The 57,581-nt window shown below is 34.6% G+C and overlaps 5 protein-coding genes, 2 long non-coding RNA genes and 3 pseudogenes across 8 annotated transcripts; 6 read left to right on the top strand and 4 right to left on the bottom strand.

The window, feature by feature from the left end:
• Positions 1-5,279: 5,279 nt before the first annotated feature.
• Positions 5,280-10,304, bottom strand: LOC104750280 (phytyl ester synthase 1, chloroplastic). Its single transcript, XM_010472057.3, has 13 exons — positions 9,432-10,304; positions 9,033-9,084; positions 8,799-8,854; positions 8,249-8,407; positions 8,048-8,152; positions 7,847-7,956; positions 7,645-7,766; positions 7,392-7,500; positions 7,088-7,221; positions 6,563-6,926; positions 6,045-6,158; positions 5,856-5,947; positions 5,280-5,706 (listed from the first exon to the last, which is right to left on the bottom strand). Exons 1-13 carry the CDS (start codon positions 9,832-9,834, stop codon positions 5,406-5,408), a joined length of 2,121 nt encoding a protein of 706 aa, XP_010470359.1. The 5' UTR covers positions 9,835-10,304; the 3' UTR covers positions 5,280-5,405.
• Positions 10,305-12,334: 2,030 nt separating this feature from the next.
• LOC104750281 (uncharacterized) lies at positions 12,335-13,296 on the top strand. Its single transcript, XM_010472058.3, has one exon. It carries the CDS (start codon positions 12,491-12,493, stop codon positions 12,887-12,889), a length of 399 nt encoding a protein of 132 aa, XP_010470360.1. The 5' UTR covers positions 12,335-12,490; the 3' UTR covers positions 12,890-13,296.
• Positions 13,297-14,363: 1,067 nt separating this feature from the next.
• Positions 14,364-15,799, top strand: LOC104750282 (uncharacterized). The gene is made up of 2 exons (XR_761573.3): positions 14,364-15,232; positions 15,456-15,799. It is a non-coding gene; the product is annotated as an uncharacterized LOC104750282 (long non-coding RNA).
• A 4,020-nt stretch (positions 15,800-19,819) lies between these two features.
• Positions 19,820-21,517, top strand: LOC104750283 (acyl carrier protein 2, chloroplastic). Its single transcript, XM_010472059.3, has 4 exons — positions 19,820-20,069; positions 20,550-20,654; positions 20,833-20,958; positions 21,180-21,517. Exons 1-4 carry the CDS (start codon positions 20,016-20,018, stop codon positions 21,306-21,308), a joined length of 414 nt encoding a protein of 137 aa, XP_010470361.1. The 5' UTR covers positions 19,820-20,015; the 3' UTR covers positions 21,309-21,517.
• Positions 21,518-21,998: 481 nt separating this feature from the next.
• On the top strand, positions 21,999-23,504 carry LOC104753541 (importin subunit alpha-1 pseudogene; annotated as a pseudogene).
• A 473-nt stretch (positions 23,505-23,977) lies between these two features.
• LOC104750284 (putative serine/threonine-protein kinase At1g54610) lies at positions 23,978-27,946 on the bottom strand. Of its 2 annotated transcripts, none has more exons than XM_010472060.2 (8): positions 27,640-27,946; positions 27,143-27,555; positions 26,759-27,043; positions 26,321-26,638; positions 25,647-25,874; positions 25,444-25,544; positions 24,777-24,894; positions 23,978-24,456 (listed from the first exon to the last, which is right to left on the bottom strand). In XM_010472060.2, exons 2-8 carry the CDS (start codon positions 27,497-27,499, stop codon positions 24,154-24,156), a joined length of 1,710 nt encoding a protein of 569 aa, XP_010470362.2. In that variant the 5' UTR covers positions 27,500-27,555; positions 27,640-27,946; the 3' UTR covers positions 23,978-24,153. The 2 variants fall into 2 exon arrangements, with proteins under 2 accessions (XP_010470362.2, XP_010470363.2); XM_010472061.3 differs by having other exon boundaries at positions 23,978-24,453; positions 27,640-27,939.
• Positions 27,947-30,468: 2,522 nt separating this feature from the next.
• On the bottom strand, positions 30,469-31,198 carry LOC104753542 (pectinesterase inhibitor 12-like; annotated as a pseudogene).
• A 4,867-nt stretch (positions 31,199-36,065) lies between these two features.
• LOC104750285 (acyl carrier protein 2, chloroplastic-like) lies at positions 36,066-37,742 on the bottom strand. Its single transcript, XM_010472062.3, has 4 exons — positions 37,444-37,742; positions 36,869-36,973; positions 36,565-36,690; positions 36,066-36,367 (listed from the first exon to the last, which is right to left on the bottom strand). Exons 1-4 carry the CDS (start codon positions 37,504-37,506, stop codon positions 36,239-36,241), a joined length of 423 nt encoding a protein of 140 aa, XP_010470364.1. The 5' UTR covers positions 37,507-37,742; the 3' UTR covers positions 36,066-36,238.
• LOC147925412 (uncharacterized) lies at positions 37,649-40,647 on the top strand (annotated as a pseudogene).
• Positions 40,648-41,878: 1,231 nt separating this feature from the next.
• Positions 41,879-42,757, top strand: LOC147925411 (uncharacterized). Its single transcript, XR_015583758.1, has 2 exons — positions 41,879-42,040; positions 42,426-42,757. It is a non-coding gene; the product is annotated as an uncharacterized LOC147925411 (long non-coding RNA).
• The last annotated feature ends 14,824 nt before the right edge of the window (positions 42,758-57,581 follow it).

Here is a 57,581-nt window from a genome sequence, read left to right as displayed (position 1 = left end):
ATAAAAGTTGGCTAACTCTCTCCTTCGTGCCACCACCCAAAAGTGTGCTACGTGTACTCCGTCTTCAATTTTCTACATGATAAATCTAACTTTCTGTATAACATAACTATTTTTTAGACAAACAAAACATACTTGGGCCTTATTCAACTGCAGCCCATTACAGCAAAACCAGTATGAATTCAGAAGCTATATTTTCACCTTTTTCTTTCTGCTGACTCTTTCTCTTCAACACGTCTGAGAAATGAATTTGTAACTGTCAAAAGAACTATGTTGCGTCCTTAACTTTAACATAAATAGTGCAATTTACTGTTCTTCCAAAACGGCTCATCACCATAGGCTACCCATACTCTTTTGTCTTCACCATAGCTATTAAAATGTAACCTCTTCGTAAAGTACCTTAATTCCTTATAAATACATAATCATTTGCTCTCACAAAAACAATCCACCTGATATGTTACTGTAGATCCCTTACATATCAAAAAAAAAAATGCCCAATTGAACAGGTAAAATCATAATAAACTACACAGAAGCCAGCCGATTGTTTTCTAAAACTACCATTCCCGCTATCCGGTAGCTCTCAAAATCGACCGGGTAAAACACACAAGTAACAACTCCCTTTTATACTCTTAAAAGTAGCCGACTATTGGCATTTAAAACCTCCACAATCTGTAACACATCTTCTATGTATGTAACTTCGGAATAATAGTCATGGAGCCATTAACCCACCAAGAATCAAAAGGCCGCCGAAACAACCAAAGAAACACACCCATTGCCAGACTATTCAAGTTCATTGCCAAACCCAATACAAAGGTAATTAACATTGGAGTCCAAAAACAAACCCAAAACAACAACAGCAAAACAAGCAACCTAATAATATGTCATGCTCCAAAAAACAGCCCAATGAAGTTCTCACACAACCATATTTGGAAGACGTACGGCCATCAAGATGTTCCCTGGGAAAAGGTACGTAAGCAATAAAAAATGCATACAAAACCATCTCCTTTACACATTATTTATATAAACAACACATTCGTCTACATAAAACACTCTTACTGCATTATTAAAAGAACCAACAAAAGTAATATATATATATATATATATATATATATATACTTTGCAATGACCAAAATCACAAACTTATACAGCTCGCATGACCCAACAGTTCAACCGCAGCCAATTCACCTCCCAAAGGCCAAAAGAACACGCTACTATTTTAGAAGACACATGAGATGAAGATCATGGTGAAAGTAAGCATGCACATAGGAGAACTGAATGGTTTGAAATGATTAAAAAGTCAAACGACACACAGAAATTAAACTACACGGACATGCCTTCAAAATTTGTCTGGGCTAGGGTAAATGAAATCTGGACACGCAGAAAAGAAAGTGGTATAATCGAAAAGATTGAAACAAATTAACCATCGACAGGAGAAATATATTATCTTCGAATATTGGTGAATGCCTTGAAGGGGGCAACAAGTTTTGAAGAACTTTTAACAGTTGGAGCTGTAAAACACAACACTTTCAAAGATGCATGTCATGCAAGGGGATTTCTAGATAACGACCAAGAATGGACGCATGTCGTTATTTTATAGATGCTTCATCCATAACATGCGTCCATTCTTGGTATGATTATATTTGTATATACAAATATGGCACACAAATATAAAATATACGAAATTTAAGACATCATGTGAAATTATAATCATACAAAATATGAATTAATTTAAACAAAAATATTTAATCAAATAAAATTAAAACACTGTATCGAATAAATCATTAACACAAACATCAAGTAATAAAAATACTGCTAAAGAAGGACAAAATACAACCAAAGCGGAACACGAAAAATATAATTCGGAGAAGAAATAAAAGGCAAAAAAAAAAAAAAACACCTGAAATATTCATATGGTTTAAATAATTTAAAGACTATGGCCAAATCAAACAAATTAAACTGATCATAATAAGATGGAGAAAAGGATTTCAAAGGGAAGAAACGGAAACGGCGATACACGTTGGGTTATTATTAATTAACCACTCAATGCTTTATTTACACAAAAAAAATCTCCTTCGAAGGGACGATTCCGTTTACTAAATACGATGGGTGCTATTAGTAACTTCAACTACACAAGAGGGTCACAAACCCAGCTGGCCACCTCAACAAGTTCATATTATTAAAAAAACCAAGGCAAACAATAATCTTCTCAGAAAACACACACATACCGCAAAAAGAAGTATAGCCAAAACGGGATACAGCGCATTAGACTATGCCAAAACACAGAAGTATATTAAACCAAAAAGCTACAACGAATCAAGGGCGACCATGGGTGAATCTCAGAAATGGCCTTTGAAAATCACTGAGCAACACACATTAAGAGAAAACCGGGGAAAGCGGAGGAAAATCAGGGCAATCAAAACAAAAAGGTCTACACAATGATTTATAAATCTATGATCTACCCTCCCAACTCTCAGTCGGCTACAAAAAAATGCATCCAATTAGTATGATTTCAAGTAGGGCGTAGGGAAAAATAGATGAATCGCAAATACAAATTAGAGGAGACACATTAAGGAAATTTTAAAAAACACCCATAAAAATATCACAGCGCTAACACTTTGATATTAACATTGTAGGATACATTATGGTACAACACCAACAAATGGAGGAGGAAATACCCGCAGCAGCACAAAAAAAAAAAAAGTACCCAACGTGGTTTGTATTACACAAACACCAAACACCCAATATGAGAACCAAAAACTAACAAAAAAAAAATAACCTCCCACACATTCGCTAAAATTATCCACCACAATTAAATTAAAAATTAATAATAATACCAAAAAAATGTAATCAAATTCACGTTTACAATGGTTTACACAATAGAGTTTCACAAAAGAGATGTACAATATGCCCATGTACTACTGTGATTAGAGAAAATCCATCACCAGAAATAATCAACCAAAATAATTAGTGCAGAAGTTCCAAAGAGAGATGCCGACCCGGAAGGATATGAATTGGTTAAAAAACACATGATACATGGGCTATATGGACTAGATCGCCCACAGTCCCAATGCATGGAAAGAGGAAAATCAAAGCCCAGCACCACCGCTGCGTCACAGACGATACCATTCCTGGATTAGTCGTCGTCAACAAATTGGGAAGATAAAGTACTGCTTCGTCCTTTTGTTATGGTATTAAATAGTTTAATAAAAAAACAGAAATTGAGCTTCCCATATTATGATTTTTTTAAAAATGGAATGGCCCAACAATACAAGTATAGTGTAAAGTTTCATTAATATATTACTGTGGTCTAAAATAATTTACTCTTATCGTCCGAAAAAATGATTAAAACAGGGAAATACAATTCAGATTTAAGGGTTTTTGATAATTACAGTTTTTTAATCAACATTTTATTAACCATTAAAAATTAATTTTTTCATAACAAACAATATAGTTATTATCGAATATTAGAGTTTTAAAGGAAATTATAAATATATTGTATATAATATTTTTGGAATATGTTATTAAATGTAATAAATTCCTAAATATAAAAATTGTTTCAGGAAATTTTAACCCAAATTGGTAGAGATATTTTAGGAATAAAATTGTTTTTGTTTTTGGGGCAATTTTAAAGTATTAATTTTGTAAATAAGTATAATTCAAAGGTTAGAACACCAAATGTACTTCAAAAATGTTAATATAGTTAATTAAACAAATTTTTAACTTAGTGTTTTATTTACTTCCATTTAAATACTTTTTAACTTGTGAATATAATTTTGGGGGGGGGGGGGGGGTTTAGCAAACAAACTAGAATTCTTAAAAAAGACTGTGGTTAGATTTTGTAATTATAATTACAGTCTCACTTTACCAAATTAAAAATCTCATGGAAAATCAAATAAATAAATGATGTAAGAAAAGTAAAATAGTATTTTCCTCAATTGTCTTATTAGTTTCTTCTAAAGTTATTCACTGATTATTATAAACCAAATTTGCAATACAATTAATTGATTAGACTAATTACTATTCTATAACTTACGTTCCATTTCTAACAAATATAGTTGTTGTACAAGTTGTTGATTTAGTAGTAGTTGTTGTTGTTGCTACTGCTGCAGGTGAAACTGTTGTGGCTGAAGATAATGTGTTTGCTATTGTTATTCCTGCAGTTGTCGAGAAGAATTTAAGAAATTGGTATCCTACTACTTCTCAAACATCTAAATCAGAGTATGAAACATTGGTTGATACGACTGCTATTAAACACACTTAACATTAAGAAATATACACAAAACATCCTATAAAAAATGTTAAAATACAAAAATACGAAACAAAAAAATTAATAATACAAACGAAAACAACAACCCGTGCGTAACGCGGGCACCCACCTAGTTTCATCTAAATTTTTTTATTAAGAAAATCAAAATTGTTCTCGATCTAAAAAACTTCATTAGGCACACTACTACTAACCTACTGCATATAACCAGATAAGAAACATTTCACAATAAAATTGGCTTATGGACCAATGTGTATTATTACTATTGGACCAAATAAAATTCAATAAGAGACATTTCACAATAACTTCCTCCTATGAGGAGAGATTTTTTGCAAGCTCTAGTTGTTGTTGTTGGCTCTCATGTTATTCTCTCATTTCCATCCCCTTGACTACACGACTTCATCTTGATCCATGCTTCTCGTATCCACTTGGTTCAGATCGTTCAATTTGGTGTGGCAAGGTGGTTTTACCTTAGATCATTTCTCGAGCGCTCGACTTTTGGGAACTTGTTCCCAACCTACATGTTGTCTTCCTTTTTTAGGGAGCTGAAGACTCATCATCTTTAGTACGAGTTAGGTTTTTAAAAACCTGTCGGTATCTCTGTATTCTAGTGTGGCAGTGATTCAGTCTTGGTCAGTCTCCCCTCACTTCATGTGGCCTATCTTATTAGTGGATCTCACTATCTCTATGGTTTTAATACCCCTTTATTGTAGTCTTATCACTTATCACTTATTGTAGCTTTTGCTATTTGTATCCTACTTGCCTTCAAGCTTGTTATCTCTTTTGTTGTTGTTTCACCCGGGTGTTTTGCACTTGTTTAAGCAACACACCATGGTTTTCTTTCCTCATGTTTAAATAAGTTGGTTGTAATATACTTTTCTTAGAGTGGAGTACCAAAAAACTTGTAATTTAATTTAATGGAGTGTTTGTTGGAACCAAAAAAAAAAAACCAGATTAAGAGGTTTTTTTTTATATTCAGATAAGAGATTTTATCTATGTTTTGTGATGGATTGGGGCGTTAAATATGAATTCAACTATATATATGATGGGATATACATGAAATGTTCTATACCACATGTACGTTGTGTTTGTAAAAAGACTAAACTTACTCATTTTCTTCTGTTCTTTTGCTTTTTGGTTTGAATCATGGCTCGAAAGAAGGAACCTGAGTTGCGGTAGTGTGCGTCAAACTGTAGTTTAATCTGTCTAAGACACTTCTGTATGGATCTTCCTCTCGTTTCTTCAACAAATAAGCTATACTATTCTCTACTTCCGCTTTTACCTCCAAGTAAACTTGGTTTGCTTCTTCTCTGTCTTTTACAAGTTCTGGTCTTCCCTTTGTCTTTATCGGTTTCCCAAACAGGTAATAGAACCTTCCCGGGATTTTCGGTACGAGTCCTGGTATGTAGAGCGGCTGGTTCGCTACATCTCCATCTGATTCTTCCCTATCATCACAAAACAAAACTCATCAATCTTTTGACTAGTAACAACTACAGTCATTAGTACCCTTCTGGTTGTTTCAACAGCCAATTTCTATGTTATTATTTTTCAAAAACATGATCACAAGTTCCAGTTAGATGAAAAGCCATTTTACCTTAACTTAAATTGTTTGGTATCGCGAGTAAGATCCTTGATATAGTCATTGAGAATAGGAATCTTCATCAAGTCGTTGTAATCAAGAACCAACTGCAATAGCAACAGAAAAAATTATGTTTGCCTCGTTTCAATAACTGTGCACAAGAAACTCGGATTATGGGAAGTTTTGCTGTGACAGGAAGCTTACTTCAGCTATGTCGTCTTCACCAATCGTTCCAAACGGCACTATTGTTGCACCAAACCGTGCTGCCATTCTTACAAACTCTTGCTGATCAGGCCAAATTAGTTTGTACTGTTCACCCTGTAAGGTCGTAGAAAATAATATATATAATCAGAAATTTTAACAACACATATTTAGCAGATTTAAAATGCATATGTTGTTTGCGTTTACAAATAACTAATAACATTTTGTTAAAAAATGCTCAAGGTTGTGGGTTCTTTTGGATAAAAATCACACTAAACCATAAAATTGATGACACTTTAAAAGTTCATTGTTTAAGAATCCATTCATTGTTGGTTATTAAAGTCTTCATTGTTTGTTTAAGTTATTTCTATACCTTCTATACCTTAAGAGGGATATGCAGGTTCATCTGCATAATCAAGACTGTTTGATTTCACTCGTTTAAGTGGATGGAATCACTCCTTTTGGCTACTAATTTTCCATGTACTAAACTAGGAAAAGAAAAGATATGAAAGATGGCTAACCCGGTTATGGAGAGCCTCTCGTGCACCGCCGGGGAAGAGAAGGACATGAGATTTAGAAGATAACAGCTTAAAAAGATTGGTTGCAGTGACAGGATAGGCACCAAATACCTTAATCCAGTCACTATAATCAAACTCCTTACTTGGATTATTATCTGAATACAGAACCGGATGGGCCATTCCACGAAAGAGAATGTTTTTCTCTTTTATAAATGCCTCGGACATTGGACCAAGTTCAAGACCCATCAACATGTGGTAACCAATAAGTAACACTGGACCTTCATCTGGAACACCAGCAAGTCCCCTCACTATTCTCCCGTCTTCCATAGTTGAAAAGAACACAGAACCAACAGCATTTCGCAAGAATCTGCATATCACAAAGGAATAAAATCAGACCATATACATCACATGAAGCTTAGTGCATTTGGGTCTTTTTTGCTCATTTTGAGGAGATCCAACGAACGAGACAATACTGTCAGTTTTTTTGGAGAAAGTTATAAAGAGTCAAGGAAGACGTAGCAAGGTTACCCAAGCACTTCATCAAGGGCGTAATCAAGTTCTCCCTTACTTGGAGGCAAGAAATCAGAAACCAAATCATATCTCCAAGAGCGCCGGTACTTGCCTGTACCTTTTATAACTGTGAGCAAACTGACGCTATCCTCCTGTGAAAATGAATAACAGTCAGACACAGATTAATAGTCATACTCTTCTGTGTTTTCCTCTTCTTGTAAGAAATTACTTTTGACACTACTTCATTAGCTTCACCTTCACCTACCATCCATAACAAAAGGAAGTGCATTCAAAAGTAATCAGTATGTGAAATTATAATTACCAGTAAAAGGGTATGCCCATTGTCCTTGAAGCATCGAACTGAGCAGTTTTTTAGTACCCCATGAAGCCGCTTCGCTTCTTCTTGGCTAGGAAGCATCATGTCTTTTCCACTGAAAGACCATGGAATCGAAAGTCATTTCTATTTTCTTGATAATATGTCAACCATTGTACGCCAGCCAAGTCTGTTATATTACTTTCATAGACCACAAATAAGGAAGAGAGAAGAAATGCAATACAATAAGGAAGAAGATAACCTAGCAAGGATCAAGGTTTCAGCTTGAACTGCATGGATGCGGGAATTGGCATAAGCAGAGCTAGATCTCAGCAACTTAAGCTTCCAAAGTAAAGTTTCCCGTGGAATAATTTCACCGAGATCCTGAAAGCGTATGGTTAGAAAAGATGTCATCTTGTATAGATACAGGACAAATGCAATTAAAAAACAACAAAAACACTCACAGAGAGAAGCGGGAGCATAGTTTTAGTAAGCCTCTGTCTCAACTTCTCCAGTTTTATACTTGTTGGAAGTTGGTTATCGATACCAAGTGTTGCCATCTTTATTGGATCACCTAAAATTCCAAGAGAGCCTAAGTAAAGACAATTTAAATAGAAGAAAAAAGGACTTATTAACTTATACAATTTTAACATCAGCTCATGTACCCATAATAAAGCTGAGAGCATATGGAACTGTAAAATGAAGCTCCTCTGGCACCATCTCTAATATAGGTATCAACGGCTGAAGCGGTGACCTATTAAATGATGTAGCTAAGAAAAGAGAAAAACGTAGTTGGCCATCAAATAACAACCTTATGCAAGTATAGATACAAAGCTACAAAACTGAATAAGTAAGTGTTTGCGAACCTGGGTTGACTAGTATCAACACCAAGTCTAATGAACTGTTTCTGGCAGCAACAGCAAGAGCCAGGCATCCTCCAAAGGAATCGCCCACAAGATATATCGGCTTATTTGGACGTGTAGCCTGCTCTTGCCTCAATACATCTTCGACTATTTTCACCAGGCCTTAATGGTAAAACCAACAGTAAAGAACATTCAGAGAAAATCGAGCAAACAAAATCAAGAATTATTGAACTTAAAGAGAAGAAGCACTCGTTAGATATTTCTATCTATTTGGAAGTCAATCGTATACATAATAGTAAACGTATATTCGGACAACCATATTCATTCATGGAAACCTTTTCCACGCATTGTTAAAATCTTCCATTTGATGCCAAACACAATGAGCTGAGTGCAAGTAATCTGAGCATTGTTGTATGTATAGATACTCTATGTATACACAAACATATATCTCAAAGAGGTACCATAAGCCAACATAAGCAAGGGAAGATCTATTCTACGATAATAAAGAGACAAGTACATATAACCAAATGTTTATATAGCTGTTTCATATTACCTTCAAATGGAGTTCGGTCAAGTACAGGAATATGCAGGCACGAGACATGAAAAGCCCTGTATTGGGAAAAATACAATAACAACAGTAAGAGGTAACATAACCAGAAGAAACCTTTTATTTGGATTAGTTTTCTTGCTGCATTAAGGGTTGTTCAAGTTTATATATCTCCACTTGCATATTCTTACTCCAATGTTAAATCAAAGAACCGAGACTAAAAAGAAAGAGTAAACATACTTGCCAAGAGCTTTGTGATGTGGAACGAGGCCCATCCCTGTGCCATCAAGCCCTGTATACAAAATTCACATCAAGCATTACAAAAGTCAAATCCATATTAAAAGCTTTGAACTTTGCAACGATGATCTAAGAATCAGATACTTAAGATAAAAACAGTAAAAAACCCATTATTAGAATTCAACAAAACAGCCTAAACAATCAATCATTATCAGAAAAGTATGGAACTTTGAAAAGGACATGATCAAAGAAACGATACTAGGAATAAAAGCAGTAGAAACGTATTACTAAGAATTCAAATAAACAGCCTAAAGAATCACAGAAGTGAGAAATGAATACAAAGGTTTAATTTTTAGCGTATGAGAGAGCACAGACAAAACCCAATTACTGAATTTGGTTTACCGGGTAAGAAGAGTAACGTAGGAGCATCTTCAACGGGCCGACCACAATCAACGGGACTAAACCACCGAGGAGGACCACCGTCAGGTTTTTCCAAGATCTCTTTAGCCGCAGCAAAGTAATCTTTGACAGATTTGGAGCCGTAACCATCATCCCACAACAGCTCAATTTCATCACTCACTATCTTCTTCTGGGATTTTACTTTCCCATTCACTTCATTTGCCCCTTTTTGGTTTTGGACAGTAGACACAGAGACCGAACCGTTGGTCACAGGCTCCACTGGTGTCGTCTTCTTGTTCTCACCAGATATTTGAGCTCTTACCTTGAAATTGGGTCTTCTTTTGTTACAATTCCATCTCAAATTTGGTAACACCAATAGGCTTGAAGAACATGTTGCCATTGCCATTGTTGATTCAGGCAGGCAACGTAAGAAAAATTAATTCTTAGAAAGAACAAAAAAATTAAGAAAATGGAAAAAGAATGAAACTTTACAAAATATCCTACAAAAGTTTTTGAAATAGACAAAATATTTTTTTTTTGTAAGAAAATATTATTAATTTTACTTCTTTCTTTCGGTTTCCTTTTACATTTGTTTATTTTATGGAAAGTGCTAATAAAAGTATCTTTAGTAGAAAGTGGAATAATTTCAAAAGATGTTCTGAAATTTCACCCGATCTCTCTTTTTTGTTTTTTTTTTTTTTTTTTTTTTTTTTTTTAATTTTTCATATTCATACTTAAATGAAAAATAAATAAATTTTGTACTCTTGTGTTTTTTTTTAGTTAGACAATTTTGGTAGAGACATTTAAATTGCGACGTGGAATAAAACAAGTACACAAAAAAAGTTATTAAACATTTAAACTCATTTAGTTGTTAGTACTTAGTAGTTAGTACCATGGAAGGATTATATTAGTTAGCTTCCAACACTATGGCTCAAAGGGACATGTAGGATGATGCGTAATAAAAACATTGCACAGCATAGGCTATGTTTATAGATGGGCTGACAACTTGACACTATCAATTTAATTTAAAATAATTTCACCTATAATACATATTTTTTTTCCAAATTGGACCCATATTTCTCACTTTCATTACATATATATATATATATATATATATATATATATATATATATATTTCTATTTGCTCTCTCAATATCCCACTAAACAATTATTATTCAGTATAAAAGTTGTGTGTTTAATTTAAGTTTTCTTATTATCATTTTTATTTCCAAGCTGTTATGTTTAATCGTTTCATTTATTTCTCTAACTAATTGTTCTGACCTCAATAACGAGAGAGCTAGATTTCGAGAGAGATGATTTAAAAAACTGATAGATTTGTAGAGGGTTTTGACTTTTGCGTTTTAACTTTTTTTTTTAATATAAAAACTTTGAGAATCTCATGTTGTAGTATTCTTAAAAAATGTGTTTAATGAATAAAATAGTGAAGATCCTATGTTCCAATATCACTAGAATTTATAACATTTTAAAATGAGTGATAACAAAACTTTTTATATAACAAGATATTTTAGAGTCATCAAAGTACAAAATATCTAAAAGTTCATAAACCAACAACAACGGAATCCCAAAATTTTTAAAATCTTTCCACCAATAAGTATTCTGCTAGCTAGGTGATTCATGAGTGATTGTGATCATTCACAATCTTTTTTTTTGATGTCTATGAATTAAGAATCTTTTTTTGTATGTTTATTAAAGTTAGACCAGGAACAAATTTTATGGAGATATATATATCTTATACAAGGGAACTCAGAGATGTCTAAATCAGAAATATATATCTTATAACAGGAACAAATTTTATGAAGACCTTTCCACCAATAAGTTCACTTAAATAATTGTTACTTGTATTCGTTTATCAAAGATTACGCAGTTAGATCTATCATTTTCAAATAATTGTTAATATCTCTTTTATGATAGATATTTTTTTCGTCTTTCTCATAAGGCTAATTCTTTGTATCAATAACTATAATGAAAAAAAAACAAAACAAGAGTTAGGTTCGGTGTAGTGTGTGTTTCAGTGGGTTAGGTCACACGAAAGACGTGTTCAAATGGGTTCCGTAAGTTTTTTAACGGTAAAGAAGGAAGAAGCAAAACAAAGCAAGCATAGATTCTTGTCTACGCGTATGTCTTTTGGATGTATTCATATTCGTTTGCTTAATTAAGTCCTTCCGTGTCTCAGTTTGGACAACTATGCAAGATCACATGTCCACACTGATCGTACGTACCACATCTCTTTACCGCTTCTTCTTTTTTTCTCTTTTATAAACTATTTTGGGTATCTGACAACTAGTACTTGCATGGATATGAATGTGATGTCTATCGACTATCGTCCAATGCAATTTGCAAAATAAGCATTATATTGTTCTGATTTTCTTTTTTAAAGACTATAGTTAATTAAACACATCTATATAAACACGTTTATTACCATAAAATATAAACACATCGGGACAAAATTTTGGTTTTGTGTGTTTTTTTTTTGGAGGAAGAGTGAATCTTGCTAATTTCTATGAGATATTTCCCATTATTATTTTTCTCATATGTTACCATTGTGCATTTCTTTCAAAATTAATTGCATATATATATATATATATTTCATATATATGTGTTAATAATATTGTCCAAATCAAGCTAGAAATATATTTGTTCAAGTAATCAAATAAAGCAATGACTATAAGATACTACTGATTTATAATTTTTTTTTTATCACAAACTTTGAAGAGTACTAATCAGCAGTGGTTGTGTATTGGCAGTCCAAATTAATTCCTATTAGGTTCATGTTTGCAGTTTCAAATATTATGAGATTTTAGATGGCAAAAAGATTTGTGTAAATGGTACTTTAAAATGTGAAAGTACGATTTGATTATATTCTCTTTTCTTTGTTGTACGTTTGATATTAAAAGTAGAGGAATATGATTCTTGAGTGTGGAATCTTGCCTTCTCTACCACGCTTCATGCATGTGTAAGCAATATAAAAAGATAGATGTGTGTTTATTTCTTTCCAACTTTGAAACTCACAAGACAGTTTTCTTAATTCTTTCCCTTGCAAAATGGTGGATCGTCATGGCGGGTACAAACGCGACGAGAAGAACCATTATGGTTTTTCTCATCACGATCTTAGAGCTGACCGCGTAGTTGCTCAGGTAGAGAAGTCAGTCAATATAATTATCGGTCATAGACAAACGCAAAGGCAGGCCAGTTCAAGGGAACAAAATCAATCGGGTTACAAAGGCACCACCTCAAGGGATGAAGGTAAAACGAAGGAGAAATACACAACTATGAAGATCCCAAAATGGAAGCCTTATGATTCAGAGAACAAGTTAGGTCAAAAGGAGAGCATGAATGAAAAGCCAACCATGATCGTCGCTGGTGGATGGGTCAGGCCAAATAGAGCCATGTGGGCTTCACCTCCAAATTCCTCAAGCTCCAAGTCACAAAACAATAACTGATTATCCGAGAGAAGCTGGTGAGAACATATTTATGTATGAACTTACATGTTCAAGTTTGGGAAGTAGACAAATGTTGAGAGAGAGCTAAGCACGTCTTTTCAAAACATTCGTTGTGAATCAGCCATGGAGGGTGGTGTGGCATATACTAGATATGCGTCTAGATGGGTGAATTTTATAAGTTTGTTATATGTAATAAATGTTGTACCATGGAGTCGATATATTTATGTACTGTATATTATGTGCGTATGTAATATATGGAATTCTATAAAACTTATCTGAGGTCAAAGAAAAAAGAAAGTAAAAAACTTATCTTTATTACTTTTTATATCTTTGGATCAACAACGCCTGATTCATAGATAATCTCTACTATATGGTAACACGATTTCGTTGAGTTGAATTCCGAAGAGAAAGGTCGCTTATGTGGATTTTTAATCACTTCACTAAAAACCAGTGTTCAAGAAAGCGCTAGGTGGTATCTGGGCGGTGACCCAACGCCTAGCGCCTAGAACGCTTAGTCGGAGCTTAGATGGTTTTTAAGCGGTTTAGACGTTTACAACATAAAACATTATATATATATTTATATCAAAATATATGTTATAAAAATAAAAAAAATATAAATTATAAACAAAAGTAAGAAAAATACATTTATTTAAGTTATAATAACAACATATAATGTTTATAATTACGTATATAGATATAAAAAATAATAATTTAAATATATGTAATTTAAAATAAAATAAAATTTATGTAATTTTAAGCGGTTTAGGCGGCCATCTAGGCGTCTGCTGAGCGCCTATCACCTAAACGGCGCCTAGGCGGCCGCCTAGACCGCTTTCTTGAACACTAAAAATATTATTTCATAAAATTTATCTTTATTTGTTTTCATTTTTTTGTTGTAATTTCATTTACTTCAAATGATCGTATATATATTTTTGAATGATTTAAATCAATATAATTTAAGAATTTAATTGGCAATCCATCTTGAATGGTGGGATCTGAAATTAATAAATTTCAAGTATCTTATTGTATAAAGGTTGATTTTGAAGTTACTTTAAAAGTATTTAATTGAAATGAAAAAAAAATAAGATAAAAATATCCTAGAGTGGAAGTTATCAACTATAGGCATAAATGTAGATAATTTACTTTAGAGAAATGAAATAAAGATTATGACTGGACTTTTTTCTTTTATCAAAAGTATGTATTGAAATGTAATTCAACACTTGTTCAAAAAACAAAATTTTTTTTTTAAAACAACACCTAATTTAAAACAGAGGGAATAAATTTTTTAATTCATATATGAAAACACAAAAAAAAAAGTTGAAAACGAATAAGTTTTTTTTTTTTTGAAAAAGGCTTTCTATTTAAATGCATAAAGAAAATAAAACATACAAAAGCCCAGCCTGGCCTTAGAAATAAAAGTTTGGAGAGTCAGCCAATTAATTAAATTAGAAGCCCAAAACACATATCAAAGCCTGAATTTGAATCAGAATTGTAATCCAGTAAAGTGGTGGAGTAGTGAATCGTCATTGCGGATCGGAGTAGATGGAAGAGAACCATTGCTGGAACATCACCGAGGCGAGATGAGGGTTTGTAGTGTTAATGGCTTGGATCTTGTTTCGAATTGTAGAGTCAATGAGTCGAAGTAAAGTATCCCCAGAGCTAAATTTCTGTCGATGAAGTCTATGATTTCGTTCCATCCATATGGAGTAGAGGGAGCATTGCCAGGCCAGAAGTGAGAGGCGTCTTTGTGATTTTGGCTGGTGGATAGTTTGTATGTAGTTTACCGAGGCTTCCCAAGAAGTAAAAGCCAGTATCCCACATCTCTGCGTGATTGAGGACCAGATAGACCAGGAGAAACTGCAATCAAAGAAGATATGATCCCTAGTTTCTGGATGCGAGTTTCATAGTAGGCAGATCGGACTAGTTTGAAGTCCCCAACTGAGAAGACGATCTCGAGTAGGACATCTATTTAGTATTAGTAGCCAGGTGAGAAAACAATGCTTGGGGATGCCTCCTTGAATCCAAGCTGCCTTTCCCCATGGAACTATAGGCGATTTCTCCCTGAGTAGACTATAGATCTGCCCCGTTGAGTAACGATTGTGGACCTTACCTTCAAGTTTCCATTCATAGTAGTCTTCATGCTCCCCGAGAGTAATTGTGGTAAGGAAAATGGAGAGAGCTACCTGATTGTCTGTGCGGGCATGAGGGATTTGCCATTGCCCACGCCTACAAAGTTGGCTTAGAGTCGTCTTCACATGGATTCCCAGCCGTTGATTCCCAGTAGAGAAAAGGAAATCCGAGATTTTACCAAACGGTGACCAGTTGTCAGACCAAAACCTACAAGTAAGCCCATTCCCCACTCTTAATTTAATTACGTGATCGTTCTGCTTTGTGGGATCATCTAGTGAAAGAACTAGTATTTGCCACATACATGATATGCTCGAAAGCAGGATGGGGCAATGGGTAGCTACAAATGATAGTGCCATTATAAGACTTGCAAATGTAGAAATAGTAATGTCTCCATCTCCAATCTTAGAAGGCACTAAACTAGCAAGTTTTGTGGCAGAGCAAGTTGAAGCTAGTGATGGTGATGAAGCATGCAATGTTGTGAGAAGTTGAATCAGTTGAGGAGGAAGAGCGGTTGAGGGTTACTACAAAAGGAGAAAGGTTATCAAAGTGGAGAAGATCTTTTTGTATGGTGAGTCTGCAGATTCATTTGCGCGGTATTGTTGGTTCAGGGTCAGATGAAGATGGTATTCCTGGAAAGAAGGAAACCATGTGATGATTGCTAGCTTGAGCTTTGCAATAAGGGAGCTTATGTTGTAGCATATATATCAGCCTCACACATCAAACGTTCGATAAGTTCCTTAATAGTAACAGAACCAAAGACAAACCAATAATTTGGTAAAATTCTTGACTGCGAAAATCTTAATGGTTGGCCACCAAAAATCAACCATATTTCATTTGGATCGGCTATATACACATGCCTACATAGCATTTGGTGAACCAATTGACAAGACAAAGAACATTGTTTAACACATCAAGATTGGGATTTTACCAATAATGTGTCCAACTTATGCATCCCTTCCAAGATTTGTAAAATATCTATAAAATATTTGTGTTTGGAGCCAGAGTCGATAAAACTCACATGGCCAGAATAATTATTAGTTTTAATATTTGTACTAACAATAGTTTTAATCAAATTTAAAAGATGATGCTAAAGTTCATTTTCGGAGAAAAAAAGAAGAATGAAATTAGATTGGATAAAATGGAAACACAAGTTTCTCTTTTATTTTTACTATAATACAAGAAAGAAAATGGCGGAGACTGAGATATGGAAACCCATCTTTTGCTTTTTCACCGGAACACAAAAACAAAAAAGGAAAATAATTGAGAGATGGGAAATAAAAATATCTTAAAGAAAGAAAAGTTTCTTGCTTTGAGATTTTGATTTTGATTTTTTTTTGGGTATCAGTGGTGTTGTCTCTGTGCAAATGGGTATGGGGTCTGTAAAATACTTCAAAATTTTCAAAAATTTGTATTATTCGTTGATGAAATATAAAATTTAAATAAATAAAGAAATATAACCTTTGGAGAGAAGAGAAATCTTTAAAACATTGCTGAAGAAATATAAAACTTGATTCTTTGGTGAAGGGTTTTATTGGATTTAGCTTTCTTCTGCATGTTCACATGATCGATTTAGTTAGATGTCTCAAGGCACCTATAATTGATAGCAATAAATTTTAATAACTTATGATCATAATTCACAAAGGGGCATATATTATGAAAGTGTCAGAAGAGAGGTAAGAAATTAAAAGAAATATAAACTATTAGATTTCTTATTATCATGTTAGATTATAATATATTATCATGTTAGATTATAATATCTATATAATATATTATTATGTTAGATTATAATATCTACATGATTGCAATAAGTTTATGAACAACCCAATAAAATTAAAGAAATTAAAAGACAGTTAAAAAAATAAAAAGTTATAACCACGATGATATAAGAGTCTTAGATAATCTATAAATATAAAATATAAACTAAAATAAAAAATCAAAATACTACAACATAAGAAATTTAAATTATTTATTTTAAAAGGAATAAATAAATATTGATCTTACATATTTTTAACTGAAAATAAAAAATAAACTCAAAATAATATAGAAAGTTTTATTTTAAAATGAACATTACAAATTTCTAATAAGATAATCAAATTTAACTAAATAATATAACTAAAATCTAGAAATACTACTACATCATAATTAAATTAAAATATTAAAAAAGGAATAAACAAATATTGATAGTACATAGATTCGTCATTCAAAATTGTATAAGACAAATAGAATAAAAGTTCTTACCATCGTTTAAGTTGCGAAGTTGTAATTTAGGAACCCTGTATTTTGGTAAACTATGTCAGACAATAAAAATCAATGAAAATTTTAAAATAATTTGATGTATATTATTCATAGATGTGCAGTCATAGATATATGTGTAGCATTAGATAGATATTGTACTTACACATTGATTTAGTAAGTGTGTTTTCGATCATAGTAATCTGATCATCACTCATGATACTCTGTTTTCTTTTGCTAGCAAGGTTTTCTGATCTCTCATGGCTTGTATGTCTATTTGCGGTTCTCAAAGGGGCATATATTATGAAAGTGTCAGAAGAGAGGTAAGAAATTAAAAGAAATATAAACTATTAGATTTCTTATTATCATGTTAGATTATAATATCTATATAATATATTATCATGTTAGATTATAATATCTACATGATTGCAATAAGTTTATGAACAACCCAATAAAATTAAAGAAATTAAAAGACAGTTAAAAAAATAAAAAGTTATAACCACGATGATATAAGAGTCTTAGATAATCTATAAATATAAAATATAAACTAAAATAAAAAAAATCAAAATACTACAACATAAGAAATTTAAATTATTTATTTTAAAAGGAATAAATAAATATTGATCTTACATATTTTTAACTGAAAATAAAAAATAAACTCAAAATAATATAGAAAGTTTTATTTTAAAATGAACATTACAAATTTCTAATAAGAAAATCAAATTTAACTAAATAATATAACTAAAATCTAGAAATACTACTACATCATAATTAAATTAAAATATTAAAAAAGGAATAAACAAATATTGAGAGTACATAGATTCGTCATTCAAAATTGTATAAGACAAATAGAATAAAAGTTTTTACCATCGTTTAAGTTGCGAAGTTGTAATTTAGGAACCCTGTATTTTGGTAAACTATGTCAGACAATAAAAATCAATGAAAATTTTAAAATAATTTGATGTATATTATTCATAGATGTGCAGTCATAGATATATGTGTAGCATTAGATAGATATTGTACTTACACATTGATTTAGTAAGTGTGTTTTCGATCATAGTAATCTGATCATCACTCATGATACTCTGTTTTCTTTTGCTAGCAAGGTTTTCTGATCTCTCATGGCTTGTATTTGTCTATTTGCGGTTCATGATTTTCTAGCGTACTTAAGGTTTTGATTTGATATGGGATACCACTTAATATACATCTTTAATAAGATATACTAGATTTTAACTCGCGGTACACCGCGGACATATAACTTTTATTATAGTTTATATTTTATGTTGTATATATTTGTTAAATATTAGATGTTTTGTGTAAATAAAGTTATAACTAAATTTTCTGGTTGTTGTGCGGCTAAATGTTTATATTATTTTTTACCTGCACTACACTTCATGACCATTTGTTTGTTATATTTAGTTTGTTTTGTTACTGTTTGAGATTCTACTTTGATTTTTAATTATTATAACAAAAAATAAGGGATCTAAATACATAATCAGTAAATTATACATTGTGATTAAGTCACATTTCCTAATGATTTAATTATTTTACACAATCTTAGTTAAATAAACTTGATTTTATGACAAATATTCTAATATTAGTAGTGTTGATAAATAATTAAATGAGGATGTAACCCGTGTTAACACAAATTTAATAATATTTTCTTAATTCCAACATGTCCTCTTTATAACTCATATACTATATAACCACATTATAGTATTTTAGAATTTTTTAATTTTACATATTCATAATAATTAAATTTTCTAATTAAGTTTGTATATGTTAATTATAATATTTAAATAAATGCCAATCAAAGTTTTTTTTACGTTAATAATCAAAACTCACAGGAGAATGTGTGGTTAAATATATGATAGTTTCTAGTTTCATATTAATTGCTGTTATTTTTGTAGTAGGAATGAAATGTAAAATATTTAGGAAACAAAATCTGGAATAATGTTAGTTTTGGAAAAATTTTAGGGGTTAATGTTGTAAATAAATTTTTAAATAAATAAAACTAAAAGGACATGACACAAAATGTACTTCAAAAATGTTAATATAGATGCTCTATTTCGTTATGGTGATAGAGTAAATATATCCTTTTTGCTTTTGGATTATTATTATTTTTTTTTTGGTAAATATTTTTTAACTTTTTTTTTCTAGCGGTTAACTTAGACATGTGTCAAAATCTAAAATCATTAATTTGACGCATATCACGGTCATGTTAAATGGTAATCTGGACACGTATTGACATCTTATCAATATAATTGACACGTGTCATGATATCGTTAATGAGAAACTTTAACATAATAATTTGGACATGTGTCGACATCTTATAAATTTTAGTTGACACACATGTCATGATCTTGTTAATGATCTCGTTAATGAATGATCTTGATATATAAGATAATTATTTTTCATATTGAAATATTGAATTATTTTTTTTGATCAAAGACATATTGAAATATTGAAAATCTTACAATTTCACAAAGAACTCGTTAATTCTTAAAAAAGTATAATTAATTAGACTTAGAAAATATAATTAGCTTTAAAAAAATATAATTAACATCATTTTCCAAGCTGCATCTACTAGATATATCTGCAAAAGCACCAACCCCCACCTGTCTTTTTATCTGTGTTCACTTTCATTGGAATCTCAGAATTTACTCAAAAGTATATAAAAAAAAACTCTCCCACTTGGGTTCATCACTCTCACTGTGCCTCCACATCTCTTCGCTCCAGCAGCCTCCGATCTCTTCATAAATCTATGGCTTCTTCCATTGCTGCTTCCACTTCCCTGCAAGCTCGTCCTCGCCAACTGGTCTATTTCTCTTCTTCCCTCTAATCTCCTCTTTTTTTTTATTCATCTAATCGTGTTAACAGATCTGATTGTTTTTTTACTCTTCTTTCACTTCGCCTATGACACGGATCTCGATCTAATTCCAGAATCGTTTGCCTAGTTCTAGGACTTTGGTCTGTTGAAATGGCTGCTTCTGCTTAGATCATTTGTAATTGGAATACTTTTATCTTCTAAGATTTGTTTTTTTTTTCTGGAGGTTTTAGTCTGGTCGATCTGATCGCTCCCAGATGAAACCTAGTAGTTCCTGTGAACGTTGTTAAAATGAAGGATTGGTTCTTGTATAGATCTTAGTTGCTTATTGTTTAAAATTGTCTGGTAATTCAAGAAACCGAGAAGCTTGTTCTTCTCGCAGATTGTTTCCGCTGTTTTGGTTATCTCTTTCAGAGTTTTGCTTTGTAGTGATTGACAGTGTTTTGTGGAATGATGATTTGATGATGGCAGGCGATAGCGGTAATTAATCCGATAAAATGCAACAATGCCTTTGGAAGAAGCAATCTTTCTTTTAAGATTCGTCAGCTTCCTACCCGCTTGACCGTTTCCTGCGCTGTAAGACACTCATCTTTGTCTCTTCTTCTCTCATATATATATATATATATATATATATATATATGATGATGTGTTCCCAATTCACATTTACATGCCAAAACGTTACTTTAGAAGTTTCAGCAATGCGTTTTGTTTTGTAATGATCATGGTTTCTTGACTTGATTGATGGTAAACACAGGCTAAACCTGAGACAGTGGACAGGGTGTGCGCAATTGTCAAGAAGCAACTCTCACTTAATGATGATACCATGAAAGTTGAGGCTGCCACCAAATTTGTTGATCTTGGTGCTGATTCTCTCGACACGGTAATTCTTTTTGTCTTACTTCCATCCGCTCTAACAACAACCATCGACTTTCAACTCCCTGTTGCATAACTATATGATGTGTTTATTGTAGAAGCAACAATTGGAAATATATAACTAGATATACATATCCATATGATGTGTTTATTGTAGAAGCAACAATCAGAAATATAGAAGTAGATATTTAATATGTTCTCATCATCTCATGTGTTTGGGTTTCACAGGTGGAGATTGTGATGGGACTAGAGGAAGAGTTTGGGATCGAAATGGATGAGGAGAAAGCACAGACAATCACCACAGTTGAGAAAGCAGCTGAGCTTATCGATGAGCTCTTGTTGGAAAAGGCCAAGTAGAAATCGTTTATTGCCATTACCAAAAATGAAAACACGAAAACCCAAACCCCCCAGTATCTTCTTATTGTTTCGTAAGCTATAGAGCGATTGTGTCCGTTGAGACTTATTCTATTTTGGGAAAATTATTACAAGACTTTGTATTTCTTCTAGAACTTTTTACTCCACCTTGCAAGTTATCTTTGCCAAGATATCAAGTATCTTATTGCTTATTTTATCTCTGGTATGCAACTGCTACAAATTCTTGAGTTGCAACATGATGCATCTTCAAAGTTAGCTTACAACTCAAGAATTTTGAATACTTTTATTGTTCAAATCTCTGGTTTTTAGTTATTAATTTAGTAGATTTTTACAATTCACATTTGATATTATATACAAAATAGATCTAATCTGATATAATGAAAATACATATGCAAATAGATTTCTATATAGCCCTAGCGTATAAATAATTAACATTATGAAATAGATTTCCATATTAGTAGTTCCCTTTTTTTAATCAGGTATTGTAAAGTTTCCTTTTTTTTTTAATTATTTACTCAAATTTACATATCTAGGGTTTACTTTTTTTCTCCGCAGGATCCATCTATATATATACACCAGAACTCAATACGTTACGTCTATCTGTGTGCAAATCGATCGAGTAATATTTTTCTTTCTCTTCACTTTATTGAATCTCCTTCTCGAGACAGAGCCATGTCGCTGAAACCTAGCGCCAGGACTGAGGCCCGCCGGAACCAGTACAAAGTTACGGTGGATGCGGAGGAGGGACGACGGAGGAGAGAAGACAACATGGTTGAGGTTCGTAAATTCAAACGTGAGGAGAGTCTGATGAAGAAGAGGCGTGAAGCTCTTCATGATTTCTCGGGATTGGTCGACGATGTGATGTTGGAGAGTTTGTCCGATATGGTCGCCGGGGTTTGGTCGGAAAATCCTGACTTGCAGCTTAAGTCAACTACTCAGATCAGGAAGCTTCTATGTATCCGCAGAAGTCCTCCTATCGATAAAGTGATAGACTCTGGAGTCGTGCCTCGGTTAGTTGAGTTTCTTAAGAAAGAAGATAACCCTATGATTCAATTAGAGGCAGCTTGGGCTCTAACAAACATTGCATCTGGAACATCGGATCACACAAAGGTCGTAATCGAACACAATGCTGTTCCAATCTTTGTCCAGCTTCTTGCTTCACCCAATGATGATGTCCGTGAACAAGCTGTATGGGCGTTAGGTAACGTTGCTGGTGATTCAAAGCAGTGCCGTGATTATCTTCTTAACTGTGGAATACTTGCTCCGCTTCTCAATCAGCTTAATGAGCATACCAAATTGTCTATGCTTAGACAAGTCACATGGACCTTGTCAAACTTGTGTCGTGGTGGTGGCCAGGTGAATCCCGAGGCGCTTCAAGCCCTTGGACGATTAATTCGTTCTACCGATGAACAAGTCTTGACAGATGCTTGTTGGGCTCTCTTTTACATCCCTAAAGGGACCAATGATAAAATCCAGACTGTCATCGATGCCGGTGTTGTCCCAAGACTTGTTGAACTTCTCCTCCATCCTTCTATATCAGTGGTAACTCCTGCGCTTCGCACGGTTGGAAATATAGTACGTGGAGATGATCTACAAACACAGTTTGTGATCAATAGTGGTGCTCTGCCTTGTCTTGCCAACCTTCTAACTCAAAACTATAAGAAAAGCATTAAAAAGGAAACTTGTTGGACGATTTCAAACATCACAGCGGGAACCAAAGAACAGATCCAAGTTGTATAAGAGGCTAATTTGATTGCACCCTTGGTCAAGCTGCTTCAATGTGCTGAATTTGACATTAAGAAAGAAGCTGCGTGGGCTATTTCAAATGCAGCTTCAGGTTCTCATGATCAGATCAAATACCTTGTAGAACAAGGATGTATAAAACCGTTATGCGATCTCCTAAGATGTCTAGATCCAGAAATCCTAATTCTCTGCCTTAAAACATTGGAAAACATTTTGAAAGTGGGAGAGGAAGAGAAGAAGTTGGGTAATACAGGGGACATGAACCATTACGCTGAGCTGATTGATGATGCAGGAGGGCTAGACAAGATGGAGGACCTTCAGAACCATCATGACAACAGTGAGATTTATGACAAGGCTCTAAGAATTATGGAGACATACTGGCTTGAAGAAGATGAGGGAACACAACAATCTCCTGAGGGATTCAACTTCAACTGAAGGAATGGAATAAGAAGCTCGTAGTTTGGGCATAGGATTGGAATAAAGTATCTTTCAAAGAAAAAAATATAGCTACTGTATATAGGATTGTTCCTGTAATGATAAGATGCCAGTTTGCTTTGATCTATTTTCTTTTACTCTGTTTTTGGTGACTTTAAACTTGTTTAAAATTTAGACAGTATATTTTAATAATTACCACATCGTAGTTTTTTGTTGTCAACTCGTTGCGATAAAACTTGTAATGGATTTCTTTCAATAAAGTTGAACAAATGAGTCTAACCACAGCGATAACACAAAAGTTAAACATTCCTAAATGCAAAAATGCAGTGGAAACCATAAACCTTACAAACAAGTGCATCTGAAAACGCAAATATGACTGCGTCTACTCGTTAACATCACGACTCAAGGCAGAAAAGCGAAAAACAAAGTCAAATATCTAGTGTTAAGAACAGATTGATATATTTTTAAACTAATAACAACAAAAGAAGTAGTGTATATATATATATATAATAAATATATAGTTACAAATACATGACAGTCTACGCAAATATTGAAAAGAATAGAACATTTTTTCTCTTCGGGAAGCCACAAAGAATAGAGATTAAACACTTACATTGTTATACATGAAGTAATAGTAAACACTTTCTTCTCAAGCCACGACTGCTCTCTTTCCTTTGCTGCTTTTAGTGTTATCTTTCTTCTTTCTTGAAACGCCTGTGATTGGATGACCCAGAGGACCTGACCACGTCTGGACTTGCGTTGGTGGTTCGTCTTTGGAAAAATTGAAAGAAGATGATGTGAAGGATGGGACCATGTCTCGTGGCACAAATGTCGGGTCTATATGCTGTGAGGCACCTAATGGTAGTCCCATTGCTCCACCATCTTGGTGCGGTGGCGGAAACTTCTCGCTTTTGCTCTTTGCATTTGCGTGTGTAATTAATCTCCTTCTCTGCTGTTTAGAGTCAAAATATACAAAAGATAATGTAAATAAACGGATCAGTCTTTGTGTGTGTGTGTGTATTTGTAGATATGCCAGAAGCAGAACATTAGTGAAGATTTTGCTTTCCTAAAAACATAAGCATTGGTGGTATAACAAAAACCATTACTCAGTTCACTTCCTAACATAGACAACAGCCTAAATGCACAAGTATATACACCAAAACCTATCTATAACAACAGTACTTGCCTAGAAGCAACCTGATTCGAGCTACAGAAATAAAATGTAGAAAAGAAGAGATGTTGTTGAAAAGAAAACAGTTAGGAGGGACATACATCGACATTTGACTGAAGTTCTGCATTGGCTTCAGGTGCTGGAAGCGCTCGATTTGAACGATCTCTGTGCCGATTCTTCCTTGCACCATCGCCTTGGGCTTTACTAGCAGCTCTTTGTCTGCACAGGAGAAAACTGTTAGTCTATGCATGCTAACTGTTAGTCTATGCATGCTAGCAAATACAGTATAAAATAGCTACAAGTAACGGTGGACGCAACAATAATATCTGAATTTTCAAAATAAATGTGTTTCACTCCACTCTATCTGGATGGTAACAGCTTCTATCTAGCCAAAGTCGGATCCTCAACCGGTATATGGTATGGTCGGAAAAACTCTCCACTAAAAAAATCGAGAGAACACAACTAAATACTAAGTGGGACATGTTTTTCTTTTGTGGTTCATTTCTACCAGGAAATAGTGTATAGACTACCCTGCTTTTCAGTATATGAATCATGATTTGAGTGGAGTACACCAAAATATACATAATATTTCAACCATTTGCATCTTCACCAAAAGTCATGTTAAGATTCATATATGCTGAACATGAATATTCAATCATATTGGGCTGGTATTCATGCTGAAATAATTGCAAAAGTTTTTCTAGTGTCATAAGAAACAGACGTTAGGTTAGCGATGATTAAAACAAAATTGAGAAAAATGTTACTAACCTCCGAGTTTCTTCATCCCGTCGCTTTGCATCCATTTCTTTGCTCGGGGGATACTTTGGCAGATCAGCAGGTTCACAGGCATATGGTTCACTTGTAAAGAACTGGAAAGTGAAAAATTCAGAGTAAACTGATTCAAACCTGCTCAGCATAATCAGGCCAGTTCATATAAAGCAGCATCACCAAAATCAAACCTAAGAACTTACTTCGCTTTTTAAAGCAGCAGTCGCAGTTTGGCGGTCTTCTGGTTCGATTGAAAGAAGGGCGTCAATGAGTGGAAGAGATGATGGTGGGAAGTCTTTAAATATCTCTCTTATGCTTCTTTTGTACGGTTCACGGGGTTTGTATATGGCTCCATGTGTGAATTTTCCTTTTTTCCAATAATCCTCTGATGGTGAACCACAGAGCTTGTAAATCTTATGGAGTTGCTCTACCTATTTCATGATGATCATAAGCATGCAGAGCCAATAAGTAATTATTCAGCATGCCGAACTCTCCTATAACATTTCTAGTTTTTATAGACCAGTAAAGAGAAAAAGGTAAAAAGATACTTCATCAAGGAAGTTCAAAGTGCATTGCAGGGTAATAAAAGTTGGCCATGCACACTGTGGGTTTACTTTTTGCTCATCTTCATAATCATTGTGAGAAAGTGCCAATTTTCAATAAAACTACCCAAGGAACCACTCTAGCTGCATGGAGAGATCTGAATTAATTTGGAATCTAATATGTTCATGTAAATTCATTGTCTATCTGTGTATGTCTGTGAGTGTGCATGCATAAAAGCAGATTTAAAATATTTTTAAGAAGGAGATACTAGGGAAAACACAACTTGCATATTGAGTATTGACTAAAATATTAAGATGATGAATTGACCAGATACCTCTGTCCGACCGGGCATAATAGGTCTTCCCGCCAAGAGCTCAGCTAAAATACAGCCGGCACTCCAAAGATCAATACCTACACCATAATCAGTAGCCCCAAGCAGAAGCTCTGGAGCTCGATACCATAAAGTGACCACTCGACTTGTCATTGGCCGCTTGTGATTTGGATCAAAAATTGTTGCCAGTCCAAAATCAGCAATTTTAAGGACCCCGCCATCATCAATAAGAAGATTTGATCCTTTGATGTCACGATGAAGCACACCACGACTATGGCAATGCTCCATACCAGATATCAATTGACGCATTAAACATTTCACCTGCAAGATGGAGGAGTAATATGATCTTTAGCAAGAGACCAAAATGACCTTATATTTGCAGAGGAAAATTTGAAAAGGTACTAAAAATATCCCTATATATTTAGATACTGCAGGCCTAACCTCTGGTTCTGAGAACTTAACAACAGGACTTGAAGCAAGACCAGCCAAATCATGATCCATGTACTGAAAGACAAGGTATAAGCTACAAGACATCCTTGACGTAACCAAACCTTCCAACTTGACAACATTAGGATGATCAAGTCTCCGCAACACAAGAATCTCTCTTGCCATAAACTTGACACTTTCTGGCTCCAAATTGTCAAACCGAACCTTTTTCAACGCCACGATTTTGCCAGTCAACATATCCTTTGCTTTGTACACATTACTGTATGTTCCTTGTCCAATCTACAACATCAAAAAAAAAAAAAAGAAAAGGAATCCACTTGAAGAAATTTTCAAAGAACACAAAATATATAAGTGGTGGAGTCTAAATCAATCAAACACCTTATCGATTTTCTCAAAAGTGTCAGCTTTTCTTGGAACCCAACCATTTAAAGCTTCACCACAAGCATCAGAAAGCCAAGAAGGCCAACCAGCAGCAACCTGTTCACCACGCCAATGCTTTGAAGGATTACTCAGCCGTGGATTAGGCTTTGACCTTCTCCGATCACCTTTCGATTTCCTTTCTTTATCACCATTTTCCTCCTCATTCTTCTTCTCTACTACTTCAGAGACAGCTCCATTACTCCTCTTATTAGTCACTTGCACACTACTCTCTCCTTCTACTCCACTAGCTTTAGAGCTCTTCGCTTGTTTAGGTTCAGATGTTGCCGCCGCCTCTCGGCCAAATACACAACCCATTACAATCAATCAATCTAAGCTTCATTTCTCAACATCTTCATCCAAACAAAAAAAACCTACAAAGAAACCATCAAAACTGTATAAGATACTACCAACCAAGAAAGCTCAAAATCCAGAAAATGAAGTCGATCTGAGATTACTTGGTTCGAATCGAGGTAAACAAAACCCTAATTGATGATTCCGAACTCCATTGAAGCTCAAATTTGCGCCGGCGAAAGAAAAAAACAAAAAAGTAGGTAGAAGTTGAAATCAGAAAAACCTAGTTGTTTCAAGAATCTGATTAAGAGAGCTTTTGAAGCTGTGTTGAGCGGACGAGAGAAGAGAAGAAGTAGGACGAACGAGCGTTTCTTTTTGGTTTGTTTGGGGGTTTGGTTGAGACAGTCAATTTAATTTCTTATTTTTTCTTTTTTTCTTCAGGGGAAAGAGATCTCTTCAGGGTCAAACCCCAAGATCATTTAATTAATAGTAATAAAATAAATAGAAAATTGGTGTCGAATTGTTTTTTTTTTTTTTTTTTTTTTTTAAATACCATTATCTAATTTACTTTTGATTACAGTTAAAATAAAATTACCCTCTCACACATTACATAATTTGTAGTTTGTAGTCTTGGAATGGTCATTTTTTCTCACTATTTTCAAATTTACTATGATATTCTACTTTTATATATAGTTAAATGATATTTAATTCATGACAAATAATATCAAAGCAAAAAATATGTTTTTCTCTCGTTTTTTTTTTCTTATATTGTTTTCTCGTTTAAACTTCCAATTTTTCTTTCATATTTTTTTTTGTTTCTTCTACTACATGACAATCTATATTTGGGTCGGATTCACATGTTCAAGTTTTAGAGATATGAGTTAAAAAGTTTGCTAGAATATCTACAACGTTTGTGAACAAAGTATGTTAGAAAGCCACATATAATATCTACAATAGTTTGTAAGGTTTTTTTAAATACATATCTAACTTAACTTGCGTGTTTTGTTGATAATTTTTGACCATTTGATAGTTCATTTATCCATTTTTAATCATTTTTTTTGGTAAACCTTCTAGAGATTCTAACAAACTTTATTTTCTTGTAAATAATTTTTCTTACATACTTTTTCATACAACTGATTTTCTATTTTACAAATGATAATCCTGATTTGTTGTTTACAGACAACTAGAACCGGATCTGTGTTACAACGCATAAGAATATTTACGAATACATACAATCCATAAAGAATTAAAATATATAACATCTTTATTTCACTAAATGTGCTCGATTATGTTGAATCATATATGTTTTTAATGAGTTTGGATAAAATAGTAGAAGAAAAAAAGTAAATGGTTATGTAATGATTTTTTTTTATTTTATTTTTAACCAACTGATTTTATATAACGATACAGAAGCCATGACATAAAAGTCATACAGTTTTTTAAACCAAAACAATATCGACAATTGCCAATATTACAAGTAAAAGATGAATTTTGATACAATAAAAGATGAATAAAACATAGAAAATTTTAACAATATGATGAATTTGGATAAAATAAAAGAAGAATACAAATAATGAATAAATGCTATCAATGTTACAAATAAATACATGAAAATATTTTGTAAGTAATTAATTTTTAATTGTTTATATTTTGTGTAGTTATTTGTAATGGTTTATACATTGTGTAATTATTGTGTGTAACATAAACAATATTATTTTAATTTTAAAATATTTTGGTATTTTTTTTTTTCAGAAAATAATTTGTAATAATTAATTAATCCTATGTTTTGAGTACGACATAAAGGTTATTAGTACAAAAATTTACAAATGATAATCCTGATTTGTTGTTTACATACAATATAAAGTAATAAGGATCTATATTGCATTGTTTAATCAAGTCTAAAGAGAGAGAGAATTTTTATTGTTGAAGAAAAACATACGAGGATCTTATATGCATTTAAGTTAACCCAAATTTGACCCAATTAGAAACCCTAAAATCCCCCAAATTAGAAGAAAAAAACCTCTAATTCATCCCCAATTTTCATGGTTTGATTAAGTTTTGTCGTTTGTAAAGTTAATGTCTTTTATCTTATTTCACAAAATTCATTAAATCATTTGAATGTGCGGATACATTCAATTGTGGGGGATAGATGTCTGGGTAGATCTACTATTATGTAAAAAATTTGAGAAAAAAATACATTGTCGACTACAAATAGTATAAGAAATTTATAATTTAAACATTTTTAGAGATTCATATATGAAGATTTTACCAACATATATATATATATATATATGTTTATAAAAATATAATTTTTGGCAGTTAAGGTGGATATATTTAATTTTTAAGAAACTATGAACAGCTGTTATACTACAATTTTTTTTGAAAATTGGGTATTTTGGGACAGAAGAGAGCTTTAAAAAACTGTTTTGCTATTTTTCTCACTAAATACTATTTTGTTGGTATGTGACTTCAAATACCGTGTTTGTGAAGACAAAATATAGAAAACTTCTCGTGCAAATTTATCATGTCAATATATAAGGTTTTTCAAATTTTCTTCGATAACCATACCAATCGTCAGAGAAAGATGAAGTCTACAGAAGAGAGCAGACGAGAAAAACATAATTTTGGAGATTTTTTGGACATTTTGGCTAGCTAACTACCCCTAAAATTTATTTGACATATGATCTCACATATTTTGGAGTTTCAATCAAAAAAAAAAGAAAAGAAAGATGTGTCACTTATATTTCACTTAAAAATGAACAATATTAACACTAAAACTATCTGAATACTTACATTAATATTTTAATAATTATTAATTTTTTTTTAGAATTTAATATATAAATCATATCTTTTAAATTGTTTATTTGATCTATATACTTTTACAATACTTAAAATACTAACAATATGCAAGTGATGCATTGGATATTTTATGACCATTATAAAACTTGATCTCCTAATATGTTAATCAAACTGGATATGACTTTTTAATATTTAGGGTGTAAGTAACATTTTTTAAACACAAGAACTAAACAAAACATTCTTGACAGACACACACACTAATTCTTAATAGGAAATTCATTGAAATTACCAAATTCAACCTCGTCTTTCGTATTTTTTGTAAGATAAAGTCCACACAACATCCTATTATTTTAGGTGATATACAAGGCCAATCGCTCAATGTCTATTAAAACGAAACAAAAAAGGAATGTTAATCACGTCGAAGAGAACATCGTTTTCTTTCTTCACGGGAGATACTTGTTGATTGTCGCCATTGAATCCCATTTCGCAAATACTTGGCGCTTTTTTTGCTCTCTTCAAATTAAATACAAGACTATCCATATCATGCATTTTGATGTTCTTTAGAGCTAAGGTCAATGCATTATAACCATTAGAGTAAAGTTTAAGGCAATTTTGCAACAACTTCTTACTCAATGTACTCTTATATTTCTTCTCGTTTATAATCTTCTCCACAATTTTTTTCACGTTTGTTAAGTTTGATAACGCGTTATTCGTTCCTACCAATGTTAAATCATCAATATTTCTCGCTTTCCGAAGAGAATGCAATGCAAAACTTGTAGAAATATCGTTCCGCATTTTGTGAACTTTGCTTGCAGTATCTCTGAACCAGAGAATTTTCTACTCTATTGGCCGTCAAACCATTGAAAAGGGGAACAAACACAAAGAGGTAAATCAAGAACTTCATTGTTATTTTTTTTCTTTGGAGACAAAATTCACTAAAGGGAATAGACTGAATAGTTATAGTAACATGTGATCGAATTTAAAGCAAACAAATTTTTTTCAGTAAGAGTGTTATTCAAACATATACTTTTTTTAGATAGCTCATGTCATGCGTTACCACTCCGCTTACTTCGTTGCCTTCTTTTCTGGCCAATCTTCGTTCCCTAAAAGAAAACATTATGATATACATTTTGATGAATCTTGAAAATCGTTTTATTATGCTTTTCTATAGTAAAAGAAAGAAGTTTCATAAAAAAGGTTATGCATGTCCCTCTAAATCTTTGACCATTAGGACGACAACAACAACAACATAACTGGTTTTAAACATCTAAATTTTATAATCATGGACGCTTACTAAAAACAGAAATTTTTATTATATTATTCAATGAATACTTTTGAAAACAAAGAATGATTTACTCCATCTGCATTTATCAAATCATATATGCCACTTTAAAATTATCTACAACAGACAAAATTGGTTTAAAATTGTATTTGTAAAATATTAGATTTTTATTCAGTTAGTATCATATATTTTGAAAGTATCTAAAGAAATATTATGTCAATGTCTTCGGTATTCCGGTGAATGATAGAAGTTTTGGAAAGAAACTTTGGACTATTTGAGACAAATTGATGCTGATACACAAAGATACATCACATCATTTTGGTAGTCATATCAAACATTTGTTCCAATAATCAACCTTTTCAAGACTATCCATATCATGCATTTTGATGTTTTTTTATAAAATTCAGAAAAATTTGCGGGATTATTTGAAAATTTGAAGTCCGCTGGAAATCCGTCGGTTTTAAAACATTTACGACGGATTTTGACAGTATTGGGATATAAGATTTAAAACAATTTGATTTCTCATAAAATGCCATATTTGATGATTTAACATTCTATTTAGTCAAGTTAGAATATATGTACACAACCTTCTCATGTATCATTTTTTAACAAAACAAAATTTCAAAACCAAAATCACTTGTAACATATATATCTCTCCATATAACACACTACACTTATATAATCACTTATTTTACTTTGATCACAAATCTGAAAAACACTAAATTTGATATTTTTAGTGTATGTGTGTGTTTGTATGTATTTGCTAACATTAGTGGGATCATTAAAAATATTTGTTATGTTTGATTGTTTCAAAATTTGAACCCCAAAACCAAAAATGTGCAAATTTTTATATCTTATGTTTAGAACGGGGGATTTTCAAAAATACTTATTTTCCTATGTTACTTTTCAAAAATATCCTCCCATGTCGTCTATTTTCAAAATACTTCTTTTCTATGTATAAAATAACTAAATGCTAAGCTAAACTCCAAATACTAAATCTTACTCTCTCAAAACTATATCCTAAATGTAAAATAGAGAACCCAAACCTGAAAAAAAAATTCTAAAAATTATTTTAACATATTGTAATTGTGTAAAAGAGGGTAAAAATGAAAATATTCAAAAAGAAAAGGTATTCTTGAAAAGGGGTATCCCAAAAATGGTATTTCTAACAAATTCTCTTTTAAAATTTGAGATCCAACGAAAATATCATTATCTGTTGGAAATCTGTTGGAAATTTCTGACGGATCTCTGATGACACCACCAATGGATATTACCTATAAGAGATTTGTCGGAAGTATATATATTACCGACAGATATCGGACGGAAAACGACGAGTACATTTTCATAGTAAATTGATCGGAAATTCCCAACGTATTTGTTACTGTCAGAAATTCCGTCGGTTTTTGAAACGCCCGAACCCGGATTCCCAATCCTCACACATGATCCATGGGAAACGATCTCACAGGAACCCCATAATTCCGACGAGACAACCGGCGTAGAAATCACTCCTTAGAAAAAACTCCCACAAACACACCAAACCTCACCTCATATAGTTACTTAGTCGCACAACCAACCACCCCTAGCAACCGAGTAACAAGAGAGGTTGGATGGAATATTTGATTTCGTCCGGCCACGAACAACATTTCGCCAGAAATACTCTATTTCACTATCACATCCGTCGATCTCTCCTCATCCAAACCTAACTCCAGCTTTCTTCCTCTGAGCCAAACACACAAAAACATACCGGTGTCGACCGACACCCCAACCTTACCACAAAACTGTCTATACCAGACCACAATACAAACACTTGACTAAAACACAAACCAACCGTTCATTTCACAAACCCATCGTTGGATTTGAAGCTTGTAGCACCACGAAGCTACCTATCAAATTTCAGCCAAATTGGACTCCGTTTCATCCTCCAAACGTTACCCCGAAGTAGCCACCTCAAACCAGTTCCCGCTATCCGTACGTGGGTGTTGGTGTCGACCGACACCACCATTGTGTCGAACGATACCAAGCCTGCAACCACGATCTATGTGTCTCCTTCAGCTCCTTTTGGCTGCAAAACCCTAACGCTCCATAAAACTCGTTTCCCATATGAATAATCACAAATAAAATAGCCTCACAAGGCAACAACCCATGGATTCTTCTCAATCCATCTTCTCCATCACAAATCCATAAAAATCATTCCAAAACCCTATATAAACCTAACATCAACCACTTACATTGGTTTAGGGATGAATTCTGAGGAAGGAGCAACAACTCATCACCACCAATGCTCCCCTATCCTCCTCCACGCCACATCATTGCCACTATCCTTCATTACCATCCCCCAAACCATCTCGTCACCTCCGTAACCTCCAAGGATACCCAAAAACCTCTTCTCTTCTCTAGGGCAGGAAAACGGCTGGGAAGGGAACCCCCCACATGAAGAGAGCGTTTTCCTTTTATGGAGAAAGTCTAGGGTTTCTCTAAAGCCGTTAAACCACATTAGACCGGAGATTAACCAGAACCGCAACCTTTTAAACCATATGGTGTCGAGCGACACCCCCTTTGTGTCGGTCGACACCAACCTCCAAAACCGGCACTCGGTTCATGGGCGTTACAATTCTTCCCCTCTAACAATAGATTCGTCCTTGAATCTGAAAACACCGCAGCCTATTTGACAAACGCCTCCAACCACCGTTGCAACGATGCACACCACAACCTGACCCAACGGTCCACGACACCCTAACCCCACTGGCCAGTACAACCAAAACCCGAGATCACTCCCGACCTCCGAGAGTGATCTCGGAGGTCGGGAGTGATCTCAGGTTTTGACTCGACTGGGCAGTACAACCAACGATGCATATTTTCTCAGGTCGCAACCTTTGAACTGCACCGCCTGCTTTCTCAGACCGTCGTCCTCAAGCTATACCGTCTCATTCTCGGATCGTCACCCTCGAGATCTCGGTACCAGGGGAACTACTCATCCCTTCTGGAAAACTAATCATCCCCTAGGAGACCTAATTATCTCCTCTGCAAGCCCGTGGTGCACCAGGAGAACTAATCATCTCCCGAGGAGAACTAATCATCTCCCTAGGAGAACTAATCATGTCCTCCGGAGAACTAATCATCTCCTCATGAGCAAACAAGTCCTAACGTTTATAAGCATCTCCCGACCGGAACTACCTCCCGTGGTTTGCTTAAAACATCGCAATGTCCTACCAACCACCATATTCCCTCATCGGCATATCACCACCATCATGACCACTCTTCAGGCCAACCCAATACATCCCTGCCACTAAGGCTGTTTATACACCACCTCCCAAAAATAGGTAAGTTTTAACTATTCATAAAACTTCCCATTTTTAGAATCTGCATATTCTCTTAGTACCATGACATCACCAATCAAAAATCCTTGAGGACTGATTATCTCATCTGTGACCACTCTTCAGGTCAACTACTAAACATCCCAGCCACTCTAGGTGTTTACACATGCTTTATCTGTAAATGGACAAGTTCTAACTATTCATAAAACTTCCTATTTCCAGCACCACATAATCATTAAACTCCAACACACACCAAGAATCCATAAGAACTAATCATCTTATTAAATCCTCTCCCACCAGCATTGTTTGAAAATTTGCAATAAGATCAACTGAGCCTGAGCAACCTGCTGCCACACTCACAACTCTCATTGAACTGGCATCCACACTAGCCACACTCTCATACCCCTCTTGACCTGCACGCAAGTTCCTGACTTTCTATCCCGTGGCACTCCAAGCCACTTCGATGAAGTTTCTTTCTTCTTTTTTTCTCTAAAAGTGTGAAAACGGCTAAAGGAGTTAACGAAGTCAAGTTTTCCTTTTAATACTCGAATCGAGAGCTTTCCTAAAACAACCACGCAAACCGGAGAAATAAAATCGAACCGGTTGAATTAGTCGAATATTGTGTCGATCGACACACCCACCAAAATTCTATTTTTTGGTTCGTGGGTGTTACAATGTAAAATTGTAGATAGTATAACTGGTTTTTATTTATTATAAAATCTATATGACCAAACTTTTAAAAATAAAATATATTTTGACATTTAGAATTAATCTCCCAAGTCCCAATTCCTTTTTATTGGGTTTTACCGATTTGAGTTTTCTTTAGTCATTTCTTTTTTCTTCTGGTCAATTCAAAAAGAAAGATGCCAAATCCAGTAAGAAAATATGAAGCTAGTTCGTAATAACAAGGTAATCTCTTTGAGTTCGTGTCAAATAAAGTTGCTTTTTCTGGCTAACTTTATTCAGACAAGTCGTGAGCTTCTCTCAGTTCAAACCAAATGAACCTCTAGTTATATAGATTAGCTAACTGTAACATCTTTTGAAATTTGAAGTTTTGAAACATTCTTGTCCAAGCCAACAAGTGTGTTCGACGGTTACAAGCTCTGAAACACTTACTTGCTTACACTGTGGTGTCCACAGTTTCACTAGTTATTTTATTGAACTTATGTTTTGCATACCAGAAAGAAGTTAAAGGTTTTCTTGAAGGTGGAAGTAAAATATGTTTTAGAAGAAAGATAATAAAGTCAAACACAAGCCTTGTAATAATATTACCAAAATAGCATAAATCTCAACAGACACAATCGCTCTCTAGCTAACGAAACAATGAGACTGATAATTTTCGTTGTTGGTAATGGTAATAAACGATTTCTACTTGGCCTTTTCCAACAAGAGCTCCTCGATAAGCTCAGCTGCTTTCTCAACTGTGGTGATTGTCTGTGCTTTCTCCTCTGCCATTTCAATCCCAAACTCTTCCTCTAGTCCCATCACAATTTCCACCTGTGAAACCCAAACACATGAGAAAATGTCAAACGCATATATATATATATATATATATATATTTCAATTTTTTGCTTTTACAATGAACACAACAAAAATTACAAAGGGGCATTGGTTATACTGCATCAGGAATTTACAAGGAGTTGGAACTCGATGGTTGTTGTTAGAGCGGATGGAAGTAAGACAAAAAGAATTACCGTGTCGAGAGAATCAGCACCAAGATCAACAAATTTGGTGGCAGCCTCAACTTTCATGGTATCATCATTAAGTGAGAGTTGCTTCTTGACAATTGCGCACACCCTGTCCACTGTCTCAGGTTTAGCCTGTGTTTACCATCAATCAAGTCAAGAAACCATGATCATTACAAAACAAAACGCATTGCTGAAACTTCTAAAGTAACGTTTTGGCATGTAAATGTGAATTGGGAACACATCATCATATATATATATATATATATATATATATATATGAGAGAAGAAGAGACAAAGATGAGTGTCTTACAGCGCAGGAAACGGTCAAGCGGGTAGGAAGCTGACGAATCTTAAAAGAAAGATTGCTTCTTCCAAAGGCATTGTTGCATTTTATCGGATTAATTACCGCTATCGCCTGCCATCATCAAATCATCATTCCACAAAACACTGTCAATCACTACAAAGCAAAACTCTGAAAGAGATAACCAAAACAGCGGAAACAATCTGCGAGAAGAACAAGCTTCTCGGTTTCTTGAATTACCAGACAATTTTAAACAATAAGTTATCCTCTACGGTAAAAAGTAACCAATTCAAAGTTGTCCCCTCAATGCTAAATTCAGATAATAACAACAAATCCAATTCGGAGAGAATAAAGAATCATCTAAGCAAAACAGATTCATCACATCGACGAGATTAAAAAGTTACAACAGAGCACAAAAACCTTTAAAATCAACAAATCAATCTAAGTGCAAACGATTCTGAGAAAACTAGATCTACAATTGAAGAAGAACAACAACTAGATTTGAGATCAAACAGATCAGATCTATAGCAAAATGGGATGAATCACCAGTAAAACAAAAAAAAAAAAGAGAAGAGAAGAGATACCAGTTGGCGAGGACGAGCTTGTAGGAGAGTAGAGGAAGAAGAAGCAGCAATGGAAGAAGCCATAGAAGAATGAATCGTAAAGAGATCGGCAAGTGAGATTGAAGGAGGCGGAGAAGACGAAGAGATGTGAGAGAGTGAAGAAACAAGTAGGAGAGTTTTTAATTTATAGTCTAAAAGAAATAAATGAAACGTTTCTGAGATTCCAATGAAGGTGAACGCAGACAAGTCAGGTGAGGTGGGTGCTTTTTGGCAGATATGGGTACAGATAAAAAAACAATTTTTGGCAAAAATCCAAAACACAAAACAATAACAATTAGAATAAACAAACATTTTAAATAAAAATTAAATTAAATTTTTCCCTTACATGCAAAAAAAACAAACATTTTAAATAAAAATTAAATTACATTTTAGTTTTATTTTGGGATTAATTACACTTTGTTATTAAGAAAAGCAATGACTTCCGTTGGTGACTAAAATTTAGAAAAAAAAAGGAGGAATATCACATTTTTCTCTATTCCACCGTTTTTACCATTTAAAAGTAATATTTTATTTCTTACATTTTTCTACATTCTTCAAAAAAAAAGATCAATAGAACAAAAAAATTCCTCTCCAAAATTGATGAGCTGGTGTCGAAGAAGACTTCAACGGAGAGGAAGATGATAATCAGGGGAATGGAAATGAAAACCAAGTAATTGTAGAGGAAGATGGTAACCGTGTTGGTGTAGAAGAAGAATTCTGCGAGAACTTCGAAGCAGAGTTTGGAGAGGCTGCGAGAGAAGAGAAATACAAGACTGATAACGACAGTGGAGATGATATCTTCGATGTCGAGAAGATTCCAGATCCTTTTTCAGAAAGTGAAGACGAAGATAATGGCCAAGGTGATGAACATGTAGAAATTGAAGATCCAGAAGTGTTGCTCGAATTGAGAAAAACTTTTAGCTCACCAGAGGAATTCAAGATAGCTGTTTTGAGGTATTCTCTGAAGACTAGATACGACATTAAGTTGTATAGATCGTAGGCTTTAAAAATTGGTGCAAAATGTGCTAATACCGATCCTAAGGTGAAGTGTTTGTGGAGATGTTACTGCTCATACAATAAGAAGAAACACAAGATGCAAATCAAGGTATATGAGAATAAGCATGTATGTGTGAGATCACGTTTTAGTCATATGTTAACGCGAGGAACGATAGCTTGGTTATTTGCGGATAGGTTGAGACAGAATCCAAAGATCCGACCGAGAGAGATGGCTGCAGAGATTAAGAGAGAATTCAATCTAGAAGTTAGTGAAGAACAATGTTCTAAGGCTAAGTCAAGAGTGAGGCAAGAAGCAAAGGATGGTCATCAAGAGCATTTCTCACGGATATGGGATTATCAAGCAGAGATTTTGCGATCAAATCCAGGATCAATTTTTGAGATAGAGACTATTCCTGGTCCTACAGTTGGGAGCTTACAAAGGTTCTATAGGTTATTTGTGTGTTTTCAATCACAAAGGAGTTATTGGAAGCGGACATGTAGACCCATCATAGGAGTAGATGGTGCATTTCTGAAATGGGACATCAAGGGACATCTCTTGGCTGCTGTTGGAAGAGATGGAGACAATAGGATAGTTCTACTTGCTTGGGCAGTGGTTGAGATAGAGAATGATGACAATTGGGATTGGTTTATGAAGTTACTCTCTACTTCATTGGGTCTTGAGGAGGGAAGACAAATAGCTATCATTTCTGACAAACAATCGGTTAGTTAAAGGCATACTTTAATTTATTATGTTATCATCACATCAATCATATTACTTTATTGTGTTTCATTGATTTTCAGGGTCTTGTTAAAGCCATCAAGAACGTTCTCCCACAAGCTGAGCATCGTCTTTGTGCTAAACATATTATGGAGAATTGGAAGAGAGACAATCATGATTTAGAACTACAACGTCTGTTCTGGAAGATTGCTCGAAGCTACACCACAAGACAATATCGTAAACATATGGAGGCATTAGAGAACTATAACCCAGGTGCATTTAATTCTCTACTACGCACCAATCCGATGACATGGTCTAGAGCCTTCTTCAGGTTAGGTACCCATTGCAATGATAACTTGAACAACCTTAGTGAGTCTTTTAATAGAACCATACACCAAGCTAGGAGCAAGCCGTTACTAGAGATGCTTGAGGATATTAGGAGGCAATGTATGGTGCGGAATGAGAAGAGGTACATAATTGCTGGAAGGTTGCAGACAAGGTTCACAAAGAGAGCTCATTTAGAGATAGAGAATATGATAGCAGGGTCTCAGTTTTGCATCAGAAGCATGGCTAGGCACAATCAACATGAGGTCCAATTGGGAGATGAAACTTATTCTGTGGACATGAATGCGCTTACATGTGGAAGCGTAAAGTGGCAGATGACAGGTATTCCTTGTGTCCATGCTGCTTCTGTGATCATAGGTAGGAGATAGAAAGTTGAAGATTATGTTGTTGACTGGTACACAACAAGATTGTGGCGTGAAACATATAGAGATGATATTCACCCTGTCCAAGGTCAGAACGAATGGCCTAGAATGAATAGATTAGGAGTCTTGCCACCACCTTGGAGAAAAGGAAATCCAGGTAGACCAAATAACCATGTGAGGAGGAAAGGTAGGTATGAAACTGCCTCTTCATCAAGCAACACAAGACTGCCACGCAATGGAAGAGTCATGACTTGTAGTAACTGCAAACAAGAAGGACACAATATGCTATCTTGTACAAATCCGATAGCTGAAGCTCCAGCTGTAAGACCAAGAGGTCGACCAAGGAAGATTCAGGTTTGATGCTTTTGTTTATTTAGTATTATGAGACTTAACACCATGGAAGAAACCGTTAATCAGGTTTTCATATTTTTGAAACAGGAACCAAGGAACACATTTTTTGGCCAAGGTGGATCACAACCATCTACACACGGTTCATCACAGCCAGTTTCTCAAGGAGAATCCATGCCACCTACATACGGTTCATCACAGCCAGCTACACAAGGAGGATCACTACCAGCTTCACAAGGAGGATCACTACCAGCTTCCCAAAGAGGACCACAACCATCCTTACAAAGGAAGAAGAGACAAAGGAAGCAATCAACACAGGAGAGGGCATCAACATCAACACAGTGGGAACCTCCTCAAGCTCCACAGCGTGAACACGGACTAGGAGGCTGGAGATCATGGTTTGAATGCTCAAGCTAGAATGTATGACATGACATGGTGTAGTTTTTTTTTGTTGTGTTTGGTCAATGACCTTTCATGTTTGTTGCGGTCTAACATGGATTTGTACTCTTTTGTTGTCAAAACGATTAGTTCTCTTTTGTTGTATGCCTACTTCAATATTTAAGACTTAAAGACTTCCATTCACAAATTAACCACCAACATACGAACAAGAGCATTTGTCATCAACACCAACAAGAGCATTTGTCATTAACGAACAAGAGGATGATGCATTACACACACTAATAACCAAGAGCAAACAAACCAAAGTTTGTTTGCTTTGCTTTAACAACCACTAGGTAAGCAATGCCGACTAAGACAAAACAAAGATAAACGAAACACACTTTCAACCACTTTGTAAACTTGCGGATTTCCATTTTGCTCCACAATGTTTCTTCCTTCAAGTCTTGTAAAGCACCAATCAAATCATTAACCTCCGTTTTTGTCATAATTCCTAGTTTTGGTAATGCATCTTGAACTTCTTCATACACAGCATCCTCCACCCACTTAAACAAGTGACTCTGTTGTAAAAACAAACACCATTACTTACCATTGCATAAATAATCAACATTGAATTTCTTAGTGACTGCTTACATCTCTTTTATTTGTCCACGAGCTTGGATCCCTTTTTGTTATACACCTGAAGAATGGTCGACCATGATTCTCTTCAGTTCTTGATGTAAAGATCATTACACCGGCTCCACAAACACACTTCGATGGCACTCCACGGTCGAAGAAGCTACCACCGATGTCTCTGAGCTAGAACTCATCTCGTCAACTCGAAGAAGAAGAGAGAAATCGAAGAAGAGAGATAAATCGAATAAGAGAGATAAATTGAACAATCGGGATAATTGAAGTTGGGGGAAATGAGAAATTAGGGTTTGTCAATTGGGGGAAATGAGAAATCGATTCCCAATTTAGGGGTTTTAGAGATATAGAACCTGCGTCGTTTTGTTATAAACGGAAATCGTTAACGGATAATCAACCTCGTTTAATTGCCCCGTTTGACCACTTAACGTGGTGCCTCAAATGGCTAAGTCAACGAAAGTTTAGGATTTATTTTGAAGTTAACATATAGTTAGTGTTTTATTTCTCCAAACACAGATTTCGTGATTAAAATCAACGAAAACATAAACTTGGGGATTTTAATGACATTTTTCCCAATATATAATCAACGAGCCAATCTAGATTTATCTTTCTCACAAAATAGACCATCTTCTTATTCTTTTCTTCTTTCTCTATCCTCAACTTGCCTTTTTACAAAACCTCTGATCTCTTCTCGTAATCTTCTTCTTCCTCAACCTCTTCTTTAAGTGGGGCGATAGTCGTGGATGATTCTTTTAATCATTATTGTTCTAAAGCTCATCAGACGCAGGTAAAAGCTGATAACAATTTTCAAATTTTCATTCTTCTTACAAAAATCAGTGCCTTGATAGTTCTTTTTTTAATAGATGAGTGATAAAGAAAGATCAACGGATATTTGTTATTTGTTTGTTTATATTTGGGTCAACCTCAAAAACTCAATGTATTTATATGTATAAGACAGTTCATATTGGACGAATCTTAGATGTTGAGAAGTTTGATTAATACTGTAGATAAAATACAATAGAAAGTTAAAAAAAATTGTACAATCGCTTATTTTTTGCTTATATTTTGCTTATATTTTGTTTAAATTTTGCTTATATTTTGATTAAATTAAGCATTACTGAATTTTAATTTCCTTGAAAGAGAGAATGAAATTCATTGTTTTAGAATTTCAGGAAATTTCTCATCTAATAGAAGATTTGGAGACCAGAATTTGGGGTTGACTTGAGATGCTAGAGGAGGAGATGATGGTGTTTAAGATACATCTTGCTTCGTTTCTGTTGAGAATCATATATATATATATATATATATATATTTGAAGGGCTAGTAACTTTGGCTTACAAATATAATTTGTTGGGGGAGGAGAGTGCATGTGTTATCTTCTTTATATCTCTTAATTAGCTCATTATTTTTGTCCATTCATATTATCAAGAACTGAAAAGCAACAATTAAGAAAGTTAACCTTTTATATATAAAATCACATACTACAAGAACTTATAACTTAAAAGCTTAAGTTGCCAATTACTTATGAATATAGGTAGTCGTGGCCTCAGAGGTACAGCAACAACGTGGAGGATTTCCGATACAAGATTCATTCTTGTAACCCTTTTTCAAACTACAGTCATGGGAACATGCATGATCATCCAATAAACCTCCACATTTGAAAATGCATGGACCAGATCCTCCCACTGCACATATATACAATTCCACATTAATAATATAATTCTATACATATATTAATATTGCTTTTGAAGTGATCAAGGGTAATTGGAAAGTAACCAAATGAAACAAACGTGACCCATTTTTTAAAATAATAATAATATAATTAAATACCTCATAATCCCCTATATATTAATAGAGAAACACTTTTGAAAAAATACTGATGAGTCGTCGCAAGAGAGTTCGAAGCACATTTTAGCAACTAAACCCTATTATCTATGCCATTACATTTTTAAATACAAATTTATTAAACAAATTCAACTATTTGTAGTCATTTAATTTGAAACTATATTATACTTCTTTAAAAAACAAAAATTAATTTCTTTTAAAATTTAATAATTATTCATGTTTTATTAAAATAAATTTCATACAAGTTTTTTCACCGCGTTAAAATTATTATTTACTTTCAAATATTTCACGTGTGAAACATATTTCTATATAAAAATAAACGTAAATTTGAACAAAACAATATAAAGAATTATTTACATATTTATTTTACAAAAACAAATATCAAATCCTACATAATAATTTTATTTGAATTGATTTATCCACACTATGTGTGGGTTGTTACCTAGTATTTAATTATAACCCAAACAATAAACCAACAACAAATCAACATGCACAATGGAAGACAAACCAAACCAATTCCAATTTAATATAAATACCATATCAACTATAACCAATTACAAACCAGCAACCTAGCATATTTCTAACAAGGTTCCAACAACAAAATAACATAACCAATAATACAACTGAGACCCTAGATCATCCTCCTCCTTATCGCCATGATTTCACGCTACACATTACCTTAACAAGCTGATTCTAACAACAAATATAACCAGGAGAGACTCCCCTCGCTTCTAACTAGGTTCCAACAACAAAATAACATAACCAATAATACAACTGAGACCCTAGATCATCCTCCTCCTCATCGCCATGATTTCACGCTACACATTACCTTAACAAGCTGATTCTAACAATAAATATAACCACGAGAGACTCCCCTCGCTTTAGAAACAGTGCAAAAACGTCCTACAACAAGCCACACAACCAAAAACGACTTTAAAGCAAAACTGGACATAAACATAAGAAAAGAACAGTCAGACGAAACCCTAAACTAAAACCCAACCATTAACTATCAAATCCCTCCGGTGAAAAGCTAGCTCTAGACGTCAGGAATCTTCCCACAAAATTTCAGCACGATCAGATCTCATGTAAAACCGAAATCGATCCCGAAACACCCGCTGGTATCAATCTGCGGCTGAGAAGAAACGTCCCACGAAACTGCCGATATATCCTAGAATATTAACTCAAATTCACTTATGTAAAAAGGAGAGTGTACGAAAATCTCTTAGCTACAACTCTACCAAAAATCAATACCTTTCGAAACGATTTGAGCAGTCGGATCCTCCTTCTCCCAAACCCTGACGATTTTGTTCCTTCTCCTTCTTGCTAACACAAAGCTTTGTTGATCTATTTCTCCTTTTCATTCACACCAAATCGACCAAGGCTCTCTGTTTCTCTTTTTTTCTGTGACTCCCAACGTCGACACTCCATCAAAACCAAGGAGGCCACAATTTAAAACAAAGTCGGCTTTTGGTTTAATCTAATTAAACTAAGATTTAATTAAACTGATAATTAAACCGAAATTAATTAAAATCCACTCATTTGATTTATTCAACATAACCCAAAATATAATTCCGGAACACAAATGTTACAATTCTTCCCCACCAACAAGGATTCGTCCTCGAATCCCGCAACATCGTCCATCCACCAAGGACCTCCGTGCAACTGTCACCACGGTCCGCAAATCCACCGACTTGACTGAACAACGTCAGCCAAGGTTTCTCCATGCAACTGTCGCAACTGTCCGCACACCCCTGTGACCAACGGTCCACATAACCCTGACCCCACTAGTCAGCACAACCCAAAACACGAGATCACTCCCGACCTCCAAGGTCTACATCCAGTCACTATGCTCATAACCACGTTCTAGACATTGTTTGCTCTCTCATTCATACATTCTCAGGTTGCAACTCTCGAACTGCACCACCAGCACTCTCATACCGTCGTCTTCGAGCGATACCGTCTCACTCTCGGATCGTCACTCTCGAGATCTCGGTACCAGGGGAGCTACTCATCCCCTCTGGAGAACTACTCATCCCCTCTGGGAAACTAATCATCCCCTAGGAGAACTAATCATCTCCTCTGCCGCTCTCAAGGTTGCAACCCGTCAAGCCCGCAGTGCACCATGGGAACTGATAATCCACTTAGGAGAACTAATCATCTCTCCGGGAGAACTAATCATCTCCTCATGAGAAAAAAGTCCTAACGTGTTTAAGGATCTCCCCATTGGAACTACCTCTCGTGGTTCGCTTAAAACATCACAATGTCCTACCAACCACCATATTCCCTCTCTGGAATATCACCACCATCACGACCACTCTTCAGGCCAACAACAAACATCCCTGCCATCAAGGCTGTTTATCCACCCACCTCCCAAAATAGGTAATTTTTAACTATTCATAAAACTTCCCATTTTTAGAATCCGCATATTATCCTTTCACCGTGACATCACCAATAAAAAAATACATGAGACCTGATCATCTCATCTATGACCACTCTTCAGGTCAACCTTTAAACATTCCCGCAACTCCAGCATTTCACATCCTCTTTCCAAAAATAGACAAGTCCTAACTATTCATAGAACTTTCTATTTTTAAAAACTTTCTATTTATGGAAACTTTCTATTTATAGAATTTCCGACCTATTTTCTTTTCCACCTAACACACAAGTCCCTAAACAAAAATCCAAAATTAATCTCCATCTTAACTTTTTGGGAATCCATTTACAACACATCCACTTTCACAAATCACCGCCAACAGTATTCTCGATACCGGCGTGATCCCCCACCTTCCAACAACTTGTCAATAGCCAACTGCACCTTCGGCACAGAAGCTAAAAACACTACACAACTAACAACACACAAACAATTTACCGTGGCATCTCATTGAAGGCTCGAAGAGGATGATACTAGAACTCCATACCACATGCAAACTGACTAACTACTCATAATCAATTCTATCAATAACATCATGCATCAAACAACAGGAAAATTATTCCCCCAATTAAATTCCTAAACCGCTCTAAACCATCCACTTAACCATCCTAAACCGTAAGAGCTCTGATACCAAACTGAAACAAGTCGACCCATTTTTTAATAATAATAATATAATTAAATACCCCATTATATTTAATGATAACCCAAACAATAAACCAACAACAAATAAACATGCACAGCGGAAGACAAACCAAACAACCTCCAATTTAATATAAATACCATATCAACTATAACCAATTAAAAACCAGCAACCTAGCATACTTCTAACAAGGTTCCAACAACAAAATAACATAACCAATAATACAACCTAGACCCTAGATCATCCTCCTCCTCATCGCCATGATTCCACGCTACACATTACCTTAACAAGCTGATTCTAACAACAAATATAACCAGGAGAGACTCTCCTCACTTCTGAAACAGTGCAAAAATGTCCTACAACAAGCCACACAACCAAAAACGACTATAAAGTAAAACTGGACAGAAACGTAAGAAAGGAACAGTCTCAAATACGAAACCCTAAAATAAAACCCAACCGTTAACTATCAAATCCCTCCCCTGAAACGCTAGCCCTAGACGTCAGGGCGCTTCCCACAAAATTTCAGCACGATCAGATCTCAGGTGAAACCGCAATCGATCCCAAAACATCTGCTGGTCTCAATCTGCGACTGAGAAGAAACGCTCCACGAAACTGCCGATATCTCCTAGAATATTAACTCAAATTTACATATGTAAAAAGGAGAGTGTACGAAAAATATCTTAGCTACAACTCTACCAAAAATCAATACCTTTCGAAACGATTTGAGCAGTCGGATCCTCCTTCTCCCAAACCCTGACGATTCTGTTATTTCTCCTTCTTTCTAAGACAAAGCTTTGTTGATCTCTTTCTCCTTCTTATTCACACCAAATCGACCAAGGCCCTCTGTCTCTCTCTTTTTCTGTGACTCCCAACGTCGACACTCCATCAAAACCAAGGAGGCGACACTTTAAAACAAAGTCTAGGGTTTTTGGTTTAATCTAATTAAACCAAGATTTAATAAACGGATAATTAAAGAGAAATTAATTAAAATGCACTCATTTAGTTTATTCAACACAACCCAAAATACAATTCCGGAAGACGGATGTTACAGCAAAAAAAAAAAAAAATCTATTAAAAGAAAGAACATACGTGGTATCGCTAAAATGTTGTAAGAAGAAAACGAAATTGTCAAAGACTATTACAAGTAAAACAGTTATAGAGCTTTTTGTGATACCCATTATATATACCAAGAAATTTGTGTTCTATGGTTTCTTAGTTTTTTTTTGTGAAGGGTTGTTTATCTACTTTTCTACTTTATTTTTATTTAATTGGATCTATATATATATATATATATATATGATTAAAGAGATATTTTCATTTATTTTTATTATCTTTTCAAAATGGACAGAATCTCAAAACTACTGTAACTGAATATATCAAAAGTTAAAGTTGGAATTCATATTTGATTAATGTGGAGTTTGACTAAAATTGATTATGTATCATGTATTGATTATATATTTGATTATTTTAATTAAATTTAACTAGATCATAAATGTGAGCATATTACAAGTACAGATATTTAGACAATTTTTATATAAATGGATCTTTACGCAATATAATCGATTTTAAAAAATAATAATCTAAAATATTATTTTGTAATCTTAAAGTTTAAACTTTGCAAAACTTATTTTACCAATATTTTTAATGTTGTCAAATTTGATCAGTTTATGATTTTATAAATGTGTAAGAGAAATAATATGTTCATTCCAATGCATAAAATATAATAATTTGAAAATGATGTATTATATAAATCAATTAATCACTTGAGGGGGAGATTTTAGCTACTTCGTCAAAATAAGTTCTGACAAATTTAGATCAAAATAATAACGATTATTTGAACATGTAATCAAGGCCCACATTTTAAATGTAGAGTAAGGCCCATAATATAAATGAAATATCTGATTATTTTAATTAATCAGATAATAATATGATTATTATCTGATTATGTTTTTATATGATTTAATTTCAGTACTAATAAGAACCCTATTTTCTTTGGTATCAATATTAATAAGATTTTTATCTACTCCTTACAAAAAAATAAAAAGATTTTATCATATTATTAAAGTTATTAAATCAGATGTATTATTCAAGTTTTATGATTTATTGTTGTGGAGGAAATATTTGTTCAGTTTCTACTTTTTTCTAATTGAATATAGATTACCGCCCGTTGTGCGGTTTAAAGTTTTGTAAATTAAATTAAATTTTACAAAAATATATTAAAATTTGTTGTACGTTATTTATAAGTTTTATGTTTGCTATAATATACATATTTTTGTCTATTTACAAATCATTTATGTATGTTACCATTCAAACGTATTTTTTACACCTAAATATATTGTATATTACGAATATATTCTTTACCACTGTAATACCCCTCCCCGGGGCCTAAAATTTATGCGGAATGGCCTAGGGATGGCTATCATGCAAGAATCGATCAAGACATTGGGGAAGTAATTTTTGGAGCTGAGCCAAAGTATTTAAGGACGAATACAAAGCTTTTGGTCGAAGAAAATTTGGAAACGAACGGAGGAATTAGATTTTGGTATGGTGGTACAGTCTCTGGCCGAAGGTCATACGCGTCCATCTGCGTACCGTCCGCGTCCGCCAGTGTACCGTACGACCGCGTCCGTTAGCTGCTAGGCAGATTGCTAAAATGGACGGTCAGGATTGATCGGAAGTCATGCTTATCCATTAGGAAGGATAGGGTTGTGGATAAGCTCAACCGTCCCTATCCGCCATGTGTTGCCGCCCGGAAGAAGATTAGTGTCCGCACATGTGTCGCGCTCCGGTGATGCCTATCCGCCACCTCATGCTTCCACCACCGAGCTTGGGTACCTATATAAACCCCCTCCCCCTTTCATTTGTTTCTTCACACCAAAACCAAATTAGAAAAGCCTTAGTGGCCGAGAGTGTGAGCGATAGTCCGGGGGAAGTCCGAGGGAGTTAGGTCGAGAGTCTAGGAGTCTTAGTCGCTAGGCTAAGGTAAGTTTCCGAAGCGCGTAGGGTAGTACGCGATATGGTTTATTTATTTAATTAGTTAATTATTTATTTAATTAATTATTTAATTATTTATTTATTTATTTATTAGTTTAGAGTGAGGTTAGGATTTTAGACTTAGAATAATAGGGGGTATTATTCTTGGGTTATTTGCTTGTGTTATTGCATGGTTTGATTGCTTGCATTGTGTGATTTCTTGCATTGTTGTTATACTACTTGTGTGATTGTTGGTAGATATAGTGTCGTGATGGTATAGCCGTGATGTTGGACGGTTAGTCACATTGTCGTTATGCTGTCCGATGGCTATATTATTGATTGTATGCTTGCATTATTGTTATGTTGCTTGATTGTTTGGTAGATGTAGCATCGTGATGGTATAGCCGTGATGCTGGACAGTTAGTCGCATTACTGTTATGCTGTCCGAATTTTATATTTGCTTGTCTGGATGTTAGTTAGTATCATTTAGATTGCATTAGGCGAATCATGAGGATCCCGCCGTCTGCTGTGCGTTGCGTGTAACTCTGTAACGTTATAGCTTACGAAGGTTCGGAGCGGGTCATGCCCGGCCGGACGCTACATGACGATGTAGTATGAAGGAATGTATATCCTCTGTAGAATTTGTGTCTAAGGGTGGAGGCATTGCCTTGGGATATCATGGATTCGATAGAGGCCCAACTTAGGAGATAAGTGTTGCATGTTTAATTATCTTGTTTGCGTATACTCGTTGTAGTATACTTGTTTGTTGTTTGCATTGCTTGCTGCGTGTTGATTGTTATCTTGGGTTTTGGGGTTGGGGAATACTAATAGTAGAGATCCCGGTCTTGTTGAGTAATAATAGATTACTCAGGATGCTACCCAATTTGTTTTACATGTAACCTTAGTGGGGAGACCTTAGGGGTTCAAAGGACGTTAGGCCAACCGGTATAGATTTCCTTGCCTTTGTAAAGTAATAGTTTTTCTTTATATTATGTATTACTCGATTTAACATTATCAATAAAGCGATGTTTTTTTTTTCTAATACCTCATGTCTCCCAATGATATTTATTAGCTAGTCCGGACAAATCACAACTTGCGGTTCACGGTACGGGTTGCAAAGCCTTAGGCCATGATTCGTGAGGAACGGGCATCTGCGGTTGGACGGCTTGGGCGATCGGATGCATTCCGGGACCCTCGGTCGGCCAGCTGCGGGCGTCCTATACGTGATGCTCTCGGTCTGTTCTTGGCCTAGAACGGGTCGGGGGTGTTACAAGAGTGGTATTAGAGCATGGTTCAACATACTCACGGGACGCACATTTTTCAAATGTTTTATCGAGTAAATGAGTCGCAAAGGGAAATTAGGAAACCGGTACGTCCTTGGGTAGTTAGGTATATAGGATAAGATGGGTTAGGTTTTACCCTTGGATGTTGGATGCAGGTGTCTTGCCCAAGGGCTAAGAGATGACAATTTTTGGGAACAAATTCGTTCTTTCCCCATTAGTTGTTCATCACCGAGGCAATTGGCAAGACATAAAGAGAAGCTAAGCGAGAAGATTAAACCCTAGGATTAGATTATCCCTTAGGATTAGATTACGCAAACCTTCATGGCCTGAAAAGGTTCCGCGACAGGTAAGTATGGGTTCTAACTAATCTTTTGATTGTTTGGTTATGTGAGAATTGCTTGCTTGCTTGTTTGTTTTGTTTGCTTAGTGTAAGAGTAGGAACATTTGGGAATTGGTAACCCCAAGTGTGTGTGCTAGTTTAAGAGGTCGTTTTATTTGTGGGTAGTCTGGGTAGGTAGAATGTTAGGATCGTAATTTGAATCAGAACCTTAGAGGTTAGGAAACCCTATTTGGTTAGGAAACCACCCTTGAGGCGTGTGGAAGGGAGGCGCGTGGAAATGGGTAGGTAGTCAAGCGACACAAGAAGGAAGACTGGAGACTTGTCTAAGGGGAGGAGCCAAGACTGAAGAAGCCGATCAGCAAAAAATCTAAAGGAGTTGCAAGAAGATCATGATGGAAGACCCCAGAAGAAACCTGATGGGACGGTTAACTTTCGACGGGCTACCGGACGGACAGTTTTGGTAAGTGGTCGACAACAAGTGGTGGAGGAACCGGATGTGAGAATGGTACGAGGATACGGGTGACCGAGCCAGACGTGTGGATGGGTTGAGTGAACGCGTGGAACTTGTGTGGTCACGGTTCTACGAGATCATCACTGTTGGTTGCGGTAATGTCCCATGAGGATGTGGGATTTATCTCACCCAATACTGTAGCCATTAGTTCTCATCCCTTACTAGACGCTGCTTAGGTACCGTTACCAAACGAGCCGCTATGTGTTCGCCGAACTTTACTTGCACCTGAAGTATTGGACGACGGATCGATGATTCTAAGCCTTAGAATTCAAAGACAAATTCTTTTAAGGGGGGGAGAATGTAATACCCCTCCCCGGGGACTAAAATTTATGCGGAATGGCCTAGGGAGGCTATCATGCAAGAACCGATCAAGACATTGGGGAAGTAATTTTTGGAGCTGAGCCAAAGTATTTAAGGACGAATACAAAGCTTTTGGTCAAAGAAAATTTGGAAACGAACGGAGGAATTAGATTTTGGTATGGTGGTACAGTCTCTAGCCGAAGGCCGTACGCGTCCGTCCGCGTACCATCCGCGTCCGCCAGTGTACCGTACGTCCGCGTCCGTTAGCTGCTAGGAAGGTTGCTAAAATGGACGGCCAGGATTGATCGGAAGTCATGCTTATCCATTAGGGAAGGATAGGGTTGTGGATAAGCTCAACCGTCCCTATACGCCATGTGTCGCCGCCCGGAGGAAGATTAGTGTCCGCACATGTGTCGCGCTCCGGTGATGCCTATCCGCCACGTCATGCTTCCACCACCGACCTTGGGTACCTATATAAACCCCCTCCCCCTTTCATTTGTTTCTTCATACCAAAACCAAACTAGAAAAGCCTTAGTGGCCGAGAGTGTGAGCGATAGTCCGGGGAAAGTCCGAGGGAGTTAGGTCGAGAGTCTAGGAGTCTTAGTCGCTAGGCTAAGGTAAGTTTCTGAAGCGCGTAGGGTAGTACGCGATAGGGTTTATTTATTTAATTAGTTAATTATTTATTTAATAAATTAACTAGTTATTTATTTATTTATTTATTAGTTTAGAGTGAGGTTAGGATTTTAGACTTAGAATAATAGGGGGTATTATTTTTGGGTTATTTGCTTGCTTTATTGCATGGTTTGATTTCTTGCATTGTGTGATTTCTTGCATTGTTATTATACTGCTTGTGTGATTGTTCGTAGATATAGTGTCATGATGGTATAGCGGTGATGCTGGACGGTTAGTCGCATTGCCGTTATGCTGTCTGATGGCTATATTATTGATTGTATGCTTGCATTATTGTTATGTTGCTTGATTGTTTGGTAGATGTAGCATTGTGATGGTATAGCCGTGATGCTGGACAGTTAGTCGCATTACCGTTATGCTGTCCGACTGTTATATTATTGCTTGCCTGCATGTTAGTTAGTATCATTTTGAATGCATTAGGCGAATCATGAGGATCCCGCCGTCTGCTGTGCGTTGCGTGTAACTCCGTAACGTTATGGCTTACGAAGGTTCGGAGCGGGTCATGCCCGGTCGGACGCTACATGACGATGTAGTATGAAGGAATGTATATCCTCTATAGACTTTGTGTCTAGGGGTGGAGGCATTGTCTTGGGATATTATGGATTCGATAGGGGCCCAACTTAGGAGATAAGTGTTGCATGTTTAATTATCTTGTTTGCGTATACTCGTTGTAGTATACCTGTTTGTTGTTTGCATTGTTTGCTGCGTGTTGATTGTTATTTTGGGTTTTGGGGTTGGGGAATACTAATAGTAGAGATCCCGGTCTTTCTGAGTAATAATAGATTACTCAGGATGCTACCCAATTTGATTAACCTTAGTGGGGAGACCTTAGGGGTTCAAAGGACGTTAGGTCAACCGGTGTAGATTTCCTTGCCTTTGTAAAGTCATGGTTTTCATTTATATTATGTATTACTCGATTTAACATTATCAATAAAGCGTTGTTTTTTTCTAAAACCTCGTGTCTCCCGATGATATTTATTAGTCTAGTCCGGACTAATCACAACTCGCAATTCGCGGTACGGGTTGAAAAGCCTTAGGCCATGATTCACGAGGAACGGGCATCTGTGTTTGGACGGCTTGGGCGATCGGATGCGTTCCGGGAACCTCGGTCGGCCGGCTGCGGGCGTCCTATATGTGATGCTCTCGGTCTGTTCTTGGCCTAGAACGGGTCGGGGGTGTTACAACCACCATCTAGAAAATGTCTGTATGAACACATTAAGCCAATTATTATATGTCTTTTTACTTTCACTTTTGCATAGTATTTTTAATTACTAAATTAGTGGCTCAAAAAACATTTCGAATAAAAAATATATTACACAGTATACTAATCAATGATGTATCATCACAATAGTGTATAACCAACCATGGAGAGAACCTCGGCTCTGCCCTCCTCCCTATGAAGAGAACCTTGCGTCCAAACTCCTCCACCATGAAGAGAACCTTGGCTCTACCTTCCTCCCACGCGAAGATAACCTTGCGTCCAACCTCCTCCACTTTCCTTCCTCGGGAAGATAACCTTGTGTCCAACCTCCTCCACCATAGAGAGAACCTCAGATCTGTCTCCTCATGTGTGGAGAGAATATGTTCACGTCTTTTACCTATTTCAAAATGGCTTGCTTCGACAACCAATGAAACTAAAAACCCTTTTCAAACGTCGCAAAATCTTTGATAGTAACTAATGTTAAAATTTCCAATATATTTGTGGAAGTGTTTTTCACACCATGATGTAGCATTTGTCTCTGGAACGCCCCGGCTGCCACCTTTCTTAGTAAGCCCATGTCCACAGGCCCACCTTTTTTAGTGGGCCCCACGTCTATTCCTGCCCCATCCATATCCGACGGCTGGTCTTTTAATATATGTTTTTCTAATCTATCTATCTATATTTATTGTTAGCTTCTGTTCGATTAGCCTATTTTATCTAACCACTAGGTTGATGAGCTTCTACTCCTTATCTCACTTTGGGATTGAATGAATGGTAACAATTATGTTTACACAAAAGAGGTCTATGACAAACCAATCAAGGTTGAAAAATATAATTTGACATAAATATAGAAATAATATAAAATTATAATCAAGATAATATATGGATCCCAAATAATTCAAAGGTGAAAAGATAAATTAAATAAAAAAACTGAAAATTCTAAATTAATTTAAAAATACAGTATTAGAAAAAGAAGACGCATATATTAATCTTTTTTTTGGGCCAACATATTAATCTTACATATTCCAAATGGAAAAAGGCGAAAGTAGGAGAAAATTTTGGTTTTGTAAGAAAAAATTATCTTTCCATTAAAAAAGTTTTACTAATAGAACAAAGTTGAAAGCAATATTTTTGAATAAATTATTATGTTAGATGGAAAATATGAGACGATCTATGTTTATATAGAAGTGAGTATATACAAAATTTAGAATTAATAATTAAGTGTATATTTTCCTTAATCCTATTTCTATTTTTTAATAGAATTAATAACTTAAAATTAAAAATAAGTGTTATAATTTCAAATTTTGTTAAATATCTTATTATATAAAGTTTGATGTCAAAATTACTAATTAACAAGATCTTGACACGTGTCAATTATATCATTCAGATGTTGACACATGTCAATTCTAAAATTATTAAATTTTTAGAAAATAAAAATGTAAAAATTTAAAACCTACCATAAAAAAAAAGATCATTATAAGAAAATTATATATATATATATATATATATATATCAAAAAAATGAATTTAATTTCAAGTTGCTAATTTTAAAAGAAAAATGATTACTTTTTATATAAGATAAAAAAAATATGATTGTGAAAATTATACAACTAACTACTGTTTCTAGAAAAATGTAAATACTTACCTTTACATAAAGAAAGATTAAAATAATTTAAAATAAAAATTAATCGTTTCATATTTTTTTCACGAATCAAATAATTTATTTAAAACGACTGCTATTGTAACATATAAGATATGAGTATGTAAGATTAACGTATGCATTATTATAACTATAAAAATGTTAAAGTCAAGAGACATACAATAGATTATTTAATATGTTCATAAAGACAATTTGTTGGTAGTAGTAAAGAATAATGAGTATATATTAACAGTAAAATATATTTGTGTGTACAAATACACTTCAAGTGGTAATGTAAATTTTGTAAATGGATATACATTAGTGTATTATAGCAAAAAAACAACTATTTTCTATAACTAAAAGTTTATCTCTTTACTTTTATACATTGTTTTTACTTACGAAAATAATTATATAAATATATATTCTTTGTTAAATTTAATTTAATTTTAATAAATTTGAACTCATCTACAACTATTTTCTTAACTAAAAGTGTATAGGTTTACTTTTTTTCATGCAAACAATAAATAAAAAGAAAATTCCTTGGTTAGTTGCCCAAGCTGGAGGGAAGGGATTTACAAAAGAAACTTCAGAGATAAGAGAACGCGAAACATGGACAAGACAATTCACCTTCGTATTTGACGCACGCGGGAACCAAGAGATGGAGAATAGTTGGAAGGATTCCAGCAAGTTGAACTCATCGAGCACGTTGAAGAAGGACGGCCAATCTTTAGGGGACTGAACCATAGTGAGTAACTCAGCACAATCAGTCTCGAAATGTTGATAAGCGATCCCTGCAGCACGTATCCGCTCCATGGCCCAGTACAACGCTTCTAACTCTGAATGCAGGGGGATGGGCTCCTTCTTAGAGACTTGGCCCCCAACAACAAGGTTCGCTTTTCACCAACGCGACACCACCAGTCCAATCCTGAATGCAAATTGGTTGCTTTCAAAGAACCATCAATCTGACAACAAGGTGAAGAAATCTGGACATCCGAAGACAGAGATGGAGCTAACATGACCGCCATAAAAGAGAGCGCCTCTTCACAAGCTAACTTATCGCTCCAGAAAACAAAATCCAAATTCGAGTATACTGACTCATATGGAAAACCCTCTGACGAGACAGGAGTGGGAGATAAATCCCAAACTTCACAAGAGCGAGGGCGGCTAAACTTCACAGAATCACACTTTTTACACCAAATACCACATTAGACACTTCGGTGTATCTATTGACTTTTATAGATAGTTTTTACTTACTAAAAATATTTATTTTAAATTCTTTGTTAAATTTAATTTTATTTTAAAAACTCTAAACCCGCACATCGGGCGGCTCCCAATCTAGTATATATATATATATATATATCCTTATAATTATTTTTTTTAAATTAATTTTTGTAAGTTTTTGATAATTATCTTTTTACATTATTAATATTGTTTAACACCAAATATTTAGTTTTTTTGTTGTAATCTCAAATCCCTCCTATTAAATATTAACTTTTACATATGTCAAAATATAAGATTAATATAAACTTGACACATGTCAAAATCTTATTAATGGCTAACTTTCAAAACCCAGCTTTATATAATAAGATATAAATTTTTGTCGGTGTCAAATACACCAAAAATTATTCTACACGAGGATCGAGTCATGCCTCACAATAAACTTCGTGCATTCATTACCGTATGCCACTGAACTACAAAAGCAATAGAAAAATAAACAGTTTATATGTTCATATGGTGCAAGCCATGTTTTAAAAATCGCTAGGCACTAGTTAGGCGGTCGGGATAGACCAAGCGCCTAGAGAGAAAATCAAAGATTAAACAGAGATTACTCGGAGACTAGTTTTAGGGTTATTTTATTAAAATAAAAATATATAGTACTAAATATATGTATAATTCTATTTACGATAAAAAAGAAACATCAAATAAAATATAAAACTCTAGTATGTCTATAAAATTATGATAAACACATAAAAACATAATTTTAAAATAAAAATTTGACGATTTTCATTAGAATTTTGTACATTAGTTATTATAAAACATGACAAACTCTTAATTTAAATGTCTAAATAACAAAAAAAAAAATTATATTTAGCTCTAAAAATAATCCGTATACAAAAAATTAAGCAGAAAGTAATTAGTTTAGCCGGTTATAATCAAAATAGACAAACATAATTAGATGATCGATACTTAGCGGGAATTAGTCATTAATCGAGGCGGAAAGGGTGGATCTAGCGATTTTACGGGGTGTGATCGGTGCTAGGCCGGGATTTTTAAAACAGGGTGCAAGTACATCATCACCCATGCTCAATGTGGATCCACCCCTGCATAAAAATTGAAATTAACACAACTATTTGTAAAGAAATAACTATTAGAACAAAAAATTGTGATGGAAAAACACAAACAAAATATGGTGAAAAAACACAACTATTATATACAACTTTGTAAAAGGACATAGCCACAAAAGATATTTTACAGC

Source organism: Camelina sativa, chromosome 16 (genome assembly GCF_030686135.1).
Source record: "Camelina sativa cultivar CO46 ecotype springtype chromosome 16, ASM3068613v1".
Lineage (NCBI taxonomy): Eukaryota > Viridiplantae > Streptophyta > Magnoliopsida > Brassicales > Brassicaceae > Camelina > Camelina sativa.
The sequence above is the reverse complement of the archived record's forward strand: the minus strand, read 5'-3'. Positions and strand labels throughout refer to the sequence as shown.

Coding starts and splice junctions, on each gene's coding strand:
- LOC104750280 (XM_010472057.3), bottom strand. CDS start 9,834: ATGGCAATGGCAACATGTTCTTCAAGCCTATTGGTGTTACCAAATTTG. Junction 8,855..9,032: donor CATCACAAAGCTCTTGGCAA/GTATGTTTACTC, acceptor TTCCCAATACAG/GGCTTTTCATGTCTCGTGCC. Junction 8,153..8,248: donor GTTGATACTAGTCAACCCAG/GTTCGCAAACAC, acceptor CTCTTTTCTTAG/CTACATCATTTAATAGGTCA.
- LOC104750281 (XM_010472058.3), top strand. CDS start 12,491: ATGGTGGATCGTCATGGCGGGTACAAACGCGACGAGAAGAACCATTAT.
- LOC104750283 (XM_010472059.3), top strand. CDS start 20,016: ATGGCTTCTTCCATTGCTGCTTCCACTTCCCTGCAAGCTCGTCCTCGC. Junction 20,655..20,832: donor GCTTGACCGTTTCCTGCGCT/GTAAGACACTCA, acceptor TGGTAAACACAG/GCTAAACCTGAGACAGTGGA. Junction 20,959..21,179: donor GTGCTGATTCTCTCGACACG/GTAATTCTTTTT, acceptor TGGGTTTCACAG/GTGGAGATTGTGATGGGACT.
- LOC104750284 (XM_010472060.2), bottom strand. CDS start 27,499: ATGGGTTGTGTATTTGGCCGAGAGGCGGCGGCAACATCTGAACCTAAA. Junction 26,639..26,758: donor TTAAGTTCTCAGAACCAGAG/GTTAGGCCTGCA, acceptor TCCATCTTGCAG/GTGAAATGTTTAATGCGTCA. Junction 24,895..25,443: donor CGGGATGAAGAAACTCGGAG/GTTAGTAACATT, acceptor TCTCCTGTGCAG/ACAAAGAGCTGCTAGTAAAG.
- LOC104750285 (XM_010472062.3), bottom strand. CDS start 37,506: ATGGCTTCTTCCATTGCTGCTTCTTCTTCCTCTACTCTCCTACAAGCT. Junction 36,974..37,443: donor AAGCTCGTCCTCGCCAACTG/GTATCTCTTCTC, acceptor TGATGATGGCAG/GCGATAGCGGTAATTAATCC. Junction 36,691..36,868: donor GCTTGACCGTTTCCTGCGCT/GTAAGACACTCA, acceptor TGGTAAACACAG/GCTAAACCTGAGACAGTGGA.